This window comes from Canis lupus, chromosome 37 (genome assembly GCF_048164855.1).
Source record: "Canis lupus baileyi chromosome 37, mCanLup2.hap1, whole genome shotgun sequence".
Lineage (NCBI taxonomy): Eukaryota > Metazoa > Chordata > Mammalia > Carnivora > Canidae > Canis > Canis lupus.
The window spans coordinates 15,709,542-15,772,157 of NC_132874.1; the positions used below are offsets into that span (position 1 = coordinate 15,709,542).

At 41.0% G+C, this 62,616-nt stretch overlaps 1 protein-coding gene and 1 pseudogene across 1 annotated transcript; one reads left to right on the forward strand and one right to left on the reverse strand.

Moving 5' to 3' along the window:
* Nucleotides 1–7,221: 7,221 nt before the first annotated feature.
* On the reverse strand, nucleotides 7,222–35,792 carry SMIM13 (small integral membrane protein 13). Its single transcript, XM_072814109.1, has 2 exons — nucleotides 35,635–35,792; nucleotides 7,222–11,552 (listed from the first exon to the last, which is right to left on the reverse strand). Exons 1-2 carry the CDS (start codon nucleotides 35,708–35,710, stop codon nucleotides 11,365–11,367), a joined length of 264 nt encoding a protein of 87 aa, XP_072670210.1. The 5' UTR covers nucleotides 35,711–35,792; the 3' UTR covers nucleotides 7,222–11,364.
* Nucleotides 21,737–21,924, forward strand: LOC140626264 (U6 snRNA-associated Sm-like protein LSm5 pseudogene; annotated as a pseudogene).
* Nucleotides 35,793–62,616: the final 26,824 nt, after the last annotated feature.

A 62,616-nucleotide genomic window follows, 5' to 3' on the forward strand; every position in this document is an offset into this window, starting at 1 on the left:
GGTACACGTTATCATTAATGGCTGTGAAGTGACGGGACAACACTCAGGGCAAGACTCCTTATGTACTTTGTTTTGAATTGTTTTGTGTCTAAATCAAATGAACTTGATGCTCAGTCTATTTGCCACGGTCGGTGAGACATTGGGCCTTAGTCATTATTGGCAAACACATCTCCTCCCTAAGAGCCCACAGGGTCCTCCACGATCCCGAGAAGTTAGCAAAGGCTTTTACGCTTCAGTCCAACAGGGTCGCCTTTGAGAATGCTCATGACCATGGGGCGCCTGGGTGGCCCAGTCGGCGAAGCACCTCCCTTCAGCTCAGGTCATGATCTCGGGGTCCTGGGATCGAGACCCGCATCGGGCTCCCTGCTCAGTAGCAAGGCTGCTGCTCCCTCTGTGATCTCTCTGGCTCTCGCTCCCTCTCTCAAATAAATAACATCTTTTTAAAAAATTTTTTAAGAGAGAGAATGCTCATCATTTGGCCCCCTGTGAGAGCCACACACACAGCTTCACTATGCACCATGGAAAACCTGGCTGCAGTTTTCAAAGCCGGAGCTTAGGGCTCAGATTCCAAGTAGTGGCCAGCATCCCCACCGCACCTGCTACCTCCCCGGGACCTGTGAGAATCAGGTGCACGCTTCTGCTTCCAATCCTTGGGAATCCAATTGCATTTCTCCACAGGCCCCTGGATCACCTTCCCTGAATGTCTTTTCTCTACCAACCCTTTGCAAGTCCTGCTCCCTGGTGGACAACCCAGAGTTAGAACCCTGGGGAGCCTAAACCTGCCAGGAGGGAAAGCCAGCACCAGGACACAAAGGCCCATTGTCCTGTTGAGGAGTGGGGGAGGAAACAGAAGAAGAGAGACACCAGGACCTTCTCAATCCGTCCTGCTCTGTCTGCTCCCATAAATGAGGGCTTCACCTTGCGTTTGCATTCAAACACGGATTCATTTCCCTTTGTGCTAAATGACCTCCTGGGTGATTGGTCTTTGGGTTTTGTTTTATTTGGACATTTTATGTGAAAAGGCAATTGTGCTTCCTTTCTCTAAGCAACAAGGCAGAAGCCGAGGGTTCGGCGCTCACCACATCCAGGGCCAAGCGACTTTACCTCCCTGAACCTCAGTTTCCTTCCCTGGGAGGTCCAGCTAATGTTTCCCCTGACTTCCTCACAGCTCACAAAGCTGCGGGGTTGGAGGAAGGCCATACATCAAGAAAGGATGGTGCACATGGAAGGCGCCACCAACACAGAGCCTTCCGATTTCCAAGAACATCTCACTCATCCATCACTCATTTTCTGAAACTGCCTGGTTTCGGGGGCTAGACAACTGGGAAGTGGGGTTCAAATGCCATGTGTGAGCGCTCCTCTTTCTCTGCCTTCCAGCTCTCATCAGTTGGAAGCAGCGGGACGACTGTCGCCTCAGCTTTAGATGAAGAGGAAAGATGTCCCTGTGTGGCCAGAACAGCCCTGGTTTCTGTCCCTTGTCCTGGCCCCATGATGACTATAACCCCCTCCCCTCCCCTTCGCTCTCCAAAATGCTTCCGTTTGATCAATTTATGAGTTCAACCTTAGCTGCTTTAAGCAAAGGGGATTAAGTAAAATATCTGTGATGCAGAGCAGGATGCCTTGTAATTATCAAACCCATCAACGCCAGCCCAAAGGAACACACACCCCAGCCAGGAATAGAAAAAAATAAAAATAAAAAAACCACTCCCCTAAATGCTTGAAATCTGTCGCCATCGTGTGGCCAAAAGCTGCTCTTTCAACAGGATCTTTGGGTCTCCGGAGGGATGGAGGAGGGACACAGAACACACAGAATTAGGGGCTTGCAAAATAAGCATCTCATGAACATCTACTTTGGTGGTTGGCGCCTAAAGATAACAGTCACCGTTTTCGGGAGACGTGGATAAGGCAGGAATTAGGCCTCTGATTTGAGGCTGAGATTCCAACTAAAAGATGGAATGTTAGGCAGCTTGCCGGTTAGAACGTAATTAATTTCCCTAGAGGTTCGGCCTTATATTGAAATATGAATTCAACACAGTGGGGATGATGGTGATTAATCAAATAAATCTGCCAGCGAATGTTTAATTGGGTGGGGCCCCTGGAGGAGAGGAAGACTTCTAGGTAACAAATGAACTGCCCGGAAAGGGGAGGAGGGTGATGTTGAGAGGAGCTTCCCTGAGAAGGGGACCTGTGAGGGGAAATAATGGTGAATGACCAGCGCACGAGGGGAGGGGAGGCAAGGGTTCAAGTCAGGGCCAGGATCATGCGACAGAAGAAGGGGTGGGGTGCTGGGGGGCAGCCCACAATGCCATAGGGTGCAGAGAGTGGGGGGCCGTGCTGGGAGATGAGGCTGGTAAATGAGATCTGGTAGCGGGTCACTGGGTGTGTTACAGACTTTTAACCTAGGAGTAATGGGAAACCGTTCACATCACAAGCAAGGAGACTACAGGGTCACGTTGAGTTTCAAAATGCTCATTCTGGTGATGACAAGGAGGAAAGACTTGAGAGGGGCTATCGCGGATTTAAGACAAACCATCATTGCAGTGATCCCTGTATTATGGTAGGGAACAGTCGGGATACACTGGGCACTGTTTTTTTCTTACTTTTCTTTTTTCCTTTTCAAGTAGGCTCCACACCCCAGCATGGAGCACAACACAGGGCTCGAACTCACACCCTCGAGATCAAGACCTGAGCCAAGAGCAAGAATAGGATGCTTAACGGATTGTGCCACCCAGGCGCCCCCATTGGGTACTGTTTCTAAACGCTTTGAGCGTAATCACTCATTAATCCTCACAAAAACCCAATGAGATAGGTAGGTTTACTACACCCATTTTACAGATGCAAAATGAGGCAGAGAAGTGTAATCCCAGAAGCCCCCCACCCCGCCTTGTGGCCAATACACGACAATGCTTATGGATGGTAATAAGAAAATGGAGAACAGGCAGTTTCAGGACTATTTCAGAAGAAAAACCAACAAGACGTGATGTGCTAAATATGGGGCCCGAAAGAGGGGTCGGGGGTACGTAGGCTGTCGACTTTAGCAGCTATTACAGGGATGCCAAAAGAACAGCAGGCTGGGAAGCAACCACGGATCTGACCTTGCTGGTGTGGAGTTGGACCAGGGTTTAAGACCATCCAAGGAGATCCTGAGCCGGCAGCTGGCTCAAGAGATAGAGAGAGGAATGTGGTCCTGCTGGTGGAAGAGATGGTAACTGAAGTCACAAGTAGGACTGCCTGAGGTCACGGCACAGGGTGAGGACGAAGGGGCTACAGGTAGCCCAGGGGAACTTGGACATTTAATTGCAGGATGAGACTGCAAATGAGATGGAGGGGGCAGGGGCAGACCGGAGGTGCTGAAGCCTGCAAAGCCAGGAGAATTTGGTATCGTGCAAGCTTAAAGAACGTTTCAAGGAAGAGATGAGCAACCACAACAGATGCTGTCGGGAGGTCAGGCCACGTTGAGGGCTGGGAAATGCCCTTTGGATCTTGCGTCGGGCATCCCAGAGGCAACTCCTCAGAGAAGTCCGCTGACTGGAGGGAAGAGGGGCTGGCAGCCCAGGGGAGAGAGTAGAACAGGCCTTTCCTTCTTCCAAGATAGACGATGCGTAAACACGTACGTTGAAATGTTGAGGAGAGTGACACAGTTGACCAAGTGCCTGAATGTGGAGAGGAAATACAGCTTGTCCTTGTACAACACGGGTTTGAACTATGCGGGTTGTCCACTTCCATGAGGATTTTGTCAAGACACACAGTACCGTAAATGTATTTTCTCTTAGGATTTCATTACCTTCCCTCTAGCTTGTTTTATTATAAGAATGCTGTATATAACACATGTAACATACGGACAAAATATATGTAATCGACTGTTATTGATAAGGCTTCCTGTCAACAGTAGGCTATTAAGTTTTGGGGGAGTCGAAATTTAGTAAGATTTTTGATTCCATGACACATTGTTCAAGAGCCAACTGTACTTTACAGTGTCAATTTGCTGAAGAGGGAGGAGGAGAATAGGATCCAAAGCACAGGAGGAGGGATTATTTCAGATAAGCAGAGGGGTCTGTCCTTTAATGTACCAGGAGGGAAGGAGAGGGTGGGAACAGACACACAGGCATGAAAACTCTGTACAAGGGTGCCAGGCTCGTAGATTTCTCTTCTCACTAAATGACTTGTTTAACCAAAATGGTTCCCAAACCTGCTTGCTTCTGCTTGTCTCTATTATAATTCTATAATTAAATACTACAGTGAAATGAGAATTTAAAAAATGGTTGCTATTTCTATGAATGTTTTGTGAAAATCTGATAAAGCCAAGATGCTAAAAATCCTGTCCATCTAGGGACAAGTGAGGCAGCTGTAAAAAAAAAATGGGAAAATTAGAGTCAAAATCTTTGCTCTGCAAGGTTCCGTTCTTGTTCCGATTTTGAGAACAAAACCAGAAATCACAGAATTGTAAGTCTAAACTTTTACAAAGAAAATGAGATTGAAATTCTAAGGGATCTATATTCAGTGAGAAAACAGCCGTGGTCTCACTTCAAATAGTGTAGGATGAATGCGTGTTTTGATTCCCCATTTCAATGGACTTTTTCAATGGCCTGACCAGCTCCTAGACCAAGCTGGCATTAAGGAAGGCTTCTACAGTTACAAAGGTAAATATGAAGAGGAGAGGGAGGGTAAGTTATGGCTTGCCTACTCTACATTAAAGAATATGCTTCACTAGGATTTTTAAAAAATATACTCCTTACAGTGATCCTAGATGTTATCATTTCCATTTAGCAGCTCAGGAAACATGTTAAGTAACTACCAACTATGAAGATAAAGAGTGTAGGTAGGACCTCCATCCTTCTGACTTCATCCTAAGTTCCAGATGGGCCATTTCCACTGGTCTTACCCAGACCTGGACTTTCCCCCAAACTACACTCCACCCACATCCTCCATCAGCCACACCCTTGGGGCATCCTTCTCCTTGACCTTCCATTATCTACTCACCCACCAAATCCAGTTCCCATCAGTATCTGTTCCATTTGTCGTCACTTCCACGAGCCTTGCATAGACTCACATTGTCCTCTGCCTGGATCCTGCAATAGTTTCCTGTTACCAGTTTCGTAAATAGGCAGATCTGAGCAATATCATTCTACATGCAACAGTGGAACATTTGCTATTCTTTCAAGTTCTTTCTTCGGTTTGCTTCCAGCACATTACTTTCCTCCAGGTAGGTTCCTGGTTTTCTCCCCAATCCTTCTCAATGTCCTAATGGTCTCTTTTTCTTACACCAGCCTCTTAAATAGTAGTGCTCTTTAGGGGCCACTCCTTGGGTCTCTTCTCATTCTATCCTCCCCCTGGTAGATCCTATTTTTGCCTTCAGCTTCAACTGCCTTCACATACTGATGATCAGTCTGTATTTTCAACCATGCCCTTTAGACCATTCTTAGAACTGGTTAGTATTTCTATCTACCTAATGGTCCCATAAGCACATCAAACTCAAATATCCATAGCCATAACTGGACTCTCATCTTCCATCTCCCTATGGCCAACCACTGACCTACTTCTTCAGTATGCATCCCTCAGTGTTGCCAATCCCAAACGAAACTCAAAATGTTGAAGTCATCCTTCACTTATCCTTCTCTCGTCTTCACAATCCAATCTCAGGTCCGGCTGATTCTTTATATCCTCACATTTCCCATGGCTGTCACTCTTTTCCACTAACTTTCTATTTTCTTACTTACGCTATAGTAAGATGCATCCTGTTTCCACTGTGCCTCCAAAGCAATCCTCCTTAATACAGTCAGCATGAACTTTTGGAGTCATCTATACTTAGTCCAGGTGCAAGACCACTCAATATATGTTAAACAAGTGAATCCATGTTTTCACTCAATTCAAAGTATTTCAGTGATTTCCAACACAGTGCATGTACCTCAAAGTCTTTGCCATTGCATACGAGGTCTCTTGTGCCTTAGATTTTTCTTACTTCTCTAGTTTCACATCACTATGCCGTATAACTACTATTTCCAGGAATAACAAAGCATCTACAATTCTCCAAACAAAGCATCTTTCCATAACTCTGACTTTGCACATGCGTTTCTTCGGTCTGGAATCCTCTGCTCATCCTCTACTTGAAAAAATCCTGCTCCTCCAAGATTTTGCTTTCTTTCTCTCCATTCCCCCTCCTCCTCCCATCAACATTCTCCATAAACAGCATCATTTTTATAATTACTCATTTGCATACAACACTCACATATCCTGGCCTGTAGAGCTGCCGGGGGGCTAGTCCAAAAACATTCCTTGTTCATTTTCAGGAAACTTCTACCTCCTTCTAAGGGTCATCTAACTTCCCAGACTTTGAGATCAGTCTTTCAGGACTCTGAACTGATGCCCAGCACACGGTCCTCTTCTCCATCTCAATTCCAGTCATCAAGTATTAGTGACCATTCTGACAGTACACATACACCCTGGAAGGAGTCTCTGTTCTGATTCCTTTTCTATGGCTATATTTGGTGACACTGCTCAGAACTGCTTCACCTCTAAAATTCTAATCCCTACCCCAAACTTCCTTCTAACCATTATATACACATATCACACTCATTTTATCTTCAATCTCTACCCCTTCCTATTCACCCAATTTATCAGTATCTTACTGATCAGACTTCTCTTACAGCCCAGCTCAAATCCCACAGCCAATCTCCAGCAATCTCTAACGGCCTTGCCCTTTAGATACTCCTGACCTTAGCATGGTCCACTTTTTCCCACTCTACATTCTTGGCAGCTGAGCACTAGAGGAGAAAAATGAAAAGCTTGGCTCCTGGACACTGCCATTAATGATTTCCCATCTCAAACTGGTTTTCAAAGGCATTCTTCAATCTTTTCACTAGGCTTTGGTCAGTGTTCTCACTTAGTCTTCCGGATGGCTCATACTAACAAATATGTGAGACATGACATATGGTAAATAGAATATCAAAACAATCTTAAGGGTGTTGGGTCATGTATGAGAAGAAAACCAAACGCCACATATGGTCAAAGCCATTTAGTTCTATTGCTGTATGTCCTTTGGGTTCTAAGTCGATTACTTTCACGGCATTGGGAACACTACAGCTGTCTTAATTCTTACAGATTTTTCAAGTTTGAAAAATGTGGTGAAGGGTGGACTCCTGGTAAAAATGACTGCTTTCAACTCCTCTCATGCCCCAGGTACCTTTCATATTTGCTATACTTCATCAATAACACATACCAAACTTTTGTTTTCATCTTAATTTATTCTGTGTTTAAAATGAAAGTTAAAACATCAAACAAACCACAGAAGCTTTAGGTATAGTATTGACCAGCTCTGAAACAAAAACAGTGAGTGATCATTTATACACATTCCTTAACTCTAACTTTACATCTTGTTATATAAAGGTACTATTAACGCACACAATTCTAATTCCTTATAAACCTATTTGTCAAGCAGCAGGATGACAATGCATCAGAGCACAGCACAGAATGTTTCCATTAAGAAACCACAGCAGCAGTATGTATTTGGGGAATGGTTATGCACAGAGTTAACTGGGAGGGCAATGTTAAACGCTGGTCATAAGACAGGCAGCACATGTATTAACAAATGGAAAATGTAATTTTTATTAATATAAGATTAAATGTTATTCTTTATGCTTTAAAAGCTACAGGATACTTTAAAAGTAGACCATACAAGGTGCTTTAATTCTAGACTCCATAACAAAATACTATTCCATTAGTTGCTTCAAAGTCCATCACCTTTGAGTACTGCTCATTGGCTTTTTTAAGTCAACTTCAAATATAAAAGTACTTGAAGTTTACCTGTCAAAAATCTAAAACTAGCTACATGTTACATTAAAACATACCTTGTAAGAAAGACAGACTTTAAAAAATACTGCATTGTTGACTTAAAATAATTTCCAAATAGGTTGCTCCTAAAAATAAAAATTACTACTTTCAAATCTTTCAACATATTTTGGTTTAAAATAACATTCTATGAAACCATTAATATGGTTCACCCACCTTTCAGCAAAATAAAAGTTGGAAGTGGTTTTTAAACCTAGTATCATTTGACAAAATGGGTCAGCACGTATGTGAATTAGCTATTCACCAAAAAGCAATGTTTTAATGTTTCCACCATGAAAACAACACTACAAAATCCATTGGATGAATTCTATTTTTAGCTTTACGTAAATATTAAAAACCTCACTTAAGAGCGCCACACAAATATTTAGCATTTTTTGGCATTTAAATCAGAGCAATGCAAACCAGTACGTTTGATACAGGCAATTTTCACAAAAGTTTCAGAGGCAAAAGAGATGTGGGAATGGTAAATGGGTAAGGAAATGAAACAACCCTGTTAGAGTCCTCGATTTTAGAATTTTCAAAAGATGGCAGCGTTGATTGCCATCACTGTGATCACAGTCACAAACAGTGACTTGTGAGCATTCAGACAAGGCGGATACTTGTATCCTCAGCACCTTCTAAACTTCAAAATTAACCACAGGCAAGTCAGTCTCCCACTGAGAAACTGAAAAGGTACTTGGGAAGTTCCCGATTGAGTGCAGCTACAAAAGCAGTAATATAGGAACAGAAATACCACACAAATAATTGTTAATACTCCTCTTGCCTTAGTGGCCTTAGAAATATATACTATGGTGAGTCTTAATGGGGGAAAAAGAGTACAAGAGAAGAATACAAGTTTTAAACAAAGGAATTGGCTTGTAGAATTTTCATACTGGCACCACTGATTTCTTTTTACTCTCTGAGGAGGAGTTAAAACATGGTAGGTAGAGTGTGAGCGATTAATATGCTTTTGGATAGATATCCCAAATAAGTTAAATAGAACATTTCCTTAAATTCTACTAAAAAAAGAGACATCTTGATGCATATTTGTTAATAAATAATACCAACACATACACCTTTACATGGATTCATTTATATTAACTTGTGGATGACCCTTGCAAGTTGTTACATGAGCCATCATTCCTTAATACTGAAACAGTACAGAAGCTCATTTGTTAAAGTTTGTCAACAACTATTATTACCTAAAGGTAAGGTATTCACTATGAAGCTAAATCCCACAGCTCAAGGTATTAGACCATGAAAGATCTAATTAAATACAATCCCAATACCAAGAAGCTTTTAGGCATTAATTCTTTTCTAACTGACGACCATTTTAATGTGATAGCCAGCTAGTCTGAAGCCCCAAAATTAATGCTTGAAACTCAGTGTCACTGTTCGGTTAATCCCTATAGTCACATAATAATAGAAAAATGCATCCAATAAGGAAATGACAGAAAGATTATGCCCCACTCTTGGCTGCTGAGGATCGTCCCCCAGCAAATGTTTAAAACTAAGCTCATGCTGTGTAGACTCCCTTTTCAGTATATCCGAAGGGCTACCGGGACTGCAGAGGCATTCCTCAGGAACGCAAGGGGACTGTTGACAAAACTATCAGCATTAAGTATGAGGTATCAAACATAGTTACACACCGTCACAACACAGAGGTGATGTTCTGTGATGACTAGTTCTTGAGAAAAAAAAGGGTAAACGCAGAAAAAGGAACTTGGATCAATAAAAGAAATTGGCTTTGCAATTCACTCTTGTACAGAGCAGATAACACTAAACAGGAAGGGCCTTTGAATCTGTATCTCTTCCCTGGTGAACCTTCGGTCCAAAGTTCTGTGAAGACAAACATGGGAACCTGGCAAGCTATTTTCCAGTGAAGAGGGCATTTTCACTCACTGTTTTATCCACCATACCCAGGACCTCTGAGGTCTTGTCACTGAATTGTCTGTAAAGAAGTACTTTCTCCACAACACATGCCTTGAGCATGAAGCCCTCCCAAAGGGAGAAACTAATTCCACTCTTCCTGAAGTAGAAGACAGTTCTTAAGACTCCTGAGTCACTACTCTTAAATCCTGAATAGGTTGAAAAAAAAAATGTATCTCATAGAGGATAACTATTTTAACAGCATTATAAGAGTCAAGATTAAGTTCTCCAATAAATAATCGCTACCCTACAAGGAAAAATAAATTTACAAACTATTATTTATCTAAGATACCATCAATTGTAAGATGCACCACATGTATCACTAAGAAAAAAACACGGGCAATTAAACTGACACAGTGCTTTCATATCGTGTAGAGTTTTAGAGTGTTTATTTAAATTTACTGAAACGGTTTTTAGAGTTAAGCAGATTTTTATCACATCAATCTTGTGCATACCAAAAGAAAGTGTATGAAATAACTAGTTAGGTTATAACTATAACTTCATATTCTGAATCCAACTCTTCTGAATCACTTCGCAAATCACAGCCAACGATGTCTCCATTCTTCCACATAAGAGCACCCTTGGTGTCATCAAGAGCACTGGGGATGCGGCATTTCTTGAATGAGTGCTCCAGCACCGTCTTCTGTATAATGTCAGCAGAAAATTTTGAGCAAAACGATGTTTGACGCCTTAAAGATAATCCTGCTCGGCGCATGAATCGATCACACCAGCCTCTCGTGGCTTTGAATTTTGTTTCTTCTATTCCGAGGGTTTTGGCAATTTCTCCTGCCTTCAATCGCATTGCTTGGCGCGTGACAGGCAATCCTTTTGCACGCATCTCACTAACAAAACATAGTACAGCTTCGTCCACTTGTGGGTACCTTCCTTTCTTAGGTCCCGTAAAGCATTTTGTTGTTGCTTTACAAGAAAATATGGAATGGCGGTCATTCCTCCAGCGACGGATATTTGCTTCACTAATTCCAAATGTACGCCCTGCTGCTCTGTTTCCATGCTTTTCTGCGTACACGATAACTTTTCGTTTCAATGCTGAATCATAGTGCAATCTTTTTGAAGACATCTTTAAATGCCAAATAAACCTGACACATTTGGTACCAACAGTACAGTGATGATGCTGTGACAAGCTGTTAGTTAAGTTCACACACGCACAGGCTGAGATAATTACATCATGACCATCTCCCAGTTCACAGTAATCATGAGATACATCCCAATTTCGGACAAGGTAAAATGTGAAAACAAAAACAAAAATACAACATACATTACAGAACTAATAAAATACGGTTTTTCAAGCCTGTAATGTTTACCAGATTCACAACAGTGCAATACAATAAGCCCAGGAGTCAGAAAGTAAGTATAGAAGTAGAAAGTTAGTGAAGCAAAAGATGATCTTTAAGATGAAATCTGCAATGGTCTGATTTGGTTTTAATTCCCTTTATTTTCATATGGCTTACATATAAATCTTTTTCTTTAATTGAACTTAAAATCCAAGTAAAAATGTTCTTCAATCTTTTACCAAACTGCAAAGCCAAGTCATTAAAGACAGAGGCTCCCCACTGCCTTTCATCATCCACTAGTACAGGATGGTGGCTAGGGTCAGTGGCCTTCATCAGCAGGCGCCCTTCTGTGCCGAGCAGATCTGATCCTGTGTGAAGATGACAAAGTGTCTTCTTCCGTCTCAGAGCCTGATGGCTCATGATCTCCCTCCTGAGATCCTGTGTCTCCCACCAGTTCCCGCAGAAACTTGAATTTCGATAAAAACAGATGCCATACGAAATACCAACCTAAAAAGAGACAAAAGCATTAAGAAAAATTATTACACGCAGTATTACCATTGAGAACGTCCTAGTTAGTTGTGTATGTGCAGGGGGTATATTACAAAATAGTATATATAGTATTAATATGTGTTTACAAAAATATATATGTGATTACAAATATATATTTAAATAACAAACACTTATTAATCATTTACTATGGACAAGGCACAAGAATAAACTCTGACAGACATTATACAAGGATGGCAAAAAGTTTCTGCCTGCATGAAATTCAGAACGAACATGGTTTTATTTACATTAAAGTTAGGAGATTACGATATCTAGGTCAAAGTGTTTATATTAAAATCAAACTTCTGAGAGGACTCTACTGGGGAAAAAAGAATATACTTTGCATTTCCTTAGGACATTCATATCTCAATGCTAACATTTACTAAAAGCAAGTCTGCTCTGATTGCAACGTAAAAGCCATTAAATGGCAGGGGTCAACTGCACTTCACTGAGAACTTCTGACAGAATCAAGCTATTCGTAAGTTTCTAGAAATAATACATTTTTAAAGAAAATTAACACATTTTCTTTAATTACATGATGAAAGAATAAAGCCAGAGCACCACTATCTGAAGCTCAAGATTTTTAAGAATGGTATTTTCACGTCAAAGTCATTAAAAAGTCTTAACTCTCCTTAAAAATTAAAAAAAAAAAAAAAAGAGAGAGAGAGAAAGAGAGAAATTACTAGCCAGGTTTTGTTTTGCAAGGAGTTTAAAGTTCACTACATTTTAGACACCCACGAATAAGGATCAATCAATAAAAATGAGGACGCAGGATAAAACCTCTGAACCATGACTAGTTGGCTTAAAATGTTAAGGGCATGTGAAAACAAACAAAAGTAACACTGTAACAAAGTTTTCCAGGGTAGTGTTTTACTGAAGCCTTCTACTCTGAACTCTCTAGTTTAGTTGCTAAACAAATGGGGACCAGTGCAAATTCTGATGAGTAGCATTTTATGAAGACAAAATCCAAGCCGCTTTTCTATCCCAACATTACACCAGGCCAACATGAATGGCCACTTAAGGTAGTTTCTAATTCTACTTGTTTCTTTCTTGCAGTCTCAGAATAAAAACAGAAAAAAGAAAAGAAAAAAAGAAAGAAAAGAAAAGAAAAGAAAAGAAAAGAAAAGAAAAGAAAAGAAAAGAAAAAAAGAAAAAGAAAAAGAAAAAGAAAAAGAAAAAGAAAAAGAAAAAGAAAAAGAAAAGAAAAAGAAAAAGAAAATAAGAAAAGAAAAGAAAAGAAAAAGAAAAAGAAAAAGAAAAAGAAAAAGAAAAAAAGAAAAGAAAAGAAAAGAAAAGGAGAGGAGGAGGAGAAAAGAAAAAAAGAAAAAAGAAAAAAGAAAGAAGAAAAGAAAAGAAAAGAAAAGAAAAGAAAAGAAAAGAAAAGAAAAGAAAAGAAAACTCCTTGGCATTAAAAGACTAACTTCAGGGGTTTAACCCTATTTCCCAAGGGCTTGCCTTCCTTGAAGCTTGAGGGCTGCATGGTAACTGAACCACACCACAAATGTATTTTGGTCAACTGTGTGAGTAAAGCACCTAACTTCATAAAATAGTATTTTCATAATATTCCAAAGTAGGACGCTCTCGTCTTCACCCACAATTCTTTGTGAAAATGGGCAGAGTGAATTAGCAGAAAGAATTTTAGAGGAGTCAAGGAGCCCGAGTTCTGAGAGAAGATTCACAAAGCTACTGCAGGAACTAAGTGGGAAGGTCTACTACAGGGCTCAGGTGTCTGGCACTAAGCATCTGTAAGCTGTGGGAGTCCCTGGGTAGTGATACGAGGTTATGAGATGGCTTCTACTTTGCTAATTACCTTTTCTTTTAATTGAGATACGATTCACATAGCATAAAATTTGCCCTTTTAACAGTATACAATTCAGTGGTTCTTAGTATATTCACAAGGCCGTGCAACCATCACCACGATCACAGCCCAGAACATTTTCATCAAAGCCAAAAAAAAAAACACCTGTATCCATCAGTGGTCACTCTCCAATTCCTCCCCCACCCCTGGCAACCACTAATCTACATTTCTGTCCCTACAGATGTGTCTATTTCGAGCATTTCATAACAAGTGAATAAGCCTATGTAGTCTTCTGGGTCTGGCTTCTTCCACTCAGCCTATACTTTGAAGGTGCATCATCCGTGTTGTTACAGGTATCACGCTTCACTCCTTTTTATCACGGAATACTATTCCATTGCATGGACACATCATATCTGGTTGAACCACTCCACAATGACTGGCCGTGTGGGTAGCTTCTACTTTGGGGCTGGTGTAAAAAAAAAACAAAACAGTTTCCGCTCTTTGGCTGCAACAACCATTTGTGTACAGTTTTTGCAGAGACATATTTTCATTTCTCTTCGGTATATATCTAAGGATTACAATTGCTGCGCCATGTGGTACCTTTATGCTTACCCATTTGTGAAACTGCTAAACTGTCTTCCAAAGCAGCGGCGCCCCTTCACGTCCCCATCGGCAATGCAGGAGGCTCCAATTTTTCTACATCCTCACCAAGACTTCATTGTCCACTTTTTCCATGACAGTCATCCTAGTGGGTGGGTGTAGCACTATGGCTTTTATTGGCATTTCCCTTGTGACTAAAGATGTTGAGCATCTTTTCACATGTTTATTGGCCTCTTACATATATCTTCTTTGGAAAAATATCTATTCGATTCCTTTGCCCATTTTTAAAAATCATGTTGCCTTTTTATTACTGAGTTGTAAGAGTTCCTTACTCTTGATATTAGACCTTTATTAGATATATAGTTTCCAAATATCTCCTCCTATTCTGTGAGTTGTTTTTTCATTGTCTTGATATTATTTGAAGTACTAATGTTCTTAATTATGATAAAGCCTAATGTATCATTTTTCTTTAATGAAATCCAATTTATCTATTTTTTCTTTGGTTGCTTGTATTTTTAGTGTCCTGTACCTAGGGAACCACTGACTAAAACCAAGGTCATGAGGATTTTCATCTATGTATTCTTCTAAGGGTTTTAGTTTTAGCCCTTACAATTTTAGTCTGATCCATTTTAGTTAATTGTGGTATGAGAGAGAGATTCAAATTCATTCTTCTGCATGTGGATATCAAATTGTCTCAGAACTACTGGTTCAAAAGGCCGTTGTTCTCTCCACTGAATTATCTTGACACCTTTCAAAAATCAAATGACCACGAATTGATCTATAGTATCTTTATGGCATTACCACATCACCTTGATTACTATAGCTTTGTGTTAAGTTTTGAAATTGGGGGGTGCCTAGGAGGCTCCGTCGGTTAATTAAGTGTCTGCCTTCAGCTCAGGTCATGATCCCAGGGTCCTGCTCAGCTGAGAGTCTGCTTCTCCCTCTCCCTCTGCCCCTCCCTATCACTGGTGTTCTCTCTTGCACGCACACACTCTCTCTCTCAAATAAATAAATAAAATCTTAAAAAAAAAAGTTTTAAAATTGAGAGTTAAAGTCTGCCATCTTTGTTCTTTTCAAGATTGTTCTGAGTCCCTTGCATTTCTACTGTTGATTTCTACAAAGGTGGCAGTGAGAATTTTGATAGGGATTACACTGAATCTGCAGATTAATGTGGGGACCCTACACTTTTTTTTTTTTTTTTAATATTTCCCTGTACTTACAAGATTGCTCTACAATAGACACACATGGCTTTGATAAACAGAAAACTCAGGGGAAAAACAAGTCAGAAATGAATAAGTAAATCACAAATACTCTGTAAACTTATATTGTTTTAAATATGCCAATGCCACTAACTGGTTTAAATTATTAAGGCCAGTTGATTTCAACAAATACTAGGAAAACTCTTAACTCTTAGGTTAGTTTTGACTATCAGAGAGGAGAGGCTTGACCTCATAAAGAACAAAGACTCCAACAGTGGTTACAAGGCATACAATGACCATAAGGAAAAGCAGGTGAATATGAAGTCTTTTCACTAAAAAAAAAAAAAAACAATAATGAAGGGCTGGCATGTCTGGAGTCCCACCATAAAATATTAGGGTGCCCTTGAGATGGCTGAGAGAAAGCAGAGTCTCCCAGCAGAGAAATCTACACAACAAGGAACTAAGGACACCTGTTGCATTCAGTTTGGAAAGGTACAAAAACAATCCAGCTAGATCACAAACTCTCTTTCTCAACTTAAATGAAACCCCCCCCCCCAAAAAAAAAACCCACCACCAACAACAAAAAAATCATACCTTTTTTAATCACTGCCAACAACCTATACAAGGGATTCAATCTCAAACCAAGATTCAGAATCTGGTTGTCAATGAGATGCTTGAGTTCAGAGCAGTTAAGTTATGGCTACTACTACCTCTACACTCAACACTGCCTCCCCACCCACACAGCTAAACCACTCAATTTCACACCTCTAATTTTTATCCCCCAATCTGGGATAAGAAAACTTTATAAAAGTATGCCAATTTTCCCCCATTCTGTCTAGGTGTTAAGATATGCAAGGGTTGGGGGTGGAAGGGGAGCATGTGGGCAATGACACTGCTTCCCACGAAAAAATCATGAGGTAGAGAATTCCCCTGATTTAGATATAAAGTTCATTTGCTGGGCAGCCAAAAAAGAACAAATATTCACAGTGCTTGTTTTTTTAAGGACTACTGTAATGACAGGGTGTGAATGCAAAGCTAAAAGATAAATTGTAGTGTTGATAAGAACTGCAGTGGTTTATTTACTAAACTGAGGGAAGTTCAACAAGTCGTTCTCCCAAGTAAAATGACTAAGTTCTTACAGAGCTATAATTTTTCAGAGACAGATGGCAGAAGGATGTAGGGGGAGTTTCCACATCACAGTACCTACAATTAGTAAGATCTCATGCTTCTGCAAAGGGTATTAGTATAAGTCTGAACAATAGATGATTCTAAAAACTCCAGGCAGTTTGATTTTTTAAAAAATTATACAAATGATCATTTATTTTATTTTATTTTTATTTTTTTAATAATAAATTTATTTTTTATTGGTGTTCAATTTACCAACATACAGAATAACACCCAGTGCTCATCCCGTCAAGTGCCCCCCTCAGTGCCCGTCACCCATTCACCCCCACCCCCCGCCCTCCTCCCCTTTCATCACCCCTACTTCGTTTCCCAGAGTTAGGAGTCTTTATGTTCTGTCTCCCTTTCTGATATTTCCCACACATTTCTTCTCCCTTCTCTTATATTCCCTTTCACTATTATTTATATTCCCCAAATGAATGAGACCATACAATGTTTGTCCTTCTCCAATTGACTTACTTCACTCAGCATAATACATTTTAGAAAAAGCACCATTATTAAAACCCCAATGGATATATACCAGGAAAAGCATGATACAGCAAAGAAGAAACTAAGAGAAGAAGTACTAAACTGTCAGATAAAGCTGCTAATAAGACAGTCAACTGACTATGTTAATCAGACATGGAAATAACAGCTAATTTTGTATTTTTTTAACTTTGGGACAGGTACTGTAAGGAAATACTTTGCATATTATCATTTAATGGCCAAACTGTCACTCAATTTAACTAACCTGTCCATTGACATACTTCCAGTAGCTGATTAATGGGGTTCTGCTCTATTCATTTATAGTATTTTTCCTTAAATTGGTCTTATGATAAATACAAAAGAGTCATATACATAGTTCATCTCCTCTCATTTTAATAAAGCAGCTTTTAGTTCAAGTAACAGAGACGTTGACTTATCTTCACAAAAAAGAGGGAATTTATTGCTAGCTTAAAGGAGAGTAAGCTTACGGAATGAATGCATGGGAAGAAGTGCCCTTTCTGGAGACAGAATTAGGACAAGGCTCTGTGAACTGACGTCATTCTCACAGCATTATCTGTTTCTCTCTATACACCTGCTTCACTTTCCTCTCGGCTTCCCCTGAACATCGCTGCTTCTTCCCAGTTCCATGAAAGATTCCTCAGTTCATAACCTCAAAAAAAAAAAAAAAAAAAAAAAAAAAAAAAAAAAAAAAACCACAAAACAAAACCCACCCTGGATCTCTACCTTAACTTGGGTCAAGTGTCAGCCCCAGGACCAGTGTCAGTGTGCATTACCTGGGTCAGGTATTAGGAACGTGGCTGTAGGGCTGTAGGGCTCACCCCGGAGAGTTAGAGTGTGATCTTAGAGATTGCAGGGGAGTGGACAGGATAGCCTAGAGAAAGAATCCAGCTATGCTACTTTCATTAGCAACAGAGTCCTGGAGGATGGTCTCTATTAATGAGTCACTTAGAAACAAAACATCCCTGAAGGGGCAGGCAATTCTTTTGTTGGATAAAGTCTAACTAACCAAAGCTTTCAATCTTCTTGCCTTGACTCCTTCAAAACCGCAACACTGTGTAACCTTTAATGAACTCCACACTGCAAGAAGTCCTCAACCTCTTGAACTGAGGAACTACTTAAGCGGGGGTGAGATGAGATCAGATGAGACTAGGAGTCATATTTTTACTTTTGGGGAAAAGAACACAAGTAAATGTAAGACAAGTACAAAAACATTCATCATCCAATGGAATGACCCTATTAAAGACATGTGATTACCACATCATAGTCATTCACAACAAAATCACTCCAATTGCTCCTCATCATACTCGAATAGGGAGCTTTCAGTACAACTCTGACTTCTCATATGAACAGACCAGCTCCATTTGGACTCTGGGCCCTAGTGACTAATTTCTGCAAGGTATGCTTATATATCTTTGTGGGTGAGTAGGATGAGAGAAAGAATAACCACTTAAAAAGCTACCCTGTGCATGCCTACAGCCAACAGGAAGCTCTTACGGAAGTATAGCTCATACAATTCCTCCCACCGACACCAGGTATGAACGAATCGTCCTCTATGGGATGTGGGTAACGCACCTTGTCCTGGAGTTTAGTAATAGAGAAATGGGAAGGAGGAAGGGAGACAAGTGGGGGAGGAGAACTGCCCGCAATTATATTACAGAGAATCAGAGAAATTTACACTGATTGCTAGAAGTAGCACTGCAGTTTTTCATGGTTCAAAAGGCAAGTCTGTGGCCTTGCTCAGTCTCACACTGGTAAGCACTGTATGTCACAAAAACTGGCTGGCAACAGAGGGTGTGTACTCTGGGATAAGCAAAGGAGCACTCACTTGTGCGTGCCAATAACTAAGCATTAATTCAAAGGATGAATTTCATGAAACACACTGTCATGGTTTTTCCCTGCAAGATAAAGGTGCTGGCGGCCGGAGGGTAGTGACAGCAGATGGACCTGAGAGATGCACCAACACCATCAACACACCACAAACCCCAGGGACAGTTGTAATTACAGAACTCTCAGTTTACAAAGCGCTTTTCTATTCAACAGCTCCTTTAATCCTCCCGATTGCCCTCTGAATTAATGAGACTAGGAATCATTATCCCCAGTTTCTAGATAAGAAAATAAAGGCTCAAAATGACTCAACCATTGAAGAAGGCCAGCTAGTGAAGAGAGCAATGAATTTTAAAAGCATATCAAATTTCTCAGGTTTTCATGGCAGAAGGATGGCTCAAAACGCTAATTAGAGAACGAGAATTTGACTTCACTACCCAAGATCTTCTCAGGTCAAAAGCCCGGCTACAGTATAGTCACAAATGTTTGTCTTCCTGGAATCATTCCAATGGAGTTACATAATCCCACCTTCACCATGGCATCTAAGTAGTTCACTAACCGGCTGAATACTAATCTTAAATTGTATTAAGCTCTTTTCCATTTTCAATCCTGTTCCTGATTTTTATTTTTCTCTAACAGCTAAGGCTCACTTCTAAGATAATATATCCCTAAGGCCACAGACTCAGGCTAAGTAAAAACAGAGCCATGCTCTTCCACCCCTTGCCACAATATTCCCTCTACTGCACACCTCTTTCATAATGACACATTGGACAACACTAGATGATAACCCCTGGAGATACTATTATTGAATCAATGTGATCTTGAACCGTAATACTTCCACATACAAAACTCTTTTATCCAATAAATAGTAGGACATTTTTTAACTTGCCTTTTAAAACCTCTCCTCTTCTCTTTTTTAATTTTATTCTCTCTTTGGTGACCACAACACTCCCATTGGTCCAAATATCACCCCTATGACAATGATAACCACATTTTTCCTCCGTATCTCCCACCTTTCTTGAACCCTAGGAAGGAATCTCCGCTCGGTTGGCTTGAAGACACCTTTAAAAAATATATACATCCCACAGTTCCTTCTTCTAATTTCTTCATATTTCTGTAATGGATATGACATCTTCTCATCTCTCTGGTGAGAAATAGTTCCTTTCCAGCACTCTGCCCCTCCTCTACTTTACCTCAGTGCAATAAAACCTCTCCCATCTGTTTCCCTTCTCTACATTCCTAAGGCCATTCTCCAGCCTACATCAAATGCGTATTATCTGTCAACTGGATTATCAGCATAACTGTCATAGAGGTAATACTGTCTCTGTCTCCTAGGTTTCAGTCTCTCCTCTCGAGGGCAAATTCTACAGACACAAGGCCACTACCATGGTTAACTAAGAATTTTAACCATCATTAATACAGAATTTTTACATCTTTATACTACACTATCTCTTCAGTATAATGCTGTCTTGGGTGATTGCTTTAGCGCTTCATGCTCACTTCCATCCTTCATTGCATTAATAACTATCATTCTCCTCAAGATACCAGTTTCTGAAAACAAGGAAATGTATGGCTTATCCAGGTCTTCCACTCTGTTCCCTAGGTCTTGAACAGTACCTGGCACAGAATAGACCCTCAAACCAACCAACCTCCATGCTCTCAGCCCTCCAACATGCAGACAACACTACCCATAAAATTAAAAGTATAATGACTTTCACCAATTAACCCATTTCAGAGTTCTAAAGATGCCTGCTACATATATAAATGGAGAGAACTGCCTTAAGACACTGAACAACCTTACCAACAGAGTTGACCTGAAATGTACAGTACATTCTACTCAATAACTACAGAAGAATTATTCTTTCCAAGTATATATAGAACATTCACCAAAATACACCATTAATCAGTCTCATTAAAGAGTAAACTTTCTGGGGATCCCTGGGTGGCGCAGCGGCTTAGCGCCTGCCTTTGGCCCAGGGCGTGATCCTGGAGACCCAGGATCGAATCCCACATTGGGCTCCCAGTGCATGGAGCCTGCTTCTCCCTCTGCCTGTGTCTCTGCCTCTCTCTCTCTCTGTGTGTGACTATCATAAATAAATTTTTTAAAAAATTAAAAAAAAAAGTAAACTTTCTTAAATTATATAAAACATATTTTCTGACCATAACAAAGTCAAAATAGAAATTGATAAAATGATATATGGGGGAAAAAAATCAAACATTCAAACTTTAGGGGCACCTGGGTGGCTCAGTGGTTGAGCATCTGTCTTTGGCTCCGGTAGTAATCCTGGGGTCCTGGGATTGAGTCCTGCATTGTGCTCCCCATGGGGAGCCTGCTTCTCCCTCTGCCTATGTCTCTGCCTCTCTCTCTCTCTGTCTCTCCTGAATAAAGTTTTTTAAAAATCTAAAAAAAAAACTTCAAACTTTAAAACGACATACTCCTAAATAATCCATTCAAAAGGGAAAACACAAGTGAAATTAAAAATAGTTTGAACGGAGTAATTTGTTTAATTTAAATTCAAGCTAGTCAACATATAGTGTAGTACTTATTTCAGGAATAGAATTTAGTGATTCTTCACTGACATACGACACCCAGTGCTCATCACAAGTGATCTCTTTAATGCCTATCACCTACTTGGCCCATCCTCCCATCCACATCTCCCCCTGAATAATTTTTTTTTTTTAAGTCACAAGCAATACTGGAGACTTCTGGCATAGCCAGGGCGGCTAACGCTATCCCACTAACCCATCCCAGCAGCTGCCTCTAGAGCTTATAGACGAATGTATAGCATCAAGAATTCACATTGTGGGGGGATCCCTGGGTGGCTCAGCGGTTTCGTGCCTGCTTTTGGCTGAGGGCGCGATCCTGGAGTCCCGGGATCGAGTCCCATGTCGGGCTCCCGGCATGGAGCCTGCTTCTCCCTCTCCTCTGCCTGTGTCTCTGCCTCTCTCTCTCTCTGTCTACCATAAATAAAAATAAATTTAAAAAAGAATTCACATTGTGAAAAACAAAAAACAAAAACAAAAACCCAACAAACAAAAAAGGAATTCGCATTATGATGAAGAGTGATTAAGAAATTGTTGACACACTTTTGGGATTTGATGACTTTGTCAATACGGTGCTGGAGGATGTCAAGAGTTTGAAATCACACCAGAAGGAAGAAGGATCACTAAATTAGATCAAATCTTGCTAAATGGAAATAATATAACAGTGCTGGTTCCTAGAGAGGAACGTCCTGAAGTATGAATGGATTTCCTTGACTTACTCTGTATTGTCCTATAATGACAACAAAATAGAATATTTTTTTAGCCTTTTAATGTTTGGATTCTGTAAAGCTAAGCTTCCCATTAAAGGGAAATATTTTGAAGATACGTTATAAATGCCCATTTTTGTAAATTAATCATTATTCTCTTGGAAAAAGAATAGTTTGTTCTTTGAAGACTAAAATAAAAATTTTTTGGTTAAAACAAAAGCAATACCCACAATGAAATTTATCTCATTAATTTTTTATTTTTTATTTTTTTAATTTTTATTTATTTATGATAGTCACAGAGAGAGAGAGAGAGAGAGAGAGGCAGAGACACAGGCAGAGGGAGAAGCAGGTTCCATGCACCGGGAGCCCGATGTGGGATTCGATCCCAGGTCTCCAGGATCGCGCCCTGGGCCAAAGGTAGGCGCCAAACCACTGCGCCACCCAGGGATCCCTCATTAATTTTTTTAAAAGAAAGGCCTAAAAAAAAAATCAATAGTCTGAGCTTCCACCATAAGAAGCTAAAAAGGAAGTACAAATTAAAATAAGTAAAAGAAAATAAAGATATAAGCATAAAGCAATGAAATAGAACATGGACAAATAATATAGGGGAAAATATTATGAAACCAAAGGTGAGTCTTTGAAACGATCAATAACATTTATAAACCTCTAGCCAAACTCATCATGTGAAAAAAAAGGGGGGAGGGGGACACAAATAAGGAATGAAAGAGAATCATAGATCATACAGAAATTAAAAGGATAATGAGAATACTATAAACTTTATTCTTATAAATTACACAATTCAGAATAGAGTGTTGGGAAAGCACAAACTATGAAAGCTTACAAAAGAAATATATAAATAGAATAGCCCAATATCTAGTCAAGAAAACTGAATTCGTAGTTAAAACTTCCCCCAAAAGAAAAGTCCTGGCCTAGATTAATTCTACTGAATGTTTATGAAAGAAAGCATACGAATTGTGGCAGACACAGCTTAGTAACCTGAATGAGTCAAGCCATGTGTAATTCTTAGGTGACCTTTCCCTCCTTTGCGTATGGACAGAACCTGTCATCTACTTCCAACCAAAAGAATATAGCAAGAGTGAGGAGATAGCCACTTTCTTTACTAGGTTATATGATAAAGACAGTAAGATTTTGCAAATACAATTAAGGTCTCCATCAGTTGATTGTGAGTTACTGAAAAGATAAACTACTGTAGGTGGACCCAACTCAATCAAGAGTAAATCTTTAAAAGAGAGACTGAGACCTTCCTGGGTATCACAGAGATTCTCCAGCGGGCTTAAAGAAGCCAGGCACTGTTAAGTCCTACAGTCCGTCACAAGGAACTAAATTCTGTCAGCAGTCTTAAGAGGCAGGCTTACAAACACTCTGAATTCACTTGTGAGATGGAAAGCAGAGGACCTAGCTAAAGCCATACCAGATTCCTAAACCGTGAGCTAATAATTATATGTTGTTGTAGACTGTTAAGTCTGTGGTGATTTGTTACGCAGCAATAGAAAATATCCTAATTCCAAGCAAACTCTTCCAAGAAGTAAGAGGAACACCTCCCAACTCACTTTTGATGAGCTCTTACGTGATCCTAATGACAAACCTAGATAAAGGGATTTAGAAAAACTACAAATATTCCTCATGAATGTAAATAGGAAAACCTTAAATGTTTAATAAATCAAACCCTACGACATATAAAAAGGAAAACCCAACAGTATATAGAAAGGGTGTCTGAGGAATGTAGGATTGCTTTACCATTCAAAACTCAATGAAATATATCATATAAACAGACTTAAAGAAAAATGACATGATCATCTCAATGCAGAAAAGGCATTTAGAAAGAAATTCAACATCCATTGCTGATTTTTTTTTAAAAAGTCATCAAAATAGGAATAGAAGGAAAACTTTTCTTTGTGACCTGATAAAGAATATCTACAAACAAACTACAGCTAACATGAAACTGAACAGTGAAAGACTAAGTGTTTCTCTCCAAAAGATCAAGGAGAAAGAGCTGCTCTCACAACCTTTCAAATTTCAATGCTATACTGGAGGTACAATGAGGCAAAATCTAAAAGACATAGACACTGGAAGGAATAGGTAAAACAATCTTGCAGTTAGTATGAACCTCCGAGCAGAAAATCCTTATGGAATTTACAAAAAAAGAAAAAAAAAAAAGGTATTAAATGATTTTAGCAGTTTTGCAGAATACACTGCCAATATACAAAAATCATTTGTATTTCTATAATTTCTATATATTTGTAGCAAACATTAAATGAGTACCACATACAATAGCATCAAAAATACGAAACCTTTACAGTTAAATCTGACAAAATTAGTGCAAGAACTGTATCATATACTGAAATCCATAAAATGTTGCTGAGAGAAATTAAAGTCCTTAAAAGAAAAGAATAAAGAGATACAATATGGTCATGGGTCACAACATTAAGATGTCTGTTCTCTCCAACTTCCATAGGTCTATTTTAACAAGTTGATTCTAAAGCTTATAAGGAAATGCAAAGGATCTAAAATAGCAAACATTTTGAAAGGAATAACACAGCATTGCCTACACAATTGGTGTAATATACACCAAAGAACAGAATAGTCCAGAAATAAACCCATACATATATAGGATTGTTGTGCCCAAGACTGTGAATCCGAATCCAAGAAACCACCGAGGAGCCGACACGGAGGCAAACACACGAGGGTTTATTTACAAGCTCGAGCTTGGGTCCAAGTATACCCGACACAGTGGAGCAGGGACTTGGACCCTGAGACTAAGAGGGGTAGCAGCTTTATAGGGACCAGTGGCCAATGGGATATGCAGAAAGTTGCACAGTCATGTCGGTCCACAGGCAGGTGGCCGATTGAATTACATTTTACCCTAAAGTATCCATTTGAACTGGCCTATCACTGAGCTGATTTCCGATTAGGGTTTGCCCTGGGTTTGACTAGGGTGGGGCAGTGCCCTAAGCAATAAGCAGGTCAGCCTATCACTGAGCTGGGATTTCCGATTAGGGTGTGCCCTGGGCTTGACTAGGGTGGGGCAGTGCCCTAAGCAGGTCAGCACAAGGTGGGTGCAGCACCAAATGGAATCAGTCCTGCTCTGCTTGTCCAGGGGTAGGGGATTTTTGTTAAATTTCCTGGGTCCCACAGGATCAACTGATTTTCAACAATTGCCTTTTCAGTAAATGATGCTAAAACACCCTTATGTAAAAAAGAACCCTGATCCTTAACTCAAATCATACACAAAAAATTACTTCAAACAAAGTATTTACAAAACATGTATCTGATAAAAGATGGTACCCAAAATACATAAGAATTGTTACAACTCGATAACTAAAAGATAATGCAATTTCTTAAATGGGCAAAATATTTAAACAGACACTTGACAACATAGCTGTTGGCAATGGACAATGTTTGGTAGTTTCTTATAAAATTACCCACGAAAAATAAAAACATATATCCCCCTAAAACTTGTAAATGCATGCTAATAATAGCAGTAATACTTGTAATAACCCAAAACTGGAAACCCTAACCTCTACCAATAAGAAAGTGAATTAAACTATGGTATATCCATCCAATGGAATATTATCCATCAATTTTAAAAAAAATGAATCACTGCTACAACAACACAGATGGATTTCAAAATCATTATACTAAATGAAAAAAGTCAAATACAAAACCAATGCTGCATGGTTCCATTTACATTACATTCTAGAAAAGGCAAAATTACAGTTCTGGAAAGCAGTGCAACTGTTGCCAGGGGCTTGAAGACTGACTAAAAGGACATGAGGGAAACTTTTGGAGTGATCAAAATGTTCTGTATCTTGAATATGGTGGTGGTCACACCTCTGCATACATTTGCTAAAACTCATCAAATTTTGTACTTTCTCTTCACATTTTTCTGTGAGCAACACCTTTTACCTTAGCCTCTCATTATCTTTGAAATGTTTATTACCCATTTTAAACTAGGAAAAGTTTATATTTTTAAGACCCGATTTTTTTTTTTAAGATTTTTATTTATTTGAGAGAATGAGAAGCAGACTCCCCACTGAGCACGGAGCTGGACAAGGAGCTAGGTTCCAGAACCCCAAGATCATGACCTGAACCGAAGCCAGATGCTTACCCAACTGAGCCACCCAGACGCACCCCTCCTTTTTTAGGTACCCCTTTCTAAGACCAGATTTAATCTTTGAAAAATTATTTTCCACACATTAATTTATATTTATTCACTTGTACCTCAACGTGACATGGATAAGCAGAAATATACAGGTTCTCAGTAATCTCGGATTCTATTATTCACATTTGTCTACTGGCTAAAATTAGAGGTTGCGTGCACTGCTCAAGTCACACAGCTAATAATGTGACAGTGCCAGTAGTCTATAAAGCTAGTTCGGCCAGAGTCCAACTCTGTTCACTAACTCCCTGACCTTGCTTGGCACAGCAGGAACCCAGGACTGGGCACAAGAGAAAGCCTGCAAATTTCAGTCTGTCTATGGTCTGTTAAATCAGGTTGAACTAGGGAGGACAGCCAAGCCAACCCCTGGAGAAAGGAAAATGTGTACATCAAGCCAAACTACTTCCTTCTCCTCGTGTAGGCCCACACTGATACACTCCTATGATCTAAAGACAGGCAGGGCATAGTGCCATCACCGTCGTTTGGGTCATGCTACAATCAGGCCAACACCACTCCCAGCCCCAACACTGTTGCCTCCTTATTTCAAACTCTCATCAACCCATTAACACTAACCTACCTGGTTTCCTCCCTCCTAGCCTCCCACTCCTCACTTTATCTAGCACAGACTATAAAATTCCTGCTAAAAACTCTTAGCTCCCCATTGCCTATCAGAAAGCATAAATTCTGCAGGAGGTGCACATAAAATGCCACTATCTGGATGCTTCCTGCCTGCATCTCTAATCTCATCTTAGCCAATTCTTCAAGAACTAAAAGTCCATTCATTATTCACTGAGCACCTACGGGGTTCCAAATACCATTCTCATTGGAACATTATCGGCCCCATAAGGAAGTCTAGGCAAAAATAAAGCATTGTAAGGGGAAAAGGGGCAGGTGTATGGGAGGCTACTGTCTTACAGAGAGGTCAGGGAGGCCTCAATGACAACTGGAATAAGAGTGACAAAGACAGGGAGAAGGCTCCAAGATCAAGAATGTGGTTCTAGATATGCTCATTATACTGTTGTTTAGGAATGTTTATAATCCCATCTCCAGCCTCCCTTCCTCCATGGAGTTCAGAGATGGAGCTGAAATTCCCCATCCTCTAATTCTGTTTAGAATTTTTAGTGACCAGCCTCTGCCCTCCAACCACCTCAGGGCCCCTCCCTGAGCCCACTTCCTAAGCATAAATTCAGGCATGGTCCAAGGCTTGCTACACATAACAAAAGATGCTACTATTACTACTCAGTAAATTCTAAGGGTTAGGGGAACTTTTCTGCAGAGACCAAAGACAAGGATCAAATACAGTATTATCTCACTGAGAAGAACTCAGTGCTTCATGACTGCTCTTGGAGGCATAGGCAAAGAAAAACTGTGTTTAAAAGAAAGGTAAGGGATCCCTGGGTGGCTCGGTGGTTTAGCACCTGCCTTCGGCCCAGGGCGTGATCCTGGAGACCCTGGATCGAGACCCACGTCAGGCTCCCCACATGGAGCCTGCTTCTCCCTCTGCCTGTGTCTCTGCCTTTCTCTCTCTCTTTCTGTCATGAATAAATAAATAAAATCTTAAAAAATAATAAAATAAAAAATAAATATAAGAAAGGTAATTATATCACAAAGGACATATATGAAAAACCCACAGCGAATATCATTCTCAATGGAGAAAAACTGAGAGCTTTTCCCCTAAAGCAGGAACACAGGAGGGATGTCAACTGTCACCACTATTGTTCAATGTGGTACTAGAAGTCCTAGCTTCAGCAATCAGACAACAAAAAAAGAAATAAAAGGCATCTGAATCGGAACATAAGTCAAATTCTTCACAGATGACACGATACTCTAGGTGGAAAACCCACAAGACTCCACCCCAAAATTGCTAGAACTCATACAGGAGTTCAGCAAAGTGCCAGAACATAAAATCAACATACAGAAATCAATTGCACTCCTATACACTAATAATGAGACAGAAAAAAAGAGAAACTAAGGGATCGATCCCCTTTACAATTGCAAAAAACCATAAGATATTGGAGTAAATCTAACCAAAGAGGTAAAGGGATCTGTACTCAGAAAACTCCAGAATATTCACAAAAGAAATTGAGGAAGACACAAAGAAATGGAAAAACGTTCCATGCTCATGGACTGGAAGAACAAATATTGTTAAAATGTCTATGCTACCTAGAGTAACTATACACTGAATGCAATCTCTATCAAAATACCATCAATTTTTTTTACAGAGTTGAAACAAATAATCCTAAAACTTATATGGAGCCAGAAAAGACCCCAAATAGCCAAAGGAATGTTGAAAAAGAAAAGCAAAGCTGGTGGCGTCACCACCAGACTTGAAGCTCTATTACAAAGCTGTAATTATCAAGACAGTATGGTACTGACACAAAAACAAACAGAGATCAATGGAACAGAATAGAGAACCCAGAAACAGACCCTCAACTCTATGGTCAACTAATCTTTGACAAAGCAGGAAAGAATATCCAATGGAAAAAAGACAGTCTTTTCAACAAATGGTGCTGGAAAAATTGGACAGTCACATGAAGAATACAACTAGACCATTTTTTTTACACCATACACAAAAGTAGACTTAAAAATGGAAGACCTACGTGTGAGACAAGAATCCATCAAAATCCTAGAGAACATAGGGAACAACCTCTGTGACTTCAGCCAAAGCAACTTCTTGTTAGAAACGTCTCCAAAGGCAAGGGAAACAAAAGCAAAAATGAACTACTGGGACTTCATCAAGATAAAAAGCTTCTGCAGAGCAAAGCAACAGTCAACAAAACCAAAAGACAAGCAAGAGAATGAGAGAAGATATTTGCAAGTGTCTTATATAAAAGGCTAGCATCCAAACTCTATAAAGAACTTCTCAAAAGAAACGGGCAAAAGACATGAACAGACACTTCTCCAAAGAAGACATATAATGGCCAACAGACACATGAAAAAATGTTCCACATCATTCCAGCATCAGGGAAATGCAAATCAAAACCACAATGAGATATCACCTCACACCAGTCAGAATGGCTAAAATCAAAAAGTCAGGAAATGACAGATGTTGGTGTGGATGCAGAGAAAGGGGAACCCTCTCACACTGATGCAGCCACTCTGGAAAAGTATGGTGGTTCCTCAAAACGTTGAAAATAGAGCAACCCTATAACCCAGAATTCCACTAGTAGGTATTTACCCCAAAGATACAGATGTAGTAATAATTTGTACTGAAAAATCTTTCTTTCTTCAAATATATGAGGACCTGCTACATGCCAGGCACTACTCTAACATCCAAAAATAGAGCAGTGAACTAGTCAAACAACATTCCTGTCTTCACAGAGCTTATGTTCTTATTGGGGGAAAACAAACACAAAATAGCTCATTTCAGAAAGGGCTAAATGCTCAGAAAACCAAGGGTCAGTGAAATAAAGAAAAAGTCAATAAGTTACCCTAAGTGGACAGGGCATGTGAAACCCAATGTGAAACCTGAATGAAGAAGAACCAGTCAAGTGAAAAGCCAGAGGAAGACTGAGGGCAAAGGCCCTGGGGAGAGTACAAGGTTGGCCTGTTGGCAGAATGATGAGTAGTGGGGAGGAGAAGGGAGAGATGAATGGAGAAGCGGGAAGGGCTGTATCACACAGATCCTTGTAGCCACAGTAAGGGATCTAGACTGTATTTCAAGGGAAATGGGAAGCCACTCAAAGATTTATTTTTTAATCTTTTTTAAAAGAATGGTAAATGTTCTAGCAGAGCAAAGGAAATGAAAATCTGGATGGCAGGACAGAGGGACAGCAATTGGAGCCAAAATTCAACAGGAAACTATGGAAAAGATCAGGATTTGGGGCAGGAAGAAGAGTTGAGGAGGGAAGAAAAAAAGAATTTGCTGAAAGTCTATCTACAAAACTGTCATGCAGGCAGCCAAGTCTTAACATCCAAGCAGAAAATGAGAAGGTTCTCCTCTGAAAAGATGGAACACCCACAGAGAAGAGACCTCTAGATATCAACAACTGGGGATTCTCCGAGGGAAGAAGCAAACTTGATGTCAGGACTGACACTGAGAATTTATTACCATCCTTTACTTCCTCACCCTTAAATATAAATTCAGAACAGAGCACTGGACATTTGTAAAAATCTTCAGTCATAAAGAGTCCAAAGCAAACAACCTGAAAGAAAATACATGGAAGAAATAAAGGCAATACAGGGAGAAGAAAAACACTTTATTAAAAACTACAGTTGACCCTTGAACAACAGAAGTTTGAACTGTGTGGGTCCATTTATACACAGAATTTTTTCAATAGATATCATCCAGTATTATGTATTTTCTCCTCATGATTTTAATAACATTTTTTCACCTTATTGCAAAAACAGTATATAGTACATATACAAAATATGTGTTAATTATGTTCTCAATAAGGCTTCTAGTCTACAAGAGATTATTAATAGTTACGTTTTTTGTTTGTTTTTCAAAGATTTTTATTTATTTATTCATGAGAGACAGAGAGAGACAGAGAGAGGCTGAGATACAGGCAGAGGAGGAAGAAGCAGGCTCCATGCAGGGAGCCTGATGTGGGACTCGATCCCGTTAACTCCGGGATCATGCCCTGGGCAGAAGGCATCCGCTAAACCATTGAGCCACCCAGGGATCCCAGTAGTTAAGTTTTTAAGGAATCAAAAGTTATCCAGATTTTCAATGAGCAGGGGTTGACATTCCAACCCCTATGTTGTTCAAGGGTCAACTGTATAACTAGTATGGTTATAGTGAAAAGATATTACATAAAGAAGAACAAGTACTGGCAAAGCAATGAGAAAACAAGGACGTTCTGAAATTTAAAACCAGATAAATGAAAACATAAGAGATAGAAGATAAAACCCAAAACACTGGCCGAAAAGGAGAGGAGAAATAATTAAAAAAAAAAAAAAAAAGGATATAAACATGTAATACCAGAGAATTAGCTATGAAGTCCAACATCCAACTAACAGAAGTCTTTTTTTAATTGAAAGGACCCAGAAAAATGGAAGGAAGAGAAATATACCAAGGCATATCATTATGACATTTCAGAATAACAATGATAGAAAAAACTACCAGAAAGCATCTAGGAAGAAAAATCAAGTTACTTACAAGGACAAAGAAACAGAAGGCATTAGAGTTCTTAAAATTAGGCCTAGGAAGCTAGACATCAATGAAGTAATCATTTTTAATGGATGAAAATTATCTACCACCTGAAATTTATTCAAATTATCAACCAACTATAAACGTAGAAGATTTTTCTAGACACTTGATATCAATTTGAACATTTTGAACACCAATGAAAAATATTTTCAGGCAGGCATTAGCTCAAAAAATGATCTTCCATGCATTCTCTCTCAGAAAGCTACCAGAAAATGTGCTCTTGCGTAACAAGATTACTGGGGCACCTGGGTGCCTCAGTCAGTTAAGCGTCTGCCTTCAGCTCAGGTAATGATCACAGGGTCCTGAGATAGAGCCCCACCTCAGGCTCCATGCTCAGCGGAGAGCCTGCTTCTCCCCCTCCTGCTCCCCCTGCTTGTGTGCACTGTCAAATAAGTAAATAAAATCTTAAAAAAAAAAAAAAAACCTCAAGACTTCAACACCATAAACTGAGCAAGATGATAACATGAGATCCAGAAAACAGGGTCTACAGCAGAGAAAGTGAAGGGCAGACTGAGAAGAAAGGAGAGCTCTGGGATTGGGTAAGGGAATGGGGCTAGAGGGTAATAACTTGCACATACAAAAAAGTAATACTAGGTAAATTAAAAACACAACTGTTAACTTTAAGAGAAATGAAGAACCACATAAGAAAGGAAGTGTAGTCACATTACTATTTGACAAGCAGGGACTATTTACACAGTTAAAATATAAATCTTGGGGTGCCTGACTCTTGATTTCAGCTCAGGTCATGATCTCAGGGTCAAGCCGCGGGTGGGGCTCTGCACTGATTGTGGAACCTGCTTAAGATTCTCGCTTTCCCTCTGCCCTTCCCCCATCCTCTAAAAAAAAAAAATGCAAAATATAAATCTTGCCTCTCAAATGAATCAAAAGTTACCATTTACTAATGGCGTGCAGGGGAAGAAGTAGGGACTCCACCAAGGTTTATAAGTTGCAAAATCAAGAACTAGGTATAAAATTATTTACAAATATGGAAATAAATTACTAGGAGCTGAAGGGAACTACCTTATGTCTTTAGTACTACTAACTTTTGGAACTTTCTTTTGTTAAAAACACTTGAGAAAACACAATCTTAATACAAGAGTCAGGCTAGTATGCGAAAAGTGGATTATAAAGAAATTAGGGGAGAGAAGGGGGCAAAAAACACTAGTTAAGAAATCAATGCAAGCTGAGGACAGTGCCAGTGATCACAGACAGGGAGAACCTAGTTCAGATTTCTTAAAGAGATAAAATGAAACTTCCAGATAGAGCTGGTATTTGCAAGAACAAGGGGACGGGATGAAAGGAAAGGGCAAAATCAAAGATGACACCCACATCCTTAGCTGCTGGCAAAATCTGAGACAGGAAGGGAGCAGGGCAGAAAACAGGTGACAGAAATAGAGAATTCTGCTTCAGATGTATTAAGTCTGAGATGTTTTTTAGATCTCTAAGTGGGGCTATCAAGAAAAAAACGTTTGATGCATGAGCCTTGGGGGCGGGAGAAAAGTGAGAGCTGGAGATGTCAATTTGAGTCATTGGTTACAGTTAATATTTCAATCTCTAGGACTGGAGTAAGGTATCATAAGGAGAGAACAGACAGAAAGAAAATACCATTATATCTCAGAAACATAAGAGAAAATAGCATTTATCTCATGGAGTAAGAGCAAGTACTAGTCCATAATATTTTTATCTCAGAAACAGAAAGATGATAGCTAGCTAACTAGACATATCATCAATAAACTGATATATGTAATTTAAATACCCATGAATGTACTGGGAATAATGTATTTCCTACCATAGACTGCGATCCAAAAACGTTTTAATAAGAAATTCTAGGGCGGGGGTGGGTGCCTGCCTGGGTGGCTCAGTTGGTTAAGCTTCCAACTCTTGGTTTCCGCTCAGGTCATGACCTCATGATCATGGGATCATGCCCCATGCTGGGTTCCTCACTCACCTCGAAGTCCACTTGAGATTCTCTTTCTCCCTCTCCCTCTGCCCTTCTCCCTGTTCTCTCTCAAATAAGTAAATAAAAATTTAAAAAATATATATATATATATAAAGTCTAAGGGATGAGAATCCAGGAAAAGACAAACAACTAGGCACTATGGTAGGAAGGACAGTACGAATGTACAGTGTACAAAAGCCAAGAGAATTACTTTATGGAAGCAAGGCTCACCGGTATAGAATGAGTAGGAGACGTAAAATACAATTAGGACTAAGCAACCATGGACTTGGTAATACGGAGGCCGTTTGCTACTGACCTTGATGAGGGCCATTTCAGTGAATGGGGACAGTGGAAAACATTTCAGCATGGATGAGAGGCAAGAAGGGACACAAAACCAGCACACACGAGAGAAAGAAAACCGCCCCAGGAACCCGAAATTTGAAAATGGGCATTCGCTGTGCGAAAGAAAGAGCCAATCAGTTCTAAAATAAAGCAGGCTATGAGTTTCTCGGGGCAGATCCGTGTCACAGGTTTCTAATCTCCGACGTGACTGTATTTGGATAGGGCTTTTAGAGTTACTACATTTTAATTAAGGTTAAAAAAACTCATAAGGGTGAGGCCCTAATCCAATATGACTGGCATTCTTACTAGAAAAGATTAGGGAACAGGTACAGAGAGGAAAGACCACGTGAGGACACGGGGAGGGGGAGAAGGTGGCATCTACAAGCCAAGGGGAGAGGCCTCCGAGGAAATCAACTGTGCTAACACCTTGATCTTGGGCTTTTAGCCTCCAGAAGTGTGAGAAGATAAATTTCTGTTGTTTAATGTCTCTGGGTTTTATTATGGCATCCTTGCAAACTAATACAACGCCCAAGAGCCTCAAGTCTAGCTGGGTCCTTCCCTCACCCCCCACAAGCCCCAGGCCCATCCTAGTCAAAACATGAAACCACTCCATCATTAGCTCTCCCAACAAAACAGTGCTTCAGTGACTTCTTCATAAAGCTCTTCGTGCTGGACCATTCCAATCAAAATAAGATGTTCTTTTGCTTATCACACCTCACCTCGCATTCCACAATATTTTCTGAAAACAAAGGCACGGCATTTTTAGAAAAATGAGTACAATCAAAGTTAACTAGCTATTGGGAGCTGAGAACAAATATGATATAAGTAGCAATTGGGAATTTTGCTGCCCCAGAGGCAAGTTCGGCAAATACTCTATGCAAGGTTTTGTATGGTCTCTACCTGTCGCACACATCCCCACCTCCCGGCAGCTTGCATCTTCAGATCAGAAAAGAAAGCCTTGCTTTCCTCCTTCCTCACGTGCAAACAAATCACAAAGATCTGGTCTTTCCTTCTAGAATCTTAAGCATCTACAATCAGCCCCAAATCCGGACGTCACAAGCAGGAAACCGAGAAAGGCTTTTCAATTGTTTTACCATCACAAAAGCAAGGCTGTTAACTCTGGTTCCTTCCCGCCACAAGAAGACAAACAAAAATATAGATACAAGTACGTAAATATGAATATGCAACACAATACACAGGTAAATACAAATCCATATGTATGCATTTGCAGAAGTGCACGCGCATCTTCTCCAAACACAGCTGATAGTGCGCATTTAGTACATTCATCACGGAATGAATAAGCCCTATTAGAGCATGTATTTTTATGTCTGGCCCATGAATGTCATCGACCTAAACCCACCCTTCGGTACATTGGAATTACGGAAAATTAAAACTCACGGGCACCCGGTTTTCAATACTTCCCCCCACCAAAAAAAAAAAAAATCATCACAACTGCTCGGCCACTCTGCGAAGAGACCCGCAGTTATCAGTTTACAGTTATGTAAAGAAATCAAGACCTGAAAATTGCGCTAATATTACCCTGAGAAGAAAGTTTTACATCCTCTGATCCCAAGAAAGCAAACACACAAACAAAAAATCACAGCAAACAAAACAGCACCATCATTACCAGACTTGAGAGCTGGGGTGCCCGACCCTGGAAGGCTGGCACGGCAGGTGTTTCTCGGGTTCGGCTCAGCCCCCACAGCTCCGCCGCAAGGTGGTTCAAGCCTCCCCGACCTGCCAGCGCTCCGGACCCCAGCTCTGCCCCTAGTATCGCCTGATTCGAGGGAGGGAGACGGCTCGGGGTTCATCGGGGTCGGAACCCCCTGCAGAAGGAAAAGGGGGGACCAACCCCTTCACCTTCGAATACAGGCCAAGGTTAAAGTCCGGGCGCTGGAGCCCGAGCAGCAGAGTCTCTACCTGCTCTACCCGCGGTCGGGCCGCCGGGCCCGGCTCCCGCCCCGCGCCCCCGGCCCCCGCCCCCCGGGCCGCGGCTCCCGGCTCCCGGCTCCCGGCTCCGTCCTCCCGGCGGGGTGGGGCGGGGCGGGGCGGCCGGCGGAGGGTCACGGCGCCCGGGGCCGCGCACTCACCGCACACCATCAGCAGCAGCACGACCAGCAGCGTGGCCACGAACACCACCAGGGTCAGCCCCACGTTGTGCCACATCTTGGGCGGAGGACGGCGGGCGGCGGGCGGCGGCGCGGGCCGGGCTCGAGCGCCCCCGGGGGGCGGGGCGGGGCGGGGCGGAGCCGGGCGGGGCGGCCCCTCCTTGGCTCCCGGGCCCGCGGGGCGCGCGCGGCGTGGGCGCCCCTACCCGGTCATCGCCCCCGGGAGCCCGAGACCCCGGCGGAGGCCGGCTGCGCTTCCATGGCGGACGCCGCGCGCCCGTGCACGGGACAGAGGGGGCGAGCGCGGGCACGCGCGGCGGCCGCACCGCCCAGGTCGCCGTCCGCCCTCGGGGCAGCGGGGAGGGGGCTCCCCTCGGCGCGCAGGACCCGCGGCTGACGCCTCCCGGCTCCCGGCTCCCGGCTCCCGGCTCCCGCAGCAGCGCTCGGCCCCAGTCCCCTCCCCCAGCAGCAGCCCCGCTCGAGCACGCCCACCGCTCTCCTCCTCCGCGGCGCGGGGCCGCCTGGGAGATGGAGTGCGGAGCCCAGTGGAGGCTGTTGGGGGCCGCGTCGCGGGAACTACGACTCCCACAATGCACCGCCGGCTCGGCCGCTGGGCTTCACCCTCCCTCGCTCGCTCGCTCGCCCCCTCGAGCCCCAACCTCGGCGGACGGATTCTCGGAACTCGCGTGGTCGGCGCCTCTGCTGCGCGCTGCGAAAGCGCCGGAGTGATTGCAACCATCGTCCCGCACGTGGAAGTCGTTGTGTTCCAGCGTCGGCGGAGCGCGGAGAGGGAAGGAAGGGGAGGCAGCTGCCTGCAAAACTGGCTGCGTGTGAAGCTCGCCCTGTGGATGGGGATGCACGTTGGATGCTTGCTTGGGCTTTTGAGGAAATACCCACGCCCGTGCCAAAGCCAAGAGCTGGAGGCGCGGAACCTCCCTCTCCAATCCAGCCACCCCCGAGTGTTGGTCTAGGTTTTCCTGAGTACTGTATTCCAGAAAGGGTCCTTGAGTGACTTAAGTGCTTCTGCTTAGCCCTTATTTCACCTGAGTCGTGGACGCAATCCAGGGACTCCTTGGAACCAAGCGACACGTGACCCAGAGCTGAAGATTTTGCCGCCCTGGCTTGGACAGGTCACTGCGAAACAAGACCACTTGATAACCCCAAGTGCTCGAGCTCTACCTGCCACCCAAACTCTTCAATACTACCAGGTTAGGTACATTCGTTAAAGATGTGCCCCCGGAAGACAGGATAAATCATGTGCACCCACTTTTTAGAAGGTACCATAAATAGCCCTTCCGTTAGTACCCTCTATCCCCAGGTGGGCCTCGATCCCTCAACCTCGATCATGCCCTGAGCCAAAAGGCAGCTGCTCAACCGCTGAGCCGCCCAGACGTCCCAGTGCCTCTCTATTCTCCTACAAATTCCTTTCCTCTGTTCTGTCTGCAAAATCTGAGCAGAAATCTCTCGTTTTTACAAATGTATCTTGGTCATAACTCAGCTGTCCCACTGCAGATTGTATTCCATAAGTGGCAGTATCATGAACTAATCCTGCATATGAAAATGCAATAAAGGATAATGACTTTGCAGAAGATTTAATACAGAATTCCTATGAATGAATCTGGCAAACTTAATGGTATATTGATCCCAAAAAAATCAATCCTGTTGCATAAATAAGACACATTTTATTAAGCCCCAACTGAATAATTGAAAATACCACAACTACTGGGAGAATTTATTTTAAAGCTTTTTATCCTCTCTCCTATTCCCATGTATTGAATAGGTAATAGATGCCAGGGGATACCGCTGGGGATACAGCAGTGAACGAGACAAAGGTGTTTATGCTCAAGATGCTTATATTGGAAGATACAGACGACAAGCATAAATAGGGAAACCTCCAACCGCTAATTCCTATAATGAAAGCAAGCTGGACAGTGTGATAAAGATAGGGGTGTTATTTTAGATTGGGGGGAGATCAGAGAAGGCCTATCTGAGTGACATTTAATCTGAGACCTGAGGATCCAGCCATGAAAATACCTAAAGAGTGTACTAGGTAACCAGGAGCAGCTAATTCAAAAGCACAAGGAGCAAACAGCCATTCCTTTAGGCCTTGGCAGTATTTCTCAACATTTCAAATCACCTAGGGAGATTTAAAAATTGCAAAGGGTCAGACCAAATGACTCAACCTCTAGAGGTCAATCCCAAGCATAGTACTTTTTAAAAACTCCCAAATGGGGCAGCCCAGGTGGCTGAGCAGTTTAGCGCCACCTTCAGCCCAGGGCATGATCCTGGAGCCGGGGGATGGAGTCCCATGTCGGGCTCCCTTCATGGAGCCTGCTTCTCCCTCTGTCTGTGTCTCTACCTCTTTCTCTCTCTCTCTCTGTCTCTCATGAATAAATAAATAAAATCCTTTAAAAAAATAAATAAAAACTCCCAAGTGATTCTAACGTGCACCCATGGTTAACCATCTTTCTAAAGCAGTGATTCTCGGCAAATGGTCTCTGGACCTGTAGTATTAGGATCACCTGGGAACTTGTTGGAAATGAAAATTCTCAGGATCTACCCCAGACCTATTGAATCCAAAACTGTGGGGAGGCACTGAGAAGAGCACTTGATGGGATGAGCACTGGGTGTTATACTCTATTTTGGCAAATCGAACTTCAATAAAAATAAAAAACAAAAAAACCTCTGGGGTAATCTAGGAGGGGGAATATTGGGTTAGGGTAGTAATCAATGGAATAGTGAAAAGTGACAAGATTTAGGATATGTTTTGGAAGAGGAAGCATATCAGGATCAGCTGAAAGACTAGATGTGAAAACAGGTGAGGAAAAGAAATCAAAAATGACTCTCAGGTTTGTAACCTAAGCTTCTAGGTGAATGGCTGTGTCTTATCTTGAAATGGGGAAGACAGTGCAATCATCTCCCTAGAATGCTTTATGAACTTCTGTCTTTACAAACGATCCTTAACTGCCCAGGTCAAGGATGTGGTGACTGTGGTGAAATCCCACAAGCAACCACCAAAGTCTTTTAATTCTCAAAAGTCCAAGGGCTTTTCCACTAAACCATGTTCCCATATGTCTTATCATTTGTTATATTAGCATACATCGTGTTTTCAAGGATAAATGTAAAAGGATTTTCAAAGATAAGGTCTTAAAGTTACTCTTGGGCCATGGTTATTTCTGGAGTCCTTCTACTTACTGTTCTCCACCCCCTCCTTTCTAACCTTGAGCCTGCTAATCCTTCAGTGTCTGTCCAATTTCCTTCTCAATAAGTCCTCCCGCTTTCCCAATCACTTGTCTATCTAGCTCCTCTAAGCCAGTGGTTCTCAGCTGTACCTGTATATTGGAAGCTTTATTTATTATTATTTTTTTATTTATGATAGTCACACAGAGAGAGAGAGAGACAGAGGCAGAGACACAGGCAGAGGGAGAAGCAGGGGAGCCCGACGTGGGACTGGATCCTGGGTCCTGGGCCAAAGGCAGGCGCCAAACCGCTGCGCCACCCAGGGATCCCCTATTGGAAGCTTTAAAAGCAGGTTCTCAAGTTTAATACTAGGCATGTGAAAGGTGGGCAGGGGGATATTAACTGTAACTGTTTAATATCCTGTAGGTTTTGATGAACAGTCAGCATTAGTGCAAACTATATTTAGAAATTCATTAGGTACCTATCTTATGATATTCCTTGGTTTGTTTTATGATGTTACTATTTCATGCATACATATATATTAACATTTCACATATACATCTTCTGATTCTCAGAAGAAAACACTTACTCCTCCCTCCCCTGTTCTTTCCTTATATAAGGGAGGAAGCTCAATTGGTAACATGTCTGGTCTCTCTGTGCTCTTTTATTCCCTATGTCCCTGTTCTGGGAAGGAGTGACTTATCTAATTGGTGCATTTAGGAAGAATAATGTGGGTTTGCTGAGCTTGTCTCCTCCCACATTCCTGTTGGGCGTGAGCTGCCTTAAGCCTCTTGTCTGTGCAGGCTTTCCCTGTAGGGAGAGCCACTCTAATTCAACATTGCCTCAACTCAGGGTTTAATTAGCAGGCCTGACCGGCTCTCACATTATTATATGTTCTCTGACCTAGTCTTTTTTATTCATAAAGGTGGTGACATTTGGCCTCCATATGTCTCACTCTTTTTTTTTAATTGTGCAACATTATTCATTGTTCCCTTTTAGCAATCCTATACTGCTTTTAAAATAATTAAGGGAAGGGGCCATGGATTCAGCACTTACGTATTACTACATAGTAGGTGCAATGTCGGATTTTGAGTGATCCAAATATTTGAACTCTAAAGCTTGGCAGTAGTTCTGAATTTTAGTCATTTGAACTCTTAAGTATTGTGGGAAGAATTATGCTAAATGTGGGAGGGATATAAAGTAACTAAGTTAAGACTCCTGCCCTCAAGGAAACCCTAGTCCTAAGGTAAGGGTTTACCAAATACCGCTTTGTGCCAGGCACTGTGCTTGCCAGTAGCAATACAAAAGAGAGAAAATATGCTCCTTTACAGACAAGAACTCAAACTGGCTCAGCCTTTTTCAATATGACCCTTCTGAGCTTCATGAAATCAATTTAATAAGTCATGATCAGTACCTTAAAAAATAGAATTAAATGAAATAGATGTCACTGTGTATTACAAGTGCTACAAGGGCAAGCGCTCTTCATGAAATTTGTTTTAGTTATCTATGTATATGGGTGTGTGTGTGTGTGTGTGTGTGTGAATTGAATTACAGTGCAAAATATATCCTTACTGTAGGTTATAGTTTTTAAAAAGTGGAAGATCTAGAGTCCAGCAGAGGAAGCCAGACATGTATGTAAGTGACTCTATTGAATATTATTGTACCTATAACAGGAATTTTATGGATGGGATCAAGGCTCAGGAAATCTAAAAATTTGGGAGTAGGTAATGGGTAGAACTGACATTCAAACCCAGATCAGTCTGATTTAGAAGAAAATTTTGTTGGACCGTAAGAGTGAGGGTGGCATTGGGCAAGTTCGTAGGAAAAGTGGAATATATGGGAAAAGACATGAGCAAAGTCTTGAATTCATTAAAACGCATGTTGTGAGTATATACAGGGGAAGGCCGGGGTCCTTGAGATTCTATGAAAAATAAACAATTCCTTTCAGTTCTAATGAAATTGGAACAGAGGTATAATATGGCAGCTGAGAACTCCTATTCTGTGATTAGATCCTGGGTATGAAATCTGACTTGGTTGAATTAACTCATCTCTCTAAAAATTTAAACCACTACCACATTTGTAAACATTTATGAAATAGGCATAATAGCAGTATCTTCTTTGGAGGATTGTTTCCAGAATTTAATGAAATGTTATAAAGGGCTTGCTTAGCATGGTGCCCTGCACTTAAGAGGTCTTCAATAAACTGTAGCTATTAATCTTAATAACCTAATGGATTCTAATATAATGGAAGGAACTGGGATTTCAGGATGAGTCTCATCCAATTCATTTTTATTTAATTTGGAAAACAGTCTGTTAGGGTTTGATCAGAGAAGCAGAACTACCATGATACAGAATAAGAGAATTTACTGTAAGAATTAAAGGCAGCTGGGATGCCTGGGTGGCTCAATGGTTGAGCGTCTGCCTTTGGCTCAGGGCGTGATCCCAGAGTCCTGGGATCAAGTCCCACATCGGGCTCCTTCTGGGGAGCCTGCTGCTTCTCTGCCTATGTCTCTGCCCTCTAAACTCTTTTTGATTGTGCTTTTAGTACTGATAGCCTAGATAAGTAGGGCCAACCCTCTGGCAGACTACAATTTAAAAATCTGAATTGAGGGGGATCCCTGGGTGGCTCAGCAGTTTGGCACCTGCCTTAGGCCCAGGGCATGACCCTGGAGACCCGGGATCGAGACCCACATCAGGCTCCCTTCAAGGAGCCTGCTTCTTCCTCTGCCTGTGTCTCTGCCTCTCTCTCTCTCTCTCTCTCTCTCTGTGTCTCTCTCTGTGTCTCTCATGAATAAATAAATAAAATCTTTAAAAAAAAAATCTGAATTGAGAAGAACTCTGGATGTCAATAACAACCAGTAAGATAATGAAGAATAACCAGCCCAAGATCAGAGAAGAGACAGAAATGGAAATCCAGAATCAAGCGCCAGCATTTAGGGGCTTCTTTACCCAGAGGTGCGTTTGGAGATCCTGAAGAGAATGCTGAACATCTCCTGGCTCCCCGGCCGGGGACACAGTGAAGCTGGAGTCCCAGGCTCAGGGTGCTAGAAGACTTCCAGGCACATGGGGCTGAGACACCAGACAGCTACATCACAGGAGCAAGGGAGAACCAGAAATAAACACACAGGCTGGGTCAGCTTTGCCTGATCTGGCTGACCCAGAAAAGTTTAAATCCTGAAATGGGATTAAGGAAATCCCCAAGGCCTGGCAGAAACAAATTAAGAAACCCAACATTCTCTGACTCAAAATTATTTTTACAAATAACTTTTCAAACACAATTTCCAGCACATACTCGAGCTTTTTTTTCTCCTTTGTATTGTTTGCCATTCTTAGTTTTTAAAAAAGTTCCCCTTTCATACATATGCTTTTGTTTACAAAGATGAGAGACATGAAATATTTAAGTTTTAAAAAATTTATGTCTAATGGCAAGAAAATATTTTAATATCACTGTTTAGTTTTCTAGGGCTGTCAAAGTACCACAAACTGGGGAGTTTAAAAATGACAGAACTGTATATTCTCACAGTCCTGGAGGTTAGAAGTGCCACATCAGGGGATTCCTGGATGGCTCAGTGGTTTAGCACCTGCCTTCAGCCGAGGGCATGATCCTGGAGTCCCGGGATCGAGTCCCACATCAGGCTCCCTGCATGGAGCCTGCTTCTCCCTCTGCATGTGTCTCTCTGCCTCTCTGCCTCTCTCTCTCTCTCTCTCTCTCTTTCCCTGTGTGTGTGTGTGTGTCTCATGAATAAATAAATAAAATATTTTTTAAAAAAATATTTTTTTTAAAAAAAGCATTAAAAAACCATCAATGCAGTGGCTGGGCCCTGCCCTCTCTGAAGCCTCTAGAGAATTCTTCGTTGGCTCTGGCAGTCCCGGGCATGCATTAGCTTGAGGCAGGATAAATCTAATCTCCACCTCCTCTTTACATGGCTATTTTCTCTATGTGCCTCTGCCTTCTCTTGAAGGGACACCAGCCGTTAATTTAACTGGTTTATCTTCAACAACCCTATTTCCAGATAAAACCATTGTGAAGTACTGGAGGTGAGGATTTCAACTTCTCTTTTATTGGGACACAATTCAACCCATTTCAATCTAACTAGTCCTCACTACTATTAAAAAAAAAAGTCTTTTTTTTTTAAAGATTTTTATTTATTTATTTATTCATGAGAAACACAGAGAGAGGCAGAGGGAGAAGCAAGCTCCATTCAGGGAGCCTGACATGGGACTTGATCCCAGGTCTCCAGGATCAGGCCCTGGGCCAAAGGCAGGCTCTAAACCACTGAGCCACCCAGGCATCCCTTGAAAAAGGTTAATGCTTTGAGATACAGCAGCTCAGTGGTCTCAGTTTACCTTATTTTATCATTAATTTTAATGTTTGTCATAATTGTAAAAGATCCCTCAACAAGATCTGGAGATCCAAAATGAAAGCAGAGCATCTCTGACAGACCTTCTGAATTATAATACGAATTTGTCAATCCATCATCCACTTGGTCTACAAAGATTTTCATAAATATTGTTAGTAAATTTCCATCTTTCCTATGTTAGTTGTTCTTGGCCATTTATTAGAAGATGTTGCATTTTTATTATTTTTTTAAATAAGTTAAAAACCCATGAGAATTGCTTGGAAAATTTGGGACAAGTGAAAAAAATTCTGGTCACAAGTTTGTGTGTGACACAACTGTGTAGTTTTTAACGATTAAGTTATATCGCATTGGACATGTTTTCAAAATATTCTCTGCATAGTGTGCATTTCTTTTAAAAGCAACTGCTTTTTCCTTTATTAAGACATCCTCTTTATCTTGAGGTAACAGATTAAATGTGGTTATTTTCCAAACTGTCAGCCACGTACTACACTATAGAGAGCCACTCTATCCTTTCATTGCAGAAAAGATCAGCAAACTTTGTATAGTTGGTTTCTGGGATGGATGCCGATCTACCACTCATATTCACCCACCTTCTCAGTGTCACACCATGGCTCAGCTGCAGAGAATGCTGGTGGCACTTCAGGGATTGCCTCTCTCACGCCCTTCTTGGGGAGGCCACATCTAGAGACTGATCCACATAGAAATACAAAGATCTGGCCATCTAAGCATAACTCATGACAACTTGGAAGGGTCATTCTAGCTCCAGAGCTCCCATGGGGTCAACCCCAGAGTCATTTGCCTGCAATGCAGCTCAACTTCTCCCTCTGATGGGCCCAGCTTCCATCTTTTCTTGCCTTCTACTCAGGTTGAAACCAAGGGCACAGCCTTTATAATCACCCTGCAGGCTTTACCTCAGGATTTCCTTCCCAAGAATCTGGACACCATCATTTAAGAGGGGAAAAAAATGCATAATACTTTGCTAAGAGAAAACCAGAAAACTCCTGTGTGGTACAAAAGACTTGTTGGCCATTCTAGTGATGACATATTATTTTAAAATCTTTCTTTTACAAAATTAAGCCCATATGAAACTACTCCTAGCAAGGAAACAGCAGGGTATAGTGCTACACTGAGAGTAGAACCCCTACCATGCCCTCAGGACACAGTCTGTTTCTCTATTTGATGTGTGACCATATAGCATAAGGACAAGTGAGGTCCTCAGTGTCAATCATTATGGTGCATATTAAGAAAACTTACCTCTTAAAAAAAATATATATTAAAATATATAAATATATTATTTAATATAAAAATATATTATTTATTTAAGAGAGAAAGAGAGAGGAGAGAGGCAGGGAGAAGAGAGAGCAGGGAAGAGCAGAGGGAGAAGGAGAGGGAAACTCAAGCAGACTCCATGCTTAGTGAGGAGCCCAATGTGGGACTCAGTCTCACAAACATGAGGTCACGACCTGAGCCAAAACCAAGAGCCCAACCAATTGCATCACCCAGGAGAGCCCCACTTACTCTCTTTTTAAAAAAAATATTTACCTTCTCATAGTTTCTTTTTATGTTCTCAATGTATCATATTTCACATTCCACTCACTCTGGGCAAAAAGCCACAAGCACTGAACTGAACGTGGTGTAGAGCAAAGGAAGGTCTCAGTAGGGAGACAGGACCCATGAATTATCAGAGGGCTGCTGAGGACACAGAAAGAGCCACTGATAACTTCCAGATTGTTAGCCCAGGTGACTGAACGGAAGTCAGCACCCTGAACAAAGATCTTTGACTTGGGGGGAACAAGGCAACATTTGCCACTCTGGATTTGGATCATGATGGTGGGACCTCTGGATAAAGACGTTCAGGAGGGAGATTTCTGGGGGTGTCTGGAGGTTGTTCATGAGAGCCGTCAGACCTCATTGGGAATGTGAAAGCTGAAGGAGGAACGAAAGTCTGAGAAGATGATAAGATCGAAAAAGTGTTTTGAAAAGGTCATGCCTAAAAAGCCTTTAGCAGCGGGCGGGGACAGGGGAGAAAACTTGGGGGGAAGAAAACAAAAAGATTAGGCCAAGCAGTGGAGTTAAAGGTATGTTGGAAAGACAGGTCTTACAGGGCTTCCAACATGTTACCCCCAAATAGGCCACTTTGGCATATTGATATTTTGTGTTAAAGACCCTGATCTTCCTTTTTCTTCATGAAAGGAGAAGAGAACATTTCCAGGCAAAAGATGCCCTCCCTGTACCAGGAGGAGGGAAGCCATTCCTATCACCAGAGAGGAGAGTTGAGGTCAGGAGAAATCTGTACAAACACAACTGGTTCCACTAACCCTGCTCTTCCTAGCCACTCTTCCACTGTCGACTGCCCTGGCCCAAACCCCTTTGTCTTGGCCCATTTTCACAACTGACTGCTCTTTGTCCAGACTATAAGCTTGGACCCTAACTGCTCCTTGGGGTCTTCATTTTTCTTCTGAAGGCTCCCGTGTACACGTACAATTATGAAACAAAATGTGTATGCTTTTCTCCTGTTCATCTGGCTTAGATCAGTTCCATCCTTGGGCCTCTCTGGAGACCCTAAGAGAGCAGAGGAGAGATTTTACCTCCTCTATGAGTCTCAAGGTGACCCCAAGGAGGCTGTGGAAGCACAGCTGTGGGTTCATGAAGTCTAAGGCAAGGGTATGCGGAGGGCACAGGGAGGGAAAGGCGAGGATGGGTTCAAGAGATATTACTAAGAAGGGCGAACTTTTTGAGTAAAGGGAGGGAGGAACCAGGCAGAGGAAAGAATTTAGATTTTCCCTGTAGACATGACTGGGAAAAAAAAAAAATCTTCATTTCAAATACACTGTCCCATCCTCTCATCCTGACTTCCTGGAAATCCACGTAAGCAAGTTTCAGTTTTTAGAAGTGGTTGAAGTTATAGTTAGGCACTGAACACACACCAGTTTCTCTATGGCAACTAGCACAGCTAACTATAGTGATGGGTTTGTATCTATGCAGGTAGCAGCAACTTGTCACAGGCCAGAAGGTGCATATGGCTGATACATGTTTACTTCCTTGGGCTAATCATTGTCACGACAAACAGAATATTTGGCTCTACGGATTATGAGAATGAAAAATTGTATTGTTTTTAAGGAAAGCGTAAACAACTTAGAACTTTAAAAGCCAGCTCTACTGCTATTTTCGCAATGTAACAGATTGAACATTTATAATAGATGTTGTCTTAGTCTGTTTGGGCTGCTGTAACAAAAATACCACAGATCGAGGGGCTTAAACAACGAACGTTTCTTTCTTTTCTTTTTTTCTTGAAGATTGTGTTTATTTATTCATGAGAGACACAGAGAGAGAGAAGCAGAGACACAGGCAGAGGGAGAAGCAGGCTCCCCGTGGGAAGCTTGATAAGGGACTCGATCCCAAGACCCCGGGATCATGATCTGAGCCAAAGGCAGATGCTCAACCACTGAGCCACCCAGGTGCCCCTGAATATTTATTTCTCACAGTTCTGGAGGCTCAGAAGTCTAAGACCAAGATACCAGCAGATTCAGTGTCTGGTGAGGGACCACGTCCTGGTTTATAGAAATCTGTCTTTTTCACTGTGTTCTTGTATGGCAAAAAATAAATAAATAAATAAAAATAAAAATAAAAAAACAAAAGAGCTCTCTGGGCTCTACCCTCATGACCCAATTGCCTTCAAAAAGCCCCATCTCCTAAATCACCATTTTGGGGGTCAGGATTTCAACATATGAATTGAGGGGGGGATATAAACATTCAGTCCATAACATACCATGTTTCTTTCCTTTAGCAGCTCAGCCTATCTTATCTCTAAAGTACCACAGCCATTTCTGCCTACCAGAAAAATGGGGATCGGTAGAGACAGGCACTAATAAAAAAAGAAACACATTTCTGAATCATGTCATGTTTTCCTTGGTAATGTGCAGAACGGAGTTGGCGCCCTTACATTGGAACAATAAAGCCCCAAGTCTTGCATTTCCAGAGAAATGTGACAGTTTACCAGATGTCTCTTCTGTAGCACACAAATTCTCATTTCTGGTAGAACACACCCCCCCCCCCCCCGCCCTAGAATAGATCTAGGATGCTAATCAGTAAGTTGAATAACGAAGTTCTTGCAGGTCAATTTGAATCAGAACTGGGGAGAATTGCCTTGGGTGATTACTGAAGACACTTTTATTGGACTTATTATAGCTCGGGTCACTACTTTCAAGCCACTGTTTTAAAAAGTATTTGTCAAAGCATCCGGGTGGCTCAGTCTGTTAAGCATCTGCCTTCGGCTCAGGTCACGATCTCAGGGTCATGGGATCAAGCCCCACATCAAGCTCTTTCCTCAGCAGGGAATCTGCTTCTCTCTCCCTCCCTCCCTCTCTCTCTCAAATAAGTAAATAAAATCTTGAAGAAAAAAACAAATAAAAATAGAAAAATAGAAGGTACTCATCAAGGCGCACCTGGGTGGCTCAGTCTGTTAAGCATCTGCCTTCGGCTCAGGTCATGAGCCTGGGAGTCCTGGGATCGAGCCCTGTATTAGGCTTTCCACTCAGCGGGGGTTTGCTTCTCCTTCTCCCTCTCCCCTTGCCCCTCTCCTCCTTCACCAACCTTTCCCCACACTCATGCACTCGCTCTCTCCTTCAAATAAATAAATAAAATCTTAAAAAAAAACCAACACAGTACTTTTCTACCTTATCATGAAAATGTAAAATTAGGTTCAAACCGTTTACATTGTAACTTAACTGAAGTCTAACAGTAGCTCATGACACCCTATTGTATTTGTCTACCATGTTACTCATGACATCTTCACCTTCATTCTATTAGGTAGAAACTATTATTGTTCCCGTTTCATAGATGAGGAAGCTGAGGCCGGGGAGGTTGAATTCCTAGATCAAAGCTACCTAGCTAATAAATGGGAGAGGCAAGCTGATAAATGGTAAACCAGACAGCTCCAAGTCTGTGCTTTTAGCAACTCTACTCTTCTGCCTATGTAAGTGAGGGGTATGTGGTTACAGGGAAAAACCACTCTGGCTCGCCTCCATAAAATTCTAAGAATCAAACATACAGTTATGTTGTAGATTGGGAGGAAAATCAAAGTGGCACCCACAATATAAATTGCTCCTGAAAGATATAGCAGGTCTTGTCTGCCATCCAACCTACGCTGGAATTCCACCTTCCAATATTCCTTTTTTTTTTTAAGATTTTATTTATTTATTCATGAGAGAGACACACACACACACACACACACACGGAGAGAGAGAGAGAGAAGCAGGGACACGGGCAGAGGGAGAAACAGGCTCCATGCAGGGAGCCCCATGTGGGACTCGATATATATATATGTATGTATATATATATAAAATTTATGTCCTCATTCTCTGGGCACCTCACTTACCATCTCACCTGCTTGCCCACCTGCTCTAATTAACGTCCCTATTCATTCCCCCCTCCTCTCCTTTTCTCTACTTTCTACCTCTCTCAACCCAAGCAAAACATTAACCTTTTGCCCATTCTGTTCTTAGGATTGCACATCTAAATGTATTTATGTGTGTACGTATAGCCTTATCAGTTTGTGTCTATAGTAGATTTAATAAAATTTGTTAGAGGGTCTCATGAAATAATGAAGTTTCCCTTTAGAATGCATTTATCAAGTTTAGCCCAATGATCCAGGAAGTATGGTGAAGACATACAAAGATGAAGAGGATAGCATTCCTGTCATATTTTTTTACAGTCTTCTGGAGAGAGAAGTGTGAAATGTGTTCGGTAGAAATGCAGATCCTATGTTATGGAAGTAGAAGCAGAATTCATTTTGAGAGAGTCAGAGAAAGGTTCCCCCAAAGAGGTGGTTTTGCACGGGTCTTTTAAGGATGATTGGCATTTTGGGGTACCTGGCTGTCTCAGTAAGTAGAGCTCGTGGCTCTTGGGATTGTGAGTTTGAGCCCCAAATTGGGTGTAGAGAGTACTTAAATAAACTATAAAAATTATTGACATTTTTATAGGTGGAGAAAGGAGAGGGGAGAAGAAGAACAAGCATTTCAAGTGAGTCTAGTGGGTGTTCTTTTTTTAAAAAATATTTTATTTATTTATTCATGAGAGACGGGGCGGGGAGGGGAGAGAGGGAGAGACACAGGCAGAGGGCTCCATGCAGGGAGCCCGATGTGGGACTTGATCCCAAGACTCCAGGATCACGCCCTGGGCAGGGCAGGTGCTAAACCACTGAGCCACCCGGGGATCCCCACCTAGTGGGTGTTCTTAGGAAACAACAAGCAATCATAGAACCTATAAAAGGCTGAGATTGAAAAAATACAGAGTGCCTAGTTATGGAAAACTCTAATCTCATGCTCAGGTGCTAGGTTCAACTCTAGAGTCTAAGGGAAACCACTCTTCTTATAGCCAACTGTATTCCTTCTCCAAACCCAAGAGGAGTAATTTTGTTTTGAGACACAGAACTGATGGCGTCCTGCCTGTAGCATCTACCCTACCCGCCTTCAAGCCCCATTCACCAGATCCCAGCATTCTGAAGTCCAAGAGCAAAACTCCATCCCATGTCCCAGAAGCCCTTGGTCTGTGGGTTCCCCCTCCCCCTTTACTGGTCTCTTTACTGGAATCTTGTTTGTCTTTCACTCCTGCAGCCATCAAGGCTCCCTCTCAGCAGAGTGCTTCACCCGTTACATTCTGTTCCTGGAATGCTCTTCCACCTTCTGCCCACCCTGCTCCTTAGCTGATTGGCACCTGCCCATCGAGTTCTATTCATCTCAGCTCAATTCACTGCTCTGTGACTTAGTTGGGCTCCATGCTACTTATTCGCAGGGAATTGAGTCCTTTCAAATCCCATGTTACAGTCCATAATCAAACACTTATCGACCTCTTCATTTGGTGAAAGTCAACTCGGCAATAAGATTGTAAACTCCCTGAAACACCCATTCAGCTGAAAATTGAACTCCTGCCCTGTGGCAGCACTGTGCCTGCCACATAGTCAGTTGAAGGAATAATTGGGAATGCCATAACGGGTGCTGGGCTTGGGCAAATAACTCAGAAGACATTATGGAGCTATTGGAAGCTCATAAGCCCTATGTGAGCATGGGAGGCAGGGGTGTTGCCAGGAAGAAAGGTAGGATATTACAAATTCTAGTTTTCATGACGTGTATTTTTACATTGTGAATATCTAAATTACACACACATTAATGACTGCATGTGCATCTGTGTTTCTTTTGCTACGTGATCTGCAGAAGACACGTGCCGTTGGTAGATGAATGGTTTGTCAGAGGAGTATTTGTTTAAAGGAGAAATTTCTTTTAGTACAGGGTGTAAATAATATATCCTCCAGAGCCTTTACTTGTAAAGCACAAGTCAAAAAGATCACATAGGCAGGAATCACCCGTACTTATCAGAGGTGCACATAATTTCTTCAGCAGGGGGTGCTAAAATATAACTTTGGCACAGTGAAGCTTGCTTAGCAAAAGTTTGTTTAGTTGAGTAATAGATTTGGCTATTCTGTTCTGTCACAAATAGCAAATATATCTAAAAAGGGCTAGTCTTGTAGAATATGGGCATAAGAGGTCTTAAGAACCAACGTTTAAAAGTTTTTTTTCAATATTAAATACAAGGGTAATTGCCTCCAAGTTGTCTTGTCACTTCATAATTTTTTTTTAAAGCTTTTATTTATTTATTCATGAGAGAAACACAGAGGCAAAGACTTAGGTGGAGGGAGAAGCATACGGGACTCAATCCCAGGACCCTGGGATCACGTCCTGAGCTAAAGGCAGACGCTCAACCACTGAGCCACCCAGGTGCCCCACTTCATAAAATTTTTAATGTTCTGGGGGAAAGAAAAACTTGCAGGGTGCCATATTATATACGTTACATAATATGACATATATAATACATATATTATACCTTATGCAAGTTACCAGAAGATTTGAGAATGAGCCTTTTTGGAAAGCTTGGCAAAATCATCAGTAGTTCCTCAAAATTGTAGAGGGTGTTTTATCACATTTATCAATCCAAAAACTTTTTGGAGGTTATTTTGCAGGTTATTTGGAGGCTCATGTGTTTAATCCTCAGAAGCTTTTAAGAAACACTATGTATCGGGGATCCCTGGGTGGCTCAGTGGTTTAGCACCTGCCTTTGGCCCAGGGCGCGATCCTGGAGTCCCGGGATCGAGTCCCGCGTCGGGCTCCTGGCATGGAGCCTGCTTCTCCCTCTTCCTGTGTCTCTGCCTCTCTATGTCTATCATAAATAATAAATAAATATATATTAAAAAAAAAGAAACACTATGTATCAGTCAAGCCAGGCTGGGTAATGCTGCTGTAACAATCAGGTTCAATGATTTTGACAGCAAAGGTTTATTTCTAGCTCCTGCTTTGTGTCTACCATTTGTTGTCCTGGGGCTCTGCCCAGTGTTGTCATTGTAACGGGAATCAGGTTGACAGAGTAACCATCACCTTGAAAGTCGCCAGCCACCAACCATGGCAGAGGGAAGGAAAGGCCTGGGCAATCATGCACTGGCTCTCAAAGGTTGTTTGGAGGCAGTATCCATTATCTTTGCCCACATTTTCTTAACTAAAGCAAATCTCATGACTGTGTTCCCTAATGTAGAGTTTGAGAAATATGCTATGTGCTTAGGGGAGGAAAACCAGAACTATTCGATAGCTAGCCTTAGTCACTACCAGGTGCTACAAATGTTACCATAATAAAATTCACCGGAAATAATGTAGTCACATTGACTTTGAAGTTATTTCATCTTCCAAATAATGGATTGTAGGCTCCTTAATTATAGGAACTGTAGCATGGATAATTAAACTACTTTGCTTTTGGCTTTTAAATTCATTGCCACCTATGATTTGGAGGGGAGGAGTAGATAGTAGGTTTACTTCTCTACTTAAGATTTGCTTTGATTAATACTAACACTTATTTGTCTTTTTTGGAACACAATAGCCATGGTAGGCGGGAGGAGATGGGAAGGGGAACAACCTGGCTTGGGATAAAGGGTCCAGCAGCTGGAAGCTAACCCTTTGCAGCTGATGGGTGACAAAATAGAAACCAAGATTTGTTGCTCTGCATTCCCTTTTCCCTTAACCTCCAAAAACCAGAGAAACGGGTTTCTCTAATAAAGATGTCCAATGAAGTAGTCCTTCCAAGTACCAGAAAGAGGAGTTTCGTCTCTTAGTGGGGCAGACCTAAAGGAATCTCAGATGGATCTGCCACTAAGCAGACGGTTTGACCGCCTTCCGCAGGGACAACCTTCTCCATTCACCAGGAACAATCCAGGGTTGTAATCAGGTTGTAATCAGAGAGGCACAAAACTCCTTATCCGGGGAACCAAGGCTCTCCTGCGAAGGTGGTGCTGGCAAGTTGCCCAACCTCAGCAAAAGCTGAAGGATGCTTTAGGTCAGAGGCAGGCTGGTGAGGCAAATGACAGCCTCGGCCCGCAAGGACCATGGCCACTAGGAATCCAGACACAATCCTGGGCTTCTTAAAAGGGACCAGCAGAGGCCCGGGTGGCTTAGTTGGTTAAGTGTCTGCCTCTGGCTCAGGTCAAGATCCAGGAGTCAGGGGTGGGGAGGTGGGGAGGTGGGTATAGGGTGGGTCCCTGCTCAGTGGGGAGTCTACTTCTCCCTCTGCCCCTTCCCTTGCTTATGCATGCTCTCTCTCTCTGTCTGTCTCTCTCTCTCTCTCAAATAAACAAAAAAAAAAATTTTGTTTTAAAAAAGGACCAGCAAAGAGATGATTAGCAGTTGATATGATCAAAATGCCCTTCCTATCACCACCTTAATCTAGAACCTGCCTGGGAAGGGGGTGCGAGCTGGTGAGGAGTTAGCTCCATGTGCTTATGGTGCAAGTTGCCGAATCACTGGGGAAAGCTGCAAGGCATGTTTTATGCATTTTCACAAAATCAACAGGGGGAAGCAAAAGCCCCAGGTAAAGTTCATGAGAATGCAGTATTAGACTTTAACTATTCATCATCCTTACTCTCCAGCCGCCTAAACACAGTTTGCTAATATCCTACTCATCACTCAGGGGCACTGAGGCTCCCATGTTCTCCAAAAGCTTCTCCTAACGTCCCAGATTAGAATTCTCTGTCTCTCTCTGTTCTGATCACTCTTCACCGGCAGCTCCTGAGCCCCGGCCCCCCACATGGCACCTCATCGTGTCTGTCTCCCTCCACTCCAGCCTCTGGATGGGGAGCAGTTGCAAGGCAGCGATGAGCACGGTTCATCCGGGAATATATCCAGTCCTACCCGGTTCTGTGAACACGGAAGGTACTCAGCACCTGCCTGCTGATTTAGATACACCGCGTGGACATTTACCACGGCATTCAGTTTCTGTTGTTAACCTAAGAAATATTTTGAACATTCGTGCAAGTATTAGACTCAGAATCAGAATGCTGTGGCTCTGTTTCTTATGAGCTCTGTGTTCCCAGGCAAACTACTTCATCTCCTGACCTCTCAGTGTTCTGTTCTCAGTGTTCAGTGTTAGGGGCTGGAAGTACCTAACTTGCTGGCTTCGTGTAAGGATTAAACGAGATAATACATGCAGAGCACTTGCCACCGTGCCTGGTTCACAAAAAGGCCTCAAAAGGCGGCTGGCTATTGTTAGTATTTTATGTATTGCAACAAGCTGTGGTGATTGCAAGCGTCGGAATCCTGAAAGTAAAAAATGTATACTGTTTAAAAACTGATGAGAATCGCTATATTGTACACCTGAAACTAATAGAACATTGTTAACTACACTGGAATTAAAATGAAAGATTTAAAAAATTTTATTTATTGGAAAGAGAGAGAGGAGAGAGAGCACAAGCAGGGGGAGTAGCAGGCAGAAGGAGAAGCAGGTTCCTACGCAGACTCCCTGCTAAGCAAGGAGCCCAGGAACCCAGGATCATGACCTGAGCCAAAGGCAAACCCTTAACCACCAACTGAACCACCCAGGCGCCCCAGTTTCAAGGAAGGATAAAGCAATTCTTTCTCTCTTCTGCTGAAATATACTTTAAAATTTGAATGGAGAAAAAAATGCAAGTTTTTTTTTAATTAAATAAAAATGCTAGGTAGATCCTGAATATCTTGGTGAGTGTAACTAAAGAGGGGGTGTAAACTATATTTAATGAAACATTTAGTTGAATATACATAGGAAGATTATTCTTGCTAGGCTATGCAATCTGCTAGTCCACACCTGATAATCGCGAATTACTAGAAAGAAGGAGAACCAGTGCTATGTAATTTTAAGTTTTCCACTTTTATTCAATGGTCTGTCAGTGCAGTGGGGAGTGGTTCTGGGTGCAAGCAACAAGTGGAAATATTGTCTGACAAGATTGTAAAAACATTTTTTAAGGGATGCCTGGGTGGTTCAGTGGTTGAGCATCTGTCTTCAGCTCAGGTCGTAATTCCAGGATTCTGGGATCGAGTCGCATGTTGGGATCCCTGCATGGAGCCTGCTTCTCCCTTTGCCTGTGTCTCTGCCTCTCTCTCTCTCATGAATGAATAAATAAAATCTTTAAAAAATGTTTTTTTTTAAGTGAACTAAACATCTGTCTGACTTTTATTTTCCCTATGTGAAAGGGTCAAGAACTTGGACAGGGATAAGATGAATGGTTCTCCAGCCATGTGTAGAATCAGCTGAGATCACTCAAATGAATTTAGCAGGTAGCTGGGTTGGGATGGAAGATCTGATACAGTTTCACTTATACATCTGGTGCCTGGTGTTCCTCCATATGGCTTTTTTTCTCTTCACAAGCTATCTGCTAATTCAGTAGTATGCTTGAACTTACTCATATCCAAGTGGCTGGTTTCCTCAAGCAAATACAGAAGTTGTCAGCTCTTTTATAGGCAAGACTCAGAACTGGCACATGATTCCTTCTGCTGTATTCAGTGGTTATAGCAAGTCACAAGATCAGCCCAGGCTTAAGTGGAGGGGAAATAGATTTTACCTCTTAATGTGTTTAAAGGGGGGGAGGGATGGAATTGATGAAATTCAACTTTAGACACTTTTACTTCAAGCAAAATATTTAAAATCTCACATAAATATAGGACAAAACAGAGACTTCATTACCAGAAGGCCTGTCCCACAATAAAAGGTTAAGTAAATTTTATAGGCAACAGAATATGATGCTTGATAGAAAGTCGGATTTACAAAAAGAAATGAAGATTTCCCAAAATAGTTAAACTGAAAGTAAGATATAAAAGACATTTTGTTTTTAATTGCTCTAAAAGATAACTGATTATCTTTATTATTCATTAACAATGATTTGGAGAAATGTGATATTTATAGAAGGAAAATTTATGCCATTGGCAGCACAAAAGATAGAAATGGGGAATTTACAATTTGGGAATTTCCAATGGGAAACTGGAAAGTATACTGTCATAACATTCTTATGGTATGTGAGGAGCAGTAGAGTATTATTTGAAAGCAGTCAGTGATTAATGAAAGATTAAGGCAACTTAAGTTATTAGAAGACATAATACTGTGAACCAACTTGCTTAGCTAACACTGGGTAAAGCTAATGTTTCACCCAAAACAGCAGAATGCACGTTCTTTTCAAGTACATGTGGAACATTTTCACCAAGGTAGGCTCTATCCTGAGCTAACTGAATAGATTCATATTCTGAAATGCTTCCACAAATTAAAAAAATATCATTTCTTTGTTAAGATTTTATTTATTCATTCATTCATTCATTCGAGACACAGAGGGAGAGGCAGAGACAGAGGCAGAGGGAGAAGCGGGCTCCCTGCGGGGAGCCCGATACAGGACTTGATCCCAGACTCTGGGATCACCCCCTGAGCCGCAGACAGATGCTCAACCACTGAGCAAGCCAGGTGTCCCAAATTAAAAAAAAAAAAAATTTAAAACCATACGGAGTATATTTTTTAGCCGCAGCCGAACTAAACTATAAATCCATAACAAAGAGATAACTGGAAACCCCCCAAATCTTTGGAAAAGAAAGATTACTAAATAATACATGGGTAAAAGAGGAAATCACAGAGAAGGCAGAAAATATTTTGAATTGAATAAAAATTAAATCATAACATATCAAAATGTATGGGGGATGTCACTAAAGCAATGCTTAGAGGAAAAGTTATGCCATATATGCCGATATCAGAAAAAAAGAAGATTGTAAGCCAATAATTTAGGTTTCTACCTTAAGAAATTGGGAACGAAAAGTAACTCAAAGCAAGAGAAGGAGGGAAATGATAAAGGGAGAGCAGAAATCAATGAAATGGGAAACAGAAAAACAATAGAGAAAATAGTGAAAATAAAAGCTAATTCTTTGAAAAGATCAATAAAACTGATAAACATCTAGCCAGACTGACCATTGATATAAGACAGGACTCAAATTACCAATATTAGAAATGAAAGAGGGAACATCACTGTCAATCCTGTGAACAGCTAAGGCGCAGTAAGGGAACATGACTATGTACCACATTATACTTATTGACTTGCCAATTTAGATAAAATGGACAAAGTCTTTGAGAGATACAAATTACCAAAGCTCACTCAAGAAGGAATGAATGACGTGAATGATCCTAGGTCTTAAAGAAATTGAATTCATATTTGAAATTCTTCTAAGAAAGAAAATTTGGGGCTTAGATGGGTTTAATGCTATATACTATGAAATATTTTAAAGAAGAAATAGTACCAATTCTACACAAACTCCTCCAGGAAATAGAAAAGGAGGGAGGACCTCCCAACTTACTTAATCAAGCCATCTTCATTCTGATACTAAAACCAGACAAAGACATCAGAAGAAAACAGAATAATAACTCTCAAGAATACAGATGCAAAAAAATCCTCAATAAAATATTAGAAAATGGAATCCAGCAATATACATAAGGCCAACTGAGCTTTACCCAGGAAATGAAAGGTTAATTCAACATTCAAAAAATTACGCAACAAAATTTACCATATCAACAGATTTAAAGAAGAAAAACATGTATGATTATCTCAATAAACATGGCAATTTTTTATTTTTTATTTTTTTTTATTTATTTATGATAGTCTCACAGAGAGAGAGAGAGAGGCAGAGACACAGGCAGAGGGAGAAGCAGGCTCCATGCACCGGGAGCCCGATGTGGGATTCGATCCCGGGTCTCCAGGATCGCGCCCTGGGCCAAAGGCAGGCGCCAAACCGCTGCGCCACCCAGGGATCCCATCATGGCAATTTTTTAAACCAAATTCAGCTCCATTTGTAATAATAATATAAAACAATTCTCAGCAAACTAGGAAAAGAGGGAATTTCCTCAACCTGATAAAGAACATCTACAGAAACCCCAACAACCATCATTATACTTAATAGTGAAAGACTGAAAACTTTACCCCTCACATTAGGAACAAGGAACAAATGTCTGTGGTCCACTTCTATTTGACATTGTATTGGAGGTTCTAGTCTGTATGATCAATCAAGAAAAGGAATTAAAAGGAATCTGGAAAGGAAGAAACACCATTGTCTCTATTCACAGATGACATGATCACATATGTAGAAAATCTCAAAGAATCTACAAAAAAACTTCTAGAACTAGTAAGTTTAGAAAAGTTACAAGATGTAATTTTTTAAAAAAGATTTTATTTATTTATTCATGAGAGACACAGAGAGACAGAGACATAGGCAGAAGGAAAAGCAGCGTCCAAGTAGGCAGCCCCACGTGGGACTCGATCTCAGGTCTGCAGGATCACGCCCTGGGCTGAAGGTGGCGTTAAACCGCTGAGCCACCTGGGCTGCCCCCAAAACACAATTTCAACATACAAAAATCAGTGGTAATCCCCTATACTAGCAACAAATAATCATAAACTGACATTTTAAGAAATCATTTACAATAGCACCAGTAAACATTAGTTACTTAGGTAACTAATTATTAACTAACTATTAACTATTAACTAATTATCTAACTATTTCTAATGAAATACATGCAAGATATACTTAAAACTACAAAACAGTGAAGTCAGAGAAGATCTAAAATGAAAAGAAATACTAGCTCATGATTGAAAAACTCAATATTATTAAGGTGTCAATTCTCCCCAAACTGATGTACAAATTCAACACAATCCCAAACTTTCTGCAAGAATTTTGGTGTAAAATAAGCAAGCTGATTCTAAAAATGTATATGGGAAAGCGAAGGAGCTGAAATAGCCAGAACAAAATTGAAAGAGTGGAAAGTTTTCAAAACTTGATTTCACCACTTAACCTAAAGAAATGGTAATTAAGACAGTTTGATATTGGTGAAAAGGTAGATACATAGGTGAATAAAATAGAATAGAAAGTCCAGAAATTTACCCACACATATATGGTCAATTGATTTTTGACAAAGGAGCAGAGGCAACTCAAAAGAAAAAAAAAAAGATCTTTTCAACAAATGGCATTGGAGTAATTGGCCGTTCATATACAAGGAAGGAAGGAAGGAAGGAAGGAAGGAAGGAAGGAAGGAAGGAAGGAAGGAAGAAAAACTTTGACTTATCTCTTGCACCAACTATAAAAACTTACTAAAAATGAACCACATAAACCTAAATGTAAAACACGACACTACAAAATTCCTAGAAGAAAATAAAGGGGAAAATCTTTGTGACCTTGGGAAGGCAAATATTTCTTATATTCAACACCAAAAGTACAATTCATAAAAGAATAGAAACTTGGACTTCATCAAAATTAAGAATTTCTTCTCTTTGAAAGGCCAAAAGAAAAGAAAAAAGAAGAAAAAAAGAAAAAAGAAAAAAGAAGCCATAGGCTAGAAAAAACATTGTACTATATTTATATGATAAAGGATTTATATCCAGAATATATGAACAACTCTCAAAACTCAATAACAAAACAAGCAATGCAATAAAAAATAGGCAAAAGGTTTGAAGAGACTCTATCAAAGAAGGCAGGATGGGTGGCAAACGTACACAAGTGCTCAGAAAAACCCATTGGATGGATGGATGGATGAAGGAATGAATGAATTAGCCTGGCTTTCCTGAATTCATTTGCTGCTTGATTAACTATTTTTTAAAAGTATTTTATTTCATTTATTTATTTTAGAGTGAATGCAAGTTGGTGGAGGGGCAGAGGAGGAGGGAGGGGTCTAACAGGGAAAGAATCCCAAGCCAACTCTGTGCTGACTGAGGAACCAGGACAGGAGGCTTGATCCCATGATCCTGAGATCACAATGTGAGCCAAAACCAAGAGTCGTATGCCCAACCGACTGGGCCATCCAGGCAACCCTTGATTAACTCTTTAGAATTCATTTTGATGATTATTCTAGTAACTAGAACAAGTGAAGATCATTCTAATATGAACGTGCATACTAAAACCAAATAAAAGTAAGTTGTAAGCATCTTTATTTCTGGACCCTTCTAATAGGAAAAATAGTTTTTAAAGCATGAGAGACTCCTAACTCTGGGAAATGAACTAGGGGTGGTGGAAGGGGAGGTGGGCGGGGGGTGGGGGTGACTGGGTGACGGGCACTGAGGGGGGCACTTGATGGGATGAGCACTGGGTGTTATGCTATATGTTGGCAAATTGAACACCAATAAAAAAAAAAAAAAAAAAAAAAGAGCTGCATTAGGGTAGCCTGGGTGGCTCAGTGGTTTAGCGCCACCTTCGGCCCAGGGTGTGATCCTGGAGATCCAGGATCCAGTCCCATGTCAGGCTCCCTGCGTGGAGACTGCTTCTCCCTCTGCCTGTGTCTCTGCCTCTCTGTCTCTCTCAATGTGTCTCATGAATAAATAAATAAAATCTTAAAAAAAAGTTAGCTACATTAATTTGGTTCATGCCTTCAGCTTTCTAAAGATGTGGCTTAATGCAGGAGTGCACAGAGGCTTTTCAAATAAGACTACAAAAATGACAAGTTTCCATTAGAAAATTCTTCTCTTAATTAGGCTTTTGATAGATACTAGGTATCAGTGAGTCAAGATAACATTATTAGACAAACAGAGTGTAGTTGTGTCCCAGAAGACCACCCCACCACCACAGCTTGACTGTAGTAGGAGTTGCTGCTTTGTTTTAAAGCTAATAGTTTATTTCTTCAGCTCTACTCACTTGCAGAAAGTAGTCAAGAGTTAAGAGTTGCTATTACCTTCATTCCATGAAAACTTTATTAGAAGTCCTTTGGAGGTCTCTGAGTTTATTGAGAATAATCTCAGAGATTCTCCTTTGGTCTCTAGTATTTCATGTTTTACATTTGGACTTGCTTCTGGTAGAAAAAAGGATCTTTGTCTCATTAAAGTATGAGAGGTTTTTTTTTTTTTTTTTTTTTCTATTTGTTTTTTTCTTTTTCCTGAACTAAAGCCTACTGACCTGTTAACTCAGCCAGTTCCAAGGGATATCAGTTTGTTTTAAACTATTTGTTTAAGGAATTTTAAATATTTGTTTAAGGAATTCAAAAGGTGGTCAGATCTTTCTGTTTATTCCTATGCTCTGAGTAGTAGTATGAGAGCATTCTAATGTCCCAGGAGATAGTCTGGCTACTGAATACACTTTAGTCTGGATGATAAAATTATGTATAGTCAATGATAGAAGTTCTTTTAACAAGGTCCAAAGCTATGCAGTACTTGCTAGAGAGTTTGGAGGTGAGGGCAAGGGTTAGGGGAGCAGAATGTGTCCTTCATGTGGTAAAAGAGGCCATCTTCCAGGTATAGGGTCCTTAATGACTACTTTGTATCAAAGTTATGAATATAGTGAATTTGGTTCACTAGAGATGATATAAATTAATGCACCAGGAGTTCTAGCTATTGGTGCATTGTCTTTTAAAGCTGTGGATCTTAATGTAAAAGAAGAACAGGGCACAAATTCAACTGGATGGATCGCCATGCTTCATTCAATTTCACTGTGGGGAGGATGATCAGCACAGGAACAAATGAAGTATGTATCTTTTTGAGGATAAAAAACAGAAATGCAAAAGAGGTCAATTTTACCTATTTCATTGGTAAAATTTCTGGGCCACGCACTTGCTAACTTTATCTCATGCTTTAACATATGTAAGTTTCCTGGATGTAAATTCCTAGTTCATTGAATCGCAGCTATTATTAGAGCTCAACAGACCCCATGGGCATTAGTTTAGGTGGGTTTCTTCGCTGCTTGTACAATGTTTAGGACCCCCATCAGAAATGGGGAGATAACGCCAGAACCTATGAAACCCCAACTCCTAATGCAGCTGTCATGCTTAATACATGATAACTGGAACTATGTCTCCCATTGTTTTGGTAAACATTTCAGTTGCTGGTATGGGGCAGGCCTTGACAAAGTGAAGACTACATTTTTTTTTTCATGATATTGCTTATATAAATGATATCATTTGCTCGAGAACTGCATTTCCATTAGCTAATAATAATAATATTTCTCAAAGGTCTTTGGAGCTAATGAAATTCCCATTAGGATGTCACAGAAACCCCCCTGGCAAGCAGTAATAAAAAAGGGGAGGTAGGTCTGTATTAAATAGTAATTGAATGCTTACCATGTGACAGAAGCTAAAAAGACAGTTGAAATGATCATTTTAAGGCAAATTCTGATATAAGCTGAAGTATTTGTAGAACTAATCACAAATTACCTTTAACGAAACTAGTTACAATGCTGACGAATTATAATCAAGATTACTGTCAAGGGGTGTCTGGGTGGCTCAGTTGTTTAAGCATCAGACCCTTCATTTCGGCTCACGTCATGATCTCAGGGTTCTGAGATTGAGCCCCACATCGAATTCCACGCTGGGTATGGAGTCTGCTTAGGATTTTCACTCTCCCTCTGTCCCTCTCCTCCTAAAATACAGCTTTTGTCATATGTACTTTTCTATTCAACTAATTTAGTGATAAAACCAAATAATATGCAAAAAATTCTTCATGACTCATTCTCCTGAGTTCTGACCTCTTCCCTTGGAAAGGACCAATCACAGTAGAGTCTTCTGTTAATTTTTTTCCTTTTCAGAGCCTAGATAAATAAAGAAATCTTTGAAAGTCATTCTAGTTAAGATAGAACATGGTATATTTAAAAAAGGAAATTGGGTAACAACAGTTGTGGTGGCCTTGTTGACACTGGCAGCTAGCCTAAGTATTTCCAAATGCTATTTATTCATGTTTAAATTTTGAATTTTTACATTGGTAGTGAACCAGCTCTTCATTTAAAAAATTTTTGTTTTTCCCATATAAATAGCACCATAGGTAACCAAAGAACACATGTAGGGGCAAATTTTTGGAAGCATTCTAGCTAATAAATGAAGAAGGAATGACATAGCTAGGATGTCACAATTTTGCAACTCTTAATGAATCACTGGATGTAGGCATTGAGCATCACCCAACACTTAAGCATCACAGGGAGAGTGACAATTGGATGTCATGTGCATCCCGATGGAAATACACACAGCCACCTCTGAATTTTCTTGTCAACAACTTCAATCCAATCAAGCCTCTGGAACTAGTTATAGTTAACAGTTTACAAAAACTCAGAGATTAGAAGCACATGCTAACCTATACCCTGGAGGTGTGGTC

Coding starts and splice junctions, on each gene's coding strand:
- SMIM13 (XM_072814109.1), bottom strand. CDS start 35,710: ATGTGGCACAACGTGGGGCTGACCCTGGTGGTGTTCGTGGCCACGCTG. Junction 11,553..35,634: donor GCTGCTGCTGATGGTGTGCG/GTGAGTGCGCGG, acceptor GTCTCTTTTTAG/GTTGGTATTTCGTATGGCAT.